This window comes from Wolffia australiana, chromosome 3 (genome assembly GCF_029677425.1).
Source record: "Wolffia australiana isolate 7733 chromosome 3, ASM2967742v1".
NCBI classification, from domain to species: Eukaryota; Viridiplantae; Streptophyta; class Magnoliopsida; order Alismatales; family Araceae; genus Wolffia; species Wolffia australiana.
In genome coordinates, this window is record NC_135837.1 from 18,751,680 (window position 1) to 18,812,627 (window position 60,948).

The 60,948-nt window shown below is 40.7% G+C and overlaps 7 protein-coding genes and 1 non-coding gene across 9 annotated transcripts in view; 2 read left to right on the top strand and 6 right to left on the bottom strand.

Moving 5' to 3' along the window:
* Window positions 1-638, bottom strand: part of ORG1 (OBP3-responsive protein 1) — a 3,664-nt gene extending 3,026 nt beyond the window's left edge. The window contains exons 1-2 of the mRNA XM_078572951.1: window positions 152-638; window positions 30-73 (exon numbers count right to left, since the gene is read on the bottom strand). Coding sequence (XP_078429077.1) covers window positions 30-73; window positions 152-439 — 332 coding nt within the window. The 5' untranslated portion in view covers window positions 440-638. The remainder of the gene's footprint in view (window positions 1-29; window positions 74-151) is intronic.
* A 1,198-nt stretch (window positions 639-1,836) lies between these two features.
* On the top strand, window positions 1,837-5,285 carry LOC144701214 (putative F-box protein At3g61730). The gene is made up of 8 exons (XM_078572957.1): window positions 1,837-2,257; window positions 3,008-3,207; window positions 3,286-3,330; window positions 3,771-3,938; window positions 4,033-4,080; window positions 4,605-4,775; window positions 4,859-4,966; window positions 5,034-5,285. The coding sequence occupies exons 1-8, from the start codon at window positions 2,169-2,171 to the stop codon at window positions 5,117-5,119; spliced, it is 915 nt and encodes a 304-aa protein (XP_078429083.1). The 5' UTR covers window positions 1,837-2,168; the 3' UTR covers window positions 5,120-5,285.
* LOC144701213 (PHD finger protein-like protein) lies at window positions 5,214-7,124 on the bottom strand. Its single transcript, XM_078572956.1, has 5 exons — window positions 6,872-7,124; window positions 6,639-6,797; window positions 6,075-6,335; window positions 5,467-5,973; window positions 5,214-5,386 (listed from the first exon to the last, which is right to left on the bottom strand). Exons 1-5 carry the CDS (start codon window positions 6,950-6,952, stop codon window positions 5,300-5,302), a joined length of 1,095 nt encoding a protein of 364 aa, XP_078429082.1. The 5' UTR covers window positions 6,953-7,124; the 3' UTR covers window positions 5,214-5,299.
* Window positions 7,125-7,246: 122 nt separating this feature from the next.
* On the bottom strand, window positions 7,247-8,829 carry LOC144701212 (Ubiquitin-like superfamily protein). Its single transcript, XM_078572954.1, has 3 exons — window positions 8,129-8,829; window positions 7,568-7,976; window positions 7,247-7,486 (listed from the first exon to the last, which is right to left on the bottom strand). The coding sequence occupies exons 1-3, from the start codon at window positions 8,749-8,751 to the stop codon at window positions 7,334-7,336; spliced, it is 1,185 nt and encodes a 394-aa protein (XP_078429080.1). The 5' UTR covers window positions 8,752-8,829; the 3' UTR covers window positions 7,247-7,333.
* Window positions 8,830-32,267: 23,438 nt separating this feature from the next.
* Window positions 32,268-34,685, bottom strand: LOC144700421 (alpha/beta-Hydrolases superfamily protein). Its single transcript, XM_078571841.1, has 7 exons — window positions 34,507-34,685; window positions 33,821-33,882; window positions 33,536-33,671; window positions 33,301-33,373; window positions 32,907-32,972; window positions 32,562-32,773; window positions 32,268-32,457 (listed from the first exon to the last, which is right to left on the bottom strand). Exons 1-7 carry the CDS (start codon window positions 34,665-34,667, stop codon window positions 32,445-32,447), a joined length of 723 nt encoding a protein of 240 aa, XP_078427967.1. The 5' UTR covers window positions 34,668-34,685; the 3' UTR covers window positions 32,268-32,444.
* Window positions 34,686-38,751: 4,066 nt separating this feature from the next.
* FTSH11 (FTSH protease 11) lies at window positions 38,752-57,655 on the top strand. 2 transcript variants are annotated; one of them, XM_078572958.1, is made up of 18 exons: window positions 38,752-39,498; window positions 50,912-51,065; window positions 51,725-51,817; window positions 51,962-52,050; window positions 52,330-52,453; window positions 53,194-53,313; window positions 53,705-53,755; window positions 53,881-53,942; window positions 54,558-54,615; window positions 55,004-55,129; window positions 55,210-55,290; window positions 55,497-55,626; window positions 55,887-56,035; window positions 56,129-56,410; window positions 56,475-56,564; window positions 56,913-56,966; window positions 57,040-57,223; window positions 57,319-57,655. In XM_078572958.1, exons 1-17 carry the CDS (start codon window positions 38,945-38,947, stop codon window positions 57,184-57,186), a joined length of 2,364 nt encoding a protein of 787 aa, XP_078429084.1. In that variant the 5' UTR covers window positions 38,752-38,944; the 3' UTR covers window positions 57,187-57,223; window positions 57,319-57,655. The 2 variants fall into 2 exon arrangements, with proteins under 2 accessions (XP_078429084.1, XP_078429085.1); XM_078572959.1 differs by having other exon boundaries at window positions 57,343-57,655.
* LOC144700458 (uncharacterized) lies at window positions 46,973-50,197 on the bottom strand. Its single transcript, XM_078571857.1, is given in 3 exon segments — window positions 46,973-48,248; window positions 48,316-49,480; window positions 49,483-50,197. Coding segments are annotated over 3 exon segments (3,156 nt in total).
* On the bottom strand, window positions 54,807-54,909 carry LOC144701537 (U6 spliceosomal RNA). Its single transcript, XR_013581032.1, has one exon. It is a non-coding gene; the product is annotated as a U6 spliceosomal RNA (small nuclear RNA).
* Window positions 57,656-60,948: the final 3,293 nt, after the last annotated feature.

Below are 60,948 nucleotides of genomic sequence, written 5' to 3' on the forward strand. Positions count from 1 at the left end.
GTAACGCATTGGATTTCTTTCTAACAGACCTGTCCTGATCTTGAACTACGGCTTCAAAGATCAACTCGTCGCCCTACACAGCAGAACCAAAGCGAAACGAATCAAATAACCAGATCAGAACCATAACTAGACCAGAGAATCCAATCGTTACCTTTCCAGCAAGGCCAATGCTGACGCGATCGCAGTAGGAGAAATCAGACATCCTAAACATCGTCACCGGTCCCAAATCCCTCGAATCATAGTCCTCTTCCGAATCACGGCCCCCAATCCCGCCGCCGCGTGGCGAAAATTCCGTGGCGGTCTTCCCATCGGAGAAACAACGGATCTTCAGCGGAAGGCATCTCCTGCGATGACTAACCGCGTTCCTCAAGTCCCAAAACTGCTTCACAAATCCGCCACCGCGAATCAAAGTTTCAACAGGGATTCCACAGGCAGCCATCAGCAAAACAAAGCAGATCTTCCGCGGAAGAACAACACGAATCGAACTGGAGAGATTTGCAGAAGAAAAATCAACCTCTGCCTCCTCACGTATCGATTCAGAGGCTTTGAACGAGCCACGCCGATGCGAACAGGGAATATTAGTAGAGGAGAGGGAGCGTGACGGTTGCGTGAGGAAGAGAGCATGCTGTGTTCTTCCACGAGCCGAGGAAACGTTTTCCTCACGCCCGCCACATTGTCAAATATCTTTGAAGTAACTGTTCGTTGACGAACGACGTGGCCAGACCGGATGACGCGCCAACCATCTCACGTCTGTTTACCCTTTTACTATGTTGTTTTGATCCATTAAAAACTATTTTGATTATTTTATTGCAGCGGATTAGGAGTAAGTGCTGGGACGCGGACGGGACGATTTTTTCGTCCCGTTTAAACTATGTTGATTATTTTACTGCTGCTGATTAGGACTTTACTCCAGGGTCGCGGACTGGATGGTTTTTTCTTTCCAGGACAAAAAAATCGTCCCGTCCGCGAGGTTGGACGAAAAAACCGTCCCATCTCGAGGTCTCGGACAAGAAAAACCATCTCGTCCGCGTCCGTGCACTCATTCCGGACGTCAGATGTGATGATCTTCGTCCCATCCGGTCCATCGTCCACGTCCCGGACAATCCGGAACTATACTAGTGCAGGGACGCGGACGGGACGGTTTTTTCATCTCTGGATAAAAAATTGTCCCGTCCGCAAGGTAGGACGAAAACCGGGACGGTAATTCATCCCTATACGAACGGACAGGAAGGTTTTCGTCCACTCGGACAAAAAAATCGTCCCGTCCAGAGGTCTCGGACGAAAAAACCGTCGCGACCTCGACCCTGCACTGATTCCAGACATCGGACTGGACGATCTTCGTCCCATCCTGTCCATCGTCCATGTCCCGGACAATCCGGAGCTATAATAAGAACAAGCCATTTTATTATAATGTTATACTTTTCTATGTTTATAATAACTTAATCAACTGTTGTAACGTAGTTAATTATGGGTTGATTTAGTTACCCGCACACCCTTAATTTTTTTCTGTTGAAAATATGATACAGTACTTTTAATATTACAAAACCGAAATGAGATTTTTAACAACTTTTGTGATGACGCGTCGTGCCGTCATCGGGATGGTTTGTCTTATCCCGGTGAAGCTGGTCCTAATGAATCAGGACGGATGACGGTCCACATTCACTACTGAAACTCTCTCTCCTGGGCCCAGCTCTCAAGACCAAAGACCAAGCCGAAGAATCATGTATTGCTGCGTTTCAGTTTGCACGGTTGACGTGCGTACAAAGCGTCTTGTTCTCTGCGTTTGGGCCTACTGGGCCGAGGGTGGTATCTTTGGATCTACCATTGGATAATCTTACTAACAGCAGTTATGCATTTAAATTGGATAAAAATATGAATTAAGGGAGGATACGGTTATTTCGGGTAAACGGAGAAAGGAATTGTCGTGGGGAAGAGCGGAAAATGACGAGAATGACCTGCCGCTGATCTCTTCTAGACTCGACTGATGGCTTGAAACAGAAATTTAAAATTTTTGAAATCCTCGTCCTTCCCGCGGCTATAAATACCAGTCAGTTCACTGAAAATTCTCCGCCAGTGTCGTACCGTTCTCTTCGTTCCTGCACCAGGTTGCAGGCCAGAGGAAAGGATTAAGGTTGCGTGCGAAAGAAGGCTGAACGCGAAGGAGTACCATGTACCGCACTAGGAAGAGACAACGAGCATTGGCCTGCTGCAAATCTCCGCGATCAACTTTTCTTTCTTCTAATTCAAGCTTCGGCTGGTATGTCTGCTCAATCGTCTTATTTTTTTACGGTTGCATGATTTTTCTATGAAAACTTGTTGTAATTCCCGCTGTCGAATATAGAGATGTTCGATTTACTTGCCGTGATCTAATGGAAGTGATTGTCTGTTAACTTTACGCGTTAAGCAGAGGAGCTCCAATTTGCGCGAGGTTATTTAGTCCGGTTGTTTTTTCGCCTATCCGTCTTATATTTGTTTAATCACTTCTCTATTTTTGTAATCGTTCTCAACATTAAATCAACTTCAACTCTCAAGAATAATCTGAAATTAGAGCTGAGTTTGCGCGAGAAGGAATGTACATTCAGCAAATATTTCGTTTACATTAGATCGCATGATAGTCTTTCGCGTCGATCGTCTTTTACTTGTCGGTACGTTTAAACCGGCTGACATATGCCAGAGGTTTGAAGGAGAAGGTTCACTGTTCTTAATTATTAAGTACATGAACGATGACGATGTGTCGAAAAGAAAACGATCACGTAGGAGACTTTAATTTCGATGCTGAATTGGACAACATTCAGGAGTATCAATCGAGTGAAAAAACATCATTGAACTTGAAGGATATTTTGAATAAAGTAGCAAGAAAGCTTACCTGGCAGGTCAACGGAAGTGCGCTTTAACAACGTTTGATGAGAGATTTGAGGTCGTGTCCGAAAGAGAGTAGGATTTCTGGAATTCGAATCCATAATCAAGAAGACGATTATTTCATTGTTCGTGTTATACATGTTTACAGTTATGACGAAGACGTTTGGACGGAGATCGCCAAATATCTTGACGGAAAGACCCTTGCACGATTGGGGATGACAAACCGATGGTTTAACAAATTGATCAAGGAAGAGAGCGTATGGAAGTACGCCTGCCTCCGGGATCTGCAGGTTCCTGCAGTACACGCTATCCATTCCTCTTGGATGAAAATTTATATGTCGGCATTCGGTATGAATCATAAAACGGAACTTGCTTCTCCCTCTTCTGTGATAGAAAATTTCTCTTATTTTGTGACATCTTTTGCAGATGGAAAGCACTCATACAGCTACCGTCAAAAAGAAAAGCATATCGGTACGTGGACAGTATATGTATTCTCTTTAATTTTTTCAATAGAATCGTTTAAATTTTTTGTTAAAGACACGAGCGATCAGCTCGTAACGTATTTTTTACTGGTTTTCGCCAAACAATTCAGTTACCGTAGCAGTAAAGTATGTTTTGAGTCATCATTTCGTTATATTACATTCGATACACATAGCTTCCAAGTCCAAGAACATCACAAAAACTTGCGACATTTTCGACAGCCATAGCTTCTGCCACTTTATCTGCTTCTTAGTACAAGAGAATTGTGCTAATCGTTCATCTAGAAGAAATAGATACAATGAAGACTTTCTCCTGTAGCATTTGTTGTAGCTGTTTCGCAATATTTTTTTAGATTATATTTGATGCGGCTCGAAAAGCATAATCGTCAAATCCAAAATTGAAAAAATAAATTCAAATTTAAACACCCACAGACTGGATGCGCATCGGCGCTTTCTACTTCGAGTCCCCGACGGCGGTTCTGACAGAGAAACTAGTAACTCCCAAAAGATTTCTACAATCTTACGATGACCCCCAGAAGGCAATCCTGAACCACGGCGGCTGCGTAGTGAAGAACGTTAAAACTGGAATATGGATCGTCGGTAAACCTCACGCGCGCCAAACTCACCGCTACATTCTTCTCCTCATTTCACTATCAAAAAAGTTTCTAATTCCTTTTTATTTTTGTATTTTCAGATCTACAGCTTGTTCGTTGTCCGGTCTGCAACCTCAACACCTGCGAAGGTAACTAACTGATCACCCTTTGAATAACTTCTTCCAGCACTCTGGCTCTATAGTTCCGGATCGTCCCGGACATGGACGATGAACGGGACGGGACGAATTTTGCCCAGTCCCACGTCCAGAGTAAGTTCATGGACGAAGGACGGGACGGTTTTTCTTCCAACGATAGAAACCGTCCCGTCTAATCATACCGGCCGGCTTTTCGTCACAGACGAAAAAAACCCATTTTATATTATAGATTTATTAAGTTTTTTAAGGAAATTATAGGGGGAGAGAATGTATCATTTTGCACACGCAGAAAAATACAGGGACCTTGATGCAAATTGTCATAGCGAGGCCACGTGGCGAGATCTCAACAGTCAGATGTGAATCCGACGGTTTTTCATCCATGGTTTTTTCGTCCCACGGGACGAAAACCAACCCGTCCGGTGGTACCACGGGACGAATTCTCGTTCGGGGACGAAAATTCGTCCCGTCCATATCCCTGAACTATATCTGGCTCACTTTCCTTTGACCGCCGCTCGCAGGAACAATGCAGACGCTAGACGCGAGACACGCGGAGCTGTTCTTCCAGGAAGGCTACAAAGCGGGGACTTGGGACTACGCAGACATCGGCACCCACCGAGTGACCAAACACCACGCCGCAGCGACCGGCGCCATCTTCGATCTTAAGCACATCAAGTCCCGCCAGACAGACGGTAACCACTCCTCTCTCTCTTACCCTGTCGTCATCGACGAGGGACGTTGACGTTGACAAAGAATGACGTCTCCCTCTCGGCAGAGGTTCTGGATCTCAAAGCCTGGGTGGGAAAGGCCAACGACTGGCAGCCCAAGGCCAGAATCGGACACTTCGGAGTGGCAGTCAACACCAATCTACAACCCAACGAAGGTACGCTCCTTCCCATCAAACCCCCTTATAGTCACATAGCTACAAAAGCCGATTTTCCGTCCACCAGGGATTAGCGTCAAGTACCAAGTCATGCGGAGCGGAGGCGCAGCCGACCCGGCCGTTTCACTTAGAATCTCACAACAGCTCGTCTAGTAAGCGTCCTATCCCCAAGATTAGCGAAACTCTTAACACAGAGTCCATAAATAAATCATTCTCCCTCTCCCGCGCTGTCACCACACGATTTAAATTCCACAGAAACGAAAAGCTCAACTTTCTTATACAAAAAAAGGACTTGCACTGGGAGAGGGTTGATTTAGAAGTCCCGTCTTTCACTTACATCAGTCGTCTCTTCTTCTTAAGTTTCTCAAATATTCCCTGGACGTCCGCGGACGTGACCGGTTTCGACGGGTCGACAGATTCCTGAATAGTCCATCAAACAGTTGATTTTAGAAATTAGACCCTGGTAGAGAGAATTAAAAAAAGAGAGGAGTAGTATATACCATAAAGGACTGGAGCTCGTTCTTCATCTCGGCAATGCCATTGAGGAGTTCAATCTTCTGAACGTGGTCTAGGGTGTTGAGAAAGCTCAGCTCTGCTCCCTCCCTCTCCTGCATCTTCTCCTGCCTCTTCCTCTTTGCAACGTTCTCGTACTCCTCGATTGAATCTTCCGAGTCTATGAGGAACCCGACGCCTTGCTTGACGTAGAACTCACTGCAAGAGTTACATCTGCAGAGAGAACTCCTCCACTTCTTACCAAGAAACATTGGCTTCTTCTTCTCCACGCCTAGGGATCTCTCATTCAAGTCCAAACCAAGAACACTTTCCTTGTGTTCTCTCTCAGGATTCTCATCCTGAACAGCTCCGTCCTCTTCTTTCTCCTCCGGAGATGGAATCTTAGACGTCGCCCAGATGGAGGCAGGGTAGAGATTCAAGAAGGAGCACCGCACACTGCAATCCTGACAGATGAACTCGTCATACAAGGGTTCTCCTTCTTCATCTCTGGGAACCTGCATTTAATCGGATACATCAATGCCTAGAGGTTTTTTTTTTCATTTTCATTTCACTCCCTTTGCTTATTTAAGTGATGAGTTTTGAGAGAGGAGGAAACCTCTTCTGGAGGAGAGAGACCAAGATGGTTCTCGTGGAACCAGTCCTCGCAGATACAGCACTGGATCATCTCCTCCTGCTCTTCAGCCTCTGGGTCGGGGTAGGCCCGAGCGCAAGTGCAGTAGGAACCCTTGAAGTTTTGGTTGTATTTGTTTCTGCTGTTCTCAGGATCTTTGTTCGGAGAAAGCTTGCAGGAGAACCCCGCAAACTTTGAGTTCCCGCAGTCGCACCTGAAATTCCTCTTGGTCCACAACTCCACGACCTAATCCAATCAGCAGATATTTCAGACAAGTATTTCAGACAGTCGAGGATTCACAAAGGAGGAAGACGCTAGCCTCTAATTTGCTTATTTGAATGGAAAATTTCCTATTAGGGTCATCGAGGTTTTGCCCAAAAGAATCCCCCAATACGAGAGATGAACATGACTTTCATCTGGCGGAATAGTAGATGTATATATCTCTTCTAACCCTCTCCCTTCATCTAACATTTTTCAGTGAATTTGTTGATTTGATTCCATCAAATTCATACGATTTGGGGGTACAAGAGAATAGGATTTGCTTCGTACCTCGTGCCCGTCGTGACAGGAAAGGCAACAGGCGGTGCAAACACCAGCGCTGCCGTCAGGAACACAAGTCAAGCAGGAAAACACCGCTTGCCGCTTCATGTATCCGTTCGGATAGGTGCATTCATCGCCCGAGTCGCCTCCGAGAACCATATCGGCTTCCTTAAAATCCCCAATTTAAAGTAAGATCAGAGAGAAATCGACGGGTAGGTTAGTCTTAATTTTTTCGATCTTACCAGTTCCTCGGCCTCGAGGCCCTCGATGAACTCGTTGATCGTCACAGTCGGCTCCACCTCGTCGGGGAACGCATCAGCCATGCCGCAGAAGAAAACCCTAATCGTCTGATCTGCTCTCCTCGCACGATCAATACCCCACTAGAAAAGAAAACCTTGCTTCTCCACTTGAAAACGTCGCCCCTCTGAAGACGACGTTCTCCGCTCTCTCCAACAGTCCCCCCTCTTCGCTCAACGACACAGGCCAAGTGAGAGCCTGGTTTTGGCTGCCTTTTAGGCGCTTTATTTCCCGCCAAGTCACTTTTTCTCAAATGACCCCGCCGTTTCAAATTGGGCATATTTGATACTCTCTTGAGGCCTCGCTCATTTACCCGGATAAATATGAATTATTCATTCATGTATTGCTAGTATATTTCGACGAGTCCGTTTACACAAGGGGCCAAAAACAAGTATATTTCGAGAGAGTTATTTCAGAGGCTTGGCCAGCAGCTTTTTGGGTAATTTCTCGATAGGGGTTGCCTTGAGGAGGAAAAGCCTGGCGGCTCGCTCTTGCAGGGTGCCACCGCATTTTAGCCCGCGCGCTTGCAATTCAGCCTTCAACCCGTCCATACCCAGAACCTGCAAAGAATAACAATCTCTTCAGTACGATCAGAACACAGTTTAGAATGAAGTCAAAATTCAGACGGGAAGTTAACCAACCTCCAGTTCTTGGGCAGTGCTGAAATTTTCTAATTTAAAGGGCTCCTTTGGGCTCTCGTTTTCAGTCTTCTCCGAAGCAAAATCTTCTACTAGAGGCGCAGGGGATGAGTCATTTCCCTTGAGCTCTTCCGTTGCAGAGCCCATTACCGGCCCTTGTTGAGGAAGATCGACTTCCTCGGCTCCGCTTGAAGACATTTCCTCTTGATTAGGCGCGCAACCTTGTTCTTCTTCCACGATGCTCTTTCCAGAGCCCCCATCAGAACCCTCTTGCTCAGACTGACCGCTGGACATAGACGCCCCCTCATCGTTCTTAATCCCGTCATCCAGAACGACGGACTTCTCAGCGTCCTCGTCATCTTCTTCGTCCTCGCTCTCACTTTCGCTCCCCTCCACCTTCTTCTTCCCCATCCTGCATCATCCAGAAACGAAATTCATGAGTTTCGAATGAAGAATGAAGAGTGCCTTCGAATGCTGAGCCAGAAATCTTGGATTTTATAGATGGTAAAGAAATTATCGAGAACGACGACGGAGATTACCATCAATCGAAATAGAATAACTTACCATATATGAAGACGCTTGGATGCAGACCCAGAGGCGGGCAAAGCTTTCCGCTTAGACTTCTCGTACAGTCCAAACGACTGGCGGACCGACTCCTCGACCTCCTCCATGCACTTGGCAGAATCCGCCTTATACTTTTCAATGTACTTGTCCACCTTGGCGGACGAGCTCTTCTTCACCTCCTTAGATTTGCTCTTGAGGAACTGCTCGGCGAGCTTCTCCAACTTCCGATTCTCCTCCTCCGCCTTCCACTCTTCCAGCCTTTTCTCCGCGTTGACGTGGCGCAATCGCCGGCCGCTCATGTCCCTGCACGCGTCGAAGTTGTTGGTCTTCTTCTGGCCGGCTTTCGTGGCCGCGCCTCGCAGGAGGGAGCCGAAGCCGCCTTTGCCGCCGCGGAGGCGGAGGAGGAGGCTGAAGGACGGGAGAAATCCGTCGTCGGACGGGCGGATGACGGTGTCGTCGTGGATTTCTCTTGTTCCGGAGACCAGACGGAGGAAGGGGAGAGGGATTCGGGTTATGGAGAAGAGACGCTGCTTCACGGCCTCGCCGGAGATGGAGGCGCGAGGGATTTGGAGGCAGCGGGTCTTCCCGTCGAGGAATTTGACGAAGATTTGGGTGTTCTCCATGGCCGCTCCCCCTTCCGCGCAAACCCTAGCCAGGAAGATAGATGTTCGAGGAAGAAGATGGCGAAGTCGGGGAGAAAGAGGGGTGGGTCTTGTTTTTATATGGAGGCCAAACTTGCTTCTTGAATATAAATAATATATTTTTAAGGCAAGCGCCATCCGTCACGTCACACGTCACCGTGACGGATGACGTGACAGTGACGGTGACGGTTTTAGGGGTACTTGACGGTGACTGTGACGGATAACAATGGGGGCATAACAGTGACGTAACGGTGACGGGATGCCCAGGATGCTTGACGTGATGGAACGGCCGTGACGTTATTTCTAAATACAGTAAAAACAGTATTTTTGAACGTTTAGATTTTCTGCTATTTTGCACAGAAGTCCCATGTTTATTTTTGCGATATCAAACCAACGCCGCAGTTCAATAGTTGGAGATATAGCCTGAGAATATTTTTTTAATCGGGAAGGGAGACTGAGAGATAGGGACGGTGGGAATAAACTGAGAGAGAGAGAGAGTAGCATACTTCGTGGCTTCGTGCCCAACGTAGGTTGCGAACTTGCAATGAGATCTCTCTCAACAAGGGAAAACGTCCTCCGGATTCCGGAATAGTATGGTTTGGAGAGGGTGACGACTCACAATTTCACGAAGAAGGTAAAGTCTGTGGGAGAGAGCTAAAGTAGGGTTTTTTTTCCGTCACCGGTGACAGTGACGCCGTCACGGTGATGTGGATGTGACGGGACGCCCAATAGAAGGATGCGTGATGGAACATGACGGTTTTTTTGTATTTGCTGGGATGCGTGACGTGACCGTGACGTGATGAAAGCTTCGTCACATCACCGTCTGTCACGTTCCGTCATCTGTTCCGTCACGTCCGGGGCGTCACATCCCGGACATGCCGTTCCCTATTCTTGATCAAGAAGTTTGAACCCGTTTGGCAGTGTGAATTTTTCAGTCCGATTTTTTCGATCGCATGACAGACGTGCTTCGATGACCGGTGCAAATTTGTGTGAAAATTTGCCCAGTGGAAGGCCCAATAATGTGTTTTTAAAATTTTGCAGAAGTACGTATATGCAATACACACACGTATACATAAATTAATCATTGTTGTGAAATGCATTTCATAATTATGAAATTAATTCCATCAGTATTTATTAATGACTAGATAATATTTGAATACATCCATGTTTGAATTTATATAAATATATAAATATAAATATTCATTTGAATTTTTTTAAAAAAAACTAAACAAAGTAAAGTCCTTTCTCATCAAACCATATTAGAAACTGGCTTTAATTTCTTGTTTTTTTGCACGTCATTCAGGCCAATATGGAATATGTAATGGAACTGATCATTCAAATCTGCAGAAAATACGTTATTAACATGTATTGAAACAGCGTGAAATACAAAGTTTATCCACCCCAAACAAAGTGGCCATAACAATCAGTCAAAATATATTCTTTAAAACTGGTTCAACCCTTTCCCCTCAATTGATGTAATACCATGAATTTCATCAGTAGAAAATACTTTCACATCAGAAATAAACTTAGAAATATCAAATAAATCAATATTACTCACAAAGCCTTGATATTGGATTCCCCTGATTACTCATCAAATCCATGTAAAAATATGCAATAACTATAGTCAAACGATCTACCATAAGAGATCCCATTCTCTTCCCCATCATGGGAATTCCTGTAAATGCTTTCTTTCATTGAAAGGTATGTCATGAATATTCAAATTCCAGTAAATTTTGCCCTTCGTTTTGGTCATATATTTTCCTAAACGTACTTAAATATCATTCAACAATCTACCTTTTTCATCCCCTACTGGCAATACAGAAACTTAATAACACATAACTTTACCATTATTTAAATAAAAACATAGAATTCCAATGAGCAATATAGACAAAAACTGACGCCTATCCCACGGAGGAAGAAAAAATTAAATTTATGATTTATTTTAGGTTAAGAAAATTCTGCTAGGTCTCATTTTATATTTTTTGAGAAAACCGTGGAAAAAAGGTTTTTGAAATGAAAAGAGAAAATTCGCACTAGATGATCTCCAACCATGATTTTAAATTATTTTAGTACATTATTTGCTCTGTAGTGCTAAAGTTTATAATGGTTTTCTTCAGCCTCATCTGTGTATGAAAAGTAGGAGATCATCATATACTGGTCTATTTTAACTAGGTTTTCAAAAAAATCCCAAAAATATAGGTACCTTTTGCAACAATTCTGAGGGAGAGCACATTGTCCGAGAAGAAGAAAATACAACAAAAAACAGAACCATCCTCACAATGAACCACAGAATCAAGGTTGTCGAAGAATGAAGCTAAGGGAATTTTCTTACCCATTTGAAATTTAAATTTACAACAGAATCTTTGCACCTTTAGCTAAGGGAGTACCATTTGTAGTTGACCCTTAGAGATATTGTTCATATTAGGGTTTGACGGTCCCGGGCCAATCCAGGTTTCTAGAAGAGACCTAAACCTTACCTAAAGTGTGGTCGGGATCTAATCTGTTCATGTTCGTTTCCGGTTCGGTTCGATCGAGTCCCCGTCAGGTCAGGTTGACTAATCAATGTCAAAGTAAAAAAAAATATATGTTCATGGTTATGTTGAATATAAACATAACAAGCTTTAGGACCACTGGTGGAATATCCCTTCCCCTCCCTTCTTTATTTCCTCCCTCTCTAGGTCTTTCTCCCTCCCCACCTCTCTTTCTTCATGGAAAATTATCGGAATGAATAGAGAAGGAAGAAAAGTTCAAGTAAGGAAGAGCTTTTGATGAGTTCTTGCAGCCCGATATCAAAGAAGAATTCCTCTTTATTAAGGGGGTGATGGGGGACCATCTCGCCACCGACACAGGAAGACACCAGCAACCACACCGAGCAGCACGAGCCGATGCCCGCGACCCGTCGTTCAATTATTCTGCTTAACGACACGTCAATGAGCATCTTTTATTTTTATTCTCTTGTATATCTCAAGTGTAATTTCTTTTCGAATTATGGACAGGCCTACCCGTGTTTTGGGCCTCGTCCTTTTGAATCATTCGTAATTTTTTTTTTTTGGGAAGGCTGCTTGTCAAGAGACGGTTCCTTTCCATTATGACCCGATTGGGCATGCCCTCGACCCTATATAAAGGCTGGCATGCCCAAGAGGACACCTTGGAGTTGAATTTGAAATTGAAAGGTTTTTTTCTTCATCTTTGGCTCCTGCCTATCCCTCCCCTTGGGAGAGTTTATCGCTTTCCAGTGTTAGATCGTGGGAGATCGTTGCAGGCCTCTCCACGTTGAGTCCTCCATGGAAACCGTCGCCAACGCCCACCACTGTACCTGTCTGATCATCATCTCCATCAAGAATCAGGAGTTCTTGATCGATTCACGCTTCAAGAAACAACAAGAAATGTCGCCTCATGACCTCTTGAAGCTCGCTCTCCTCTACCAGCGCCAGGCTGCCGCCGTCCTCGACGCCACCACTTCCAGTTGCACCACCACCATCTGACTGACTCTTGCCCACGAACGGGTCAAGAATCTTCGCCGGGGGTTGTTCTGGGACTTCTTGCGTCCTATAACCCCGCGTTGCCAGCTCTTCCAGGCACTTCCGCACCACCATCGTCGAGTTCTTGGCCTCGCCGCCTCCGTGTTCCTTCACGTGTCCATTTTGGCCACGATCGCGCACTGCAGTGCCCAAGCACGTCCTCGCTCGCAGGGCGCTAGCACCACGCCCCCCCACACTTGCACGTCGTCACACCCTAGAACTGCCTGAACCCCGCGCTGTGACACATGGTTATCGCCCTGCATCCGCACGCCGTATCACCTGGGCGCCGCTAGCACCAAATACCGTCGCGCCTGTGGGCTGCAGCGCCCAAACATCGCCCGCGTTCGTGCCCGCACACCGTGGCGCCCAAGCGTCACCCAGTACCCGCTCACCGCAGTGCCCAGGCGACGTTCGCGCCCCACACCACCTCCCACAATTCTGATCCAGATACCTCCGGATCCATCCAATTGCTTCTCAAGGTCTTCCCTGTCGTGGACATCGGATTTCATCGCCCATCATGTTCTACCGTCTCCTCTACGCTTGCAGTTCGTTTATTTTCTTCAGTATTGTTGAAAGTATTTTCCGTCGCCTCTAAGAGTACTATCTTTGATTAGAATTTAGCCACCACCTGCGAGAGATAGGACTTTGTTCTTGAGGTACCACTAGTCACTACTGTAAAGGATTGGACGCTGTTGGGTAATTCATTTTACCTCTCATTTTCGTAGCATCTAATTGGTCCAAAAGGACGTTGGGAAGTCTGATTGTGATGCAATCAAACTTTGTCAACTTAATTGATCGTACGAATTGAACAGCGGTGCCTCGTACTTATCATTGATTTTAAAGATCACATCATATTCATATCGCATCTCTTTGCACACCCATACCCCCATGTATTGTAACACGTGCCGATCACATGTTACATGTTACATTAGGGGGGGTCAACTACACCATGGCTATGCTGAACAAATATTTAGAATTTTACCAAAAAATATTAAATAGATATTTAATAATTTACTTCAACTTCCTGTCTGGTTTGACCCTTGGACCTAAACCTGCCCGAACAACCGGTCCACTATAAAATGGAGGACCTACACTCCTGGTTCTTCTAGTCTAACCAGTGATAAGAACCAGGAGTGTAGGTCCTCCATTTTATAGTGGACCGGTTGTTCGGGCAGGTTTAGGTCCAAGGGTCAAACCAGAGTCTTGTCCTAAATGTCTAACCCTAGTTCTTATCATTTATTTATGTAAATGGGCCACATGTTAAAAGTGGTACATAGAGATTTTCTTTTTATTTCTTTGAAGTATTGTATGCGGGCCACTACTACAAGTGGCCCACATGTTAGTGGATCACATGACTTATTCTAGGAATGAGTTGCATTAGTAAGTGGGGTCCACATACCCTTGTCTATTGGTTGGTATTTAAGATATCGCTGAATTAATGAAATTAGACTTTTGGCTTATTCAAATCCTAGCCATCAGACTATCTTCTGCTGCCACCAGAGAGAGGAGCATCAAAGGGAGAAGATCAATATATGTGTAGTTCTATCACGTTAATGAAGAACCTTATGAATTTCTAGAAGTTTTTACTGATAACGTCTCCTTGTACAAATAATTAGGAGTTTCTTTAGAAATTCTTGAAGATGAAAATATTCCCCTTTTCCAGTGAGATGCAAAATTTTGAGTCTTGGGAAGAAAATGGAGAAATACTTTTAAAATAAGTTCTATTCACTTGAGAAAAATGCTGCCTTGAGGAAACCCATCTGGGATGGCACTCAAGGAAATAATTACTTTAGTGAAGCTTGGATTGATACATTTCTCACTATAAGATGTCCACATCATGACATTCCATAATGGGAATTAGTATAAAGCTTTATGGAGGACTTGATGAATATAAAACAAATATGGTGACATAACTAGTGGAATACTTCTGTGGAAACTCATGCTGACGAATCTATGTAATTCATGAGAGACTAATGGATGTATGGGTCTATAAAAAAAGTTTCTCTAATAATAGCATAAATGCAGACCAAAACATGGAGGACTCACAGATGTTAACTTAGTGGAACAAGAATTTAAGATGCAAAATATGGAAAGATATGAATGGGCAAGGCCATGGAAGAACTTAGTATAAATATTTTATGCAACTGGCCATGTTTTAGGTGAATCAAACTCAACAAAAGATCTTATTTATGTTTTACTAATAAATTTTTTATAAGTCTTGCTAAATGAGTGAATAGGTAACTAACTTTGGTGATGCATCCCACGCACTCATCCTCTAGGCACTCAGTAATGATGCAAATAAACGCGGCCAACAAAATAAAAACACATTACATTTCTTGTTCAAATTTCATTGGTAAAATATATATTCATTCTAATGTAAGTGTGATGGTTAAAAATTATGGATAAGTGAATTATGATGATATCACTAGTCTTTAAACATGTATTCTAAATATTCATAATCAAAGGGCATTGAATAAGGACACCAAAACAACTAAATAGAATAACATTATCTCGTCACCATCATATGATGATCATGGTTGATCTTGTAGTAATTATTGAAGAGCCACTAGCGATAAACAGTTGGTGTTCTTTAGAGGAAAGAGTTAACTGAATAGATCTGTTTGAATAATTGAATAATGTTAAACCAAACTGTTAATCAAGTTGATTAATGCCATGGTTGTGTAAGTTGTCCTTATAAGTGATACATCAAAGACATTGTGCATGCAAGGTTTTACTTTGAGCATGACCTATATGTTCTTACCCATAGAACTCCAAACCCTCTTAGCTCAAGTGTAGCAGGAATCTCATGAAGATTATTGAGTGATGAGGATAAATCATCCACCCCCAATATAAAATGAGAAGAACAAGGAAGATGATGTGATGAAATCCCTGTCTAAGGCGATGGTCTTTCAGATAAGAGTTCTCTAATGATTTTTAAATGTATCAATATTGACTAGGATGAGTGATTAGGGTTTGATAGCTTACCAGAATCTAATCCATCTCTGGAGTGTCAAGCAGATGAGGGACTATATGTTCATGGTAACTTATGACAAAAGGGTTACATGAGAGAGACAATATACTCTTTTGTACCTTCAAAGCACAATGTGTAGTTTTGTTCCCCATGGGCTGGAAATTCAATTTATCAAGTGGATTAAATCAATCTGTGCATACAAATATGTAGAAAATCAATGGATGACGTAGATGATTAATTAGGTTGGCCAATAAAGGTTATTACGTCATTAGATTATTTAACTAGACTGAGACATGGGACTAAAGGGTCACAAATAAATAGTCTTTTGGAGGTTAGAAGATATGTATAAATTTTAGGGATTTTAGGAAAAAATCAGATTAAGCATAACAAGGAAAGGCCTTGAAAAAAAAATCAACCTTGGCTAAAATTGTTAAGATTACTATCCTTCTTCTCTCTTCTCCCATCGGTTCCATGCCCTCCCAATGCAATTTGAACAATGTAAGGTCAATGATGGATTTGTGATTAGGGATGATCGAGATGGAAGACGATTTATGGGCTAAAGATTGCATGCAGATGTATAGAGGATACACACACAAACAACTTAAAAGAAATATTGCTTGAGGAAACAAGACATCATGTATCTAATCTGCACAAAAGTGACTTGCTCATCAATTCAAAAGTTTCCTCATAATATCGTTTTAAGTCTTCTACTTTAAAACTCATTTAAGTTTCACTTCAATTAAACCCTGGAATCCAACAACAAGTCCCCCATACCCCCCCACCCATGGTCTTCATGGTTACATTTTCAGGACCTCTCCTCTCCTTGTCCTCGATGTGAGATCACATGGATCTATTTTCAGGCATGGTTGTTTAAGTATGGGGAAACACACAACCTAGGTGTAGACCCTCTTAACACATGCCACATTATGCACACAGACCTAGGGACCTACCTTCCTCCATGTGTCAACCAAGTATATGACAAAAGTCCTACCTTGCACTAACATCATGTCCCCACCCATGCCTGTTGTGAACCTTGATGGAAATATATGTGACCGACAAGCTAATCACAGATTCCACATCTCGTTCGATGTTCATTGGTAGAACATATTCATTATAGTGCATGTGTGATGATTATAATGAAGTCCATGAATACATGATCGGACTTAGTGAATTATGATGAGATCGTAATACGAAGATCATTAGTCTTTAAACATGTGTTCTCAACATTCCTATTCGAAGGATACGCGAGATGGAGATCGAAGTATCCGGATAGAATAGCACTATCTAGCCTCATTCATATGATGAGTATGGCCGGTCCCGTAGCCATTAGTGTGGGGACACTAAGGATAAATAGTGGGTGCTCTTTAGTTGAAAGAGTTCACTGAATTGATCCATACAAATCCCTGAATGGTATTATACCGAACTGTCAATCAGGTCGATTCACTTCACGGTTGTGTAAGTGGTCCTTAGACTTGAGACACCAAAGACGTCCAATGGACAGACGGTTGTACTTTGACTATGGCCAACGAGTCTCTAATCATGGGATTCTAAACAGTCTTAGTTCGGGTACATCAAGAAGTTCACGAAGACGATTGAGTGGTCAAGATAGGATCGTCCACCCTCAGTATAAGAGGTGACAGTCCTTGGCCAAGGCAGTGAAATACCGGAGAAGAGTTCTCTGATGATTTCCAAAGGCATCAGTACTAACTCGGATGACCGATTAGGGTTTGACAATTAACCATACCCTAAGTCATCCAAGGAGCGTCAAGTGGATGAGGGATTATACATACATGGTAACTGATGATGAACAGGTTCCATGAGTGAGTTGATACACACTTCTTTGTATCTTCTAGAACACGAGGTGTAGCTTGGCACTGCACATGTTGGAGACTCGACCTATCGATTGGGTTAAATCGATCCGACATTAATTAATCTATATGATGATATAGTTAATTAATTGGAAGGCCAATAAAGGTTATTGGGCCGCTAGAGTCGTTAACTAGATTGATACATGGGCCTAGAGGGTCACACGCAAATGGTCTTTTGGACGTCGAAAAATATACTTAAGTTTTGGGGGTTTTTATGAAAAATACCCATATAGTATAAATAGGGGAAGGCCCTGAATGAAATTCACCCAGGCCAGAATTGTTCAGGGGCCTTCCCCTTCTTCTCCCGTCTCCCAACAGCCCTCTCCATGCCCGATGCGATCGAAACGGCGTAATGACAATGGTGGAGGTAGAACGGGGCTCATCAACGAGAAGGAGATTTGATACTTGAACCACTCGACTTGTCTCACTCCAGGATCCAAGAAATCAGGGATGCGATTTGTGCAAAGGTACATCGTTTCATGGTTTTAATGATGTCGTTTGATTCGCAAATGTCTTCCATTGCGCATCATTTTGATTTGTTCATCCAAATCTAGGCCTCTAGAACCCAACAAACCTATCATATGATCACCGCACACATGCCCATGCACACACCACATGCTTTGCCTCCCACTATCGTCCACTTACCATTGGTTCTCTAACCTAATGCCTCATGTTATTCCACAAGTTGTTGAAGTCGAGTTTTCCTAGTGGGGTACTTTTAGGGTAACATCTAACGAAAAGTGCCATGATAAAAGGCATAAAGGCCCATCCCTTGATGTAGAAAATGGGTGAATTTTGACTTGGGAAGCTTTATTCATCTCTTATGTGGGAGTTGATTTTGATTAACCATCCTCTCCCCTCTGCCAAGACAACCACACAAAATTTTCTTGAATGTAACAATCTTGTGTTTGTCCAGCATACTGCTCAAATGTAGTGAGCGTGTCACCAAATCTATTCACACATGCCACTCACTTGTATTGAGTGCATAGCCCCATATCTGCTTGTCGTTGTTACCTTGCATCATACATAGTATCTTCCAACAATAAGTGCTGCCATCACCTATCACTTGGTCACTCTATTGGCCATCTGCCCAACCCATGACCATCGTCGTCACATTTACTCCATTCTAAAATTGATGGAGCCATCATCCCCTTCATCACCATCACCATCATTACCATCCTCACCATAATTATCACACTCACTTAAATACATCAAAAATACATATGAGTACATTTGATGTGCTCATTTTCATGCCTAGTTTGGTCTTTTTTTGACTTTTCATGGGAAATATGCACGTAAGATACCAAGCTATCAATCAATCAACTAACAAATTTGGTGCCCTAATGGTTGGCTTATATGGACAAAAGAAAGGAGTGATGAGGCTGAAGGCAGAAGAGAAAACAATTGATGTCCTTACTCATCCTCCCTAAAGAGTTCTAGAAGCAGATTCACTAGTATTGCTAGTAGACAACCTAAAGCATCAGCATAGCTTTTTTTTCAAAATAGTCAGACTGCCCTCTATGGGACATCGAACACCATATTTTTTAGAGTCTCTTGATCCGGGTGATTCAAAGATTTACTATCATTCAATACTTCTTTTACTATTATTTAATTTTTAAACAAATTTTTTCTTGACCAATAACTACTGTCTTGGACCAGAAACCAAATTTAAATCATGCCAACTTGAGAAAATATTTTTCTATTGGACTGCCTTAATGCTTCATAGTACTAACATTTTTCATTTTGACAAGTTTTTAAATCGATTTTGGTTATGGTAATAAAAATATTTTCCCTGACTTGTTAAAGTTTTTTTATGATAATCATTAAAAATCACGATTAACAATAATATTTTAACTTTTGATATAAACATGTTTTTTCTTAATTAATATTAAGTATGCCCGATCTGTTTTGAATTAGTCCTTATAATCATAATTATGATTGCCTATCAATCCACAATTTCTCACGATGCTTTAGAGAGCGCCATGAATCTACCGCATTTTGATTTGAAATGAAAACTATATTCAATAGATGAACATGAACATATATTTCATATTGATAATCAAAGGTAAATTATTTATTTTATAAAAGTTTTAATAAATAGCTATCGCTATGCAAAGAGGTACTGACTAGTGGGTTTGGATATTCAGCCTTTGGCGTTAATAGTTGATGTCTTGTGACTTTAATTGCTTGGTTACTAAACACATTGCAACAAGCTCAGGGTACTAATAAGATTGAGGTAGGACCCAATCCAAAAAAATATTGCTTAGGCAAGGCTTTGGTCAGAATGTCTTTGCTTTGACTTTTTATGGATGTGAACATGACTTGTAGTTTATTTGCAGCTCACAACCAAAGTCAAAGCTGATTTCGGCATTTATGATACAGTTGTGGAAGAGAAGATTCTTGGAAAGCTATGTTGATCCATAACTTTTACCAGAGAATGAGGGTTTCATAGACTAGAAGAAGTTAGTGCATGAGATATTAAATCCATTTTAGTTCAACAATAGCATAAGAGTCACACTTATACTTTGCCTTTGTGTTGGATGGGCCCACAGTGGATTTCTTCTTGGAACTCAATGAGATCAAATTTTATCCCCGAAAGGTGAGATATCCAGTTTTAGATGAATGATTATCCGGGTCACCTTCCCAATCTCCATTATGTAATTATCAAAGAAAGGAGTTACAGTTGTGAAACATGTGGCTATAATTAGCCTAGGAGATAATGAAGTGTTTTAATGCCTTCCGGTGAGTAGTTCATGGTTTGTGTATAAATCGAAAAGCCTAATTCAAAAAAATATATATCAGGATAAGAGATCTATTTAATGGAGGGTGCCAACCATTAGATGATACTGAGTGACATTATATGAATCATTCACTCTAGGAGAAGGGGGCACACACATAGGGGCACTAGTGGGATAACAATCTCGCATATGCACTTGTTTAATGTCTTCATATTGAGACATAATTAAACTTTTACTAGTAGGAATAATTTCAATGCGTAAGAAATGATGTGTAGGGCCAAAGTCATGGATCCCACAAGCATGATAAATAAAATGAATTATCAAGTTAGTGACATGGGGACGAAAGCCAACCACAAGGACATCATCCACATGCATACAAGTAAACACAATAAAGTAGAAGTAATTTAAGGGAATAGAGAATCCACAATGTAAGAGAAAGAAAAACCAAGATGAGAGACATAGCTCAAGAATTTAGTAAACAATGCATGGAGGCCTGTTTAAAACCATAGAGGGATTTGCTCAAAAGATAGACATGAGAAGGAAGGCAAGGATGGTGAAAGGCCCCCCAATTGAGGTATGTAAACTGTTTCTCGAATATCGCCATAAGTTAAATTTTTCTAGGCATCTAATTTTTCATTGTCTAATGATGAAAAAAACATATGAAGACTAAAAATAGAGGTTACTTTCATGACGTGGTTGAATGCATGTGTATAGTTGATACCAGCTGTTTCTCTATAACCTTGGGTGAAAAAAAAAGTTTTGTACATTTAGATAGAACCTTCATATTTAATCTTTATATCCAAGACTCCCTAATATCCGAGGACACGATGGTGAGGTCACAAGAAACCAGATGTGGGTAATATGTAGAGCTTGGTATTCCCCAGTCATAGCATATAGCTACTGAGAATGTTGAGTGGCATCAACAAAAGATTCTATCTCAAAGAGCCACAATAGGCAGAGAAACAATCAAAGGGGGGATGTTTTGTGGTTACATGTTTTCTGAGGCTGTAAAAGAGTTAAATAGAATGGTGAGGGTGACAGGTAGAAGGGGAGAATATAGAGCAAGAGTAATATTGAGATGGGTGGAGGTGGAGGTAGAGGTAGAGGAAATTAGATGCATATGTGATGGTGTGAAGGTAGATGATAGTGGAGGATGGATGATAATTGAGATATGGCAAGAGTGGGCCTGAGATTTTTGATTTGAAGAGAGTGTGGAATGTCATGGGAATAATAAGGGAGAAGTAGGTGATGGCAAAGGTAAGGAAACAACAAAGATAGAAAGTTGATGAAGTGGGGTAGGGTCTAAGAGTTATGTCTGGCTTGAGGGAGATTTTTCATTCATCACCATGTTAATGAAGGTAAATTAATTTTCATCATAAAATATTTTACATGAAACAATAATTCACTATAAATAATTTATAAACATTAATATCCAAAATGATGGTGACTATATCCAACAAACAACATTGTTCATAAAAAATCGAGATTTTGTTAGGCACATAAGATCATAGTTTAGGGAAGTAAATACACAAAGTGTTTAAAAACTGGAAATATGGTGCATCATTCCAATGAGATTTTAAGATAAAGTAGGGTAAATGAGGAAATTAATGAGATATGAGGAAGTGTCGGCTGCTTCATCCTAGTATTTTTGTGGTAATGATGAATGATTGAGTGCATAGGTAGTTTCAATGCTAAAATGATGTTTCTTATCTTCGAATTCTTTTATGCCTATTAGGAAGACAATCATTGTTGAATGGCACAACGTGTGAATACTTTTATAGTGCCTAAAATTCCGCATCCAGTCTGACTGGAAAGAGATGATATTTGAATGAAATTTTAATTCCACAAGATGTTGGAATTGGAATAAAAATTGAAATAACACTTATTTTGGATAGTGCCAAGTGTAACTATTATGTTTTTCAATAAAAATATAATTAAAAAATATAAATGTGATTTAATAGAAATGTGCTACATAAATCTGAGCAAATAATTTAAAGATGTTTTGTAGATATATTAGAAAAAAACTGAAATGTCAGTTTAACATCTTTAGCCATCCAACAAGGAGATCATTTCTAATGTTTGGTTAAAAATTTTGAAGACAACCAAAATAATTTGATAAATTTCAGTTAAAAAAAATAAGGTGTCTAAGCTATCGATGGAACATGTTTGGGCATTGACTTTCTAAAAGATTAGGGGTCAGTGAAATTGAGCTTAATTGGTAGACCCATGCATGTACCTTTCCCATGATGAGTGCATTCCTGGTAGATCAATACTTAATGAAATAATATATTGTGGATGAAATTAAATTGAAATGTCCTTCTCAGTAGTGAATAGACAAAAGAAATAAGTGATTTCATGTAGTTTTTCTGTGTAGAAAATATTTTCAAGTTTAAGAGATTGGGATGATGTATTAAAAAACCTGATCCATCACCAATTAAGAGTTTATCATGGAAATTATAGACTTTGTATCTATGATGACATTTGGATCCGTGGGGATATGATGTGTAGCCCGTTATCTTGATACCTATGAGATGAGGCACTAAAATATGATGAGGGTTATAATCTTTGGGTTGTGACCTGTATCTTGATATGGATTTTTCTGATCAAGGGGTAGCCCAAAATTCCTAACAGTTCATTTGAGGATCACGAGGAATGTAAGTGTGACTAAAACATTGATAATATTCTAGAGTGCGAGCCGATTTAGCATCAAGAGACCAATGTGTATTCTTTGTTCTCATTGAATTCATCAATACCTCCATGCCCAAAAAAGTGACCAAGGAGTCACATGCTTCCTCATCCACCATGACCTTGTTACCATGGCCATGGCCAGAAGTAATTTTAGCTTGATTTATTACTTTATTTGTCTCCCTTATTTATTGATGATGCCCATGTTGGCTTCGACCCTAACTTATGCACCTACAATGGTTCTGCTACTTTCTCTATTGCTACTACCTTTTAGCACCTAATTAGAGTCACCGCACACAGAGTTTCAATTATAGAGAATGAGGAAAAATAGGGCAAGAGGCACAAAATGAATAAAAAAAAAAGCACCCATGGGTTCAACTTCACCCAAACCCTCAAACCAGCTATAAATAAATATGGTTCACAAAAGGAAAATCAGAAATGATATATTAAATTTTCGTTTAATAGGGACTAGAAGCCTCTCATTTAAATGCTTCTAAGGTCTAGTAAGTAGGCATTAGCTCTAATAATCAATCACATCACAAAAATCGATGTGCTAACTCAATCATCATGAGTCCCAACGTTTCCTCAATTGTTAAAAAACAGACTTTTCTCAAGACTTTTGTGAACGCATCAGCCATACTGTCTTCAATTCTGACATAACCAAATGCAACATTTTTCTCCTTCAAACAATGAATAAGATGGTACATGGTATTAATGTGTTTGGTTTTGCCATGATGAACTAGATTCTTACTAAATTTCATGGCTAACTTTTATTCCGGAACTTTTTTTTTGGTTCTATGGCCTTTCTCTAGATGAAACAAAGAGGTTCCTAAAACATAAGACTTGGAATGGAATCAAAAGGAAATCTACAAAATAATTTATCAAATCACTTGGGAAGGGATTACATCTCTGATTTATTGGATCGTCAAGCGAGATGTGTTGAGCTACTCAAGTGTGTAGTCTCTAGACATATCCATACAATCCCAAGGATATCGAATCTCATCCTACGCCTTGACAAACCCCATTCACTGTCCACCATCATTGTTATGTTGTCCGGATTACATCAGGAATGGAAAGGATAAATGTGAAGAAGGGAGAAGAAGGGGAACATCCCTAAACAATTATGGCATGAGTGAATTTCTTTTAGGGCATTCCCCTTTCTATACCAAGTAGGTATTTTTAATACGCCCCCCAAACTTTAAGCAAATATATTGACGTCCAAAATATAGTTTGAGTGTGACCCTCTAGGCCGATGTATCAGTCCAGTTAAAAACTCCACTAGCCTAATAACCCTAATTGGCCTTCGAAATTAATTAACTATGTCATAATATATATTAATTAATGAACAATCAATTTAACCCAATCGATAGATTGCGTCTCTAGCACGTGGGGTGCCAAGCGTTTCCTTGTGCTCTAGAAGATACAAAGGAGTGTGAATTGACTCACTCTTGGAACTTGTCTTTCATTGGTTACCTTGTACACATATATTCGTCTTGGTTACCTTGTACATATTTCATTGGTTACCTTGCTCACTCTTGGAGAATAAACAAGACTACCCAATTGAATTGACCCTTCATTTAGATAATGCAGTTCCAAGGTCCTTTTCCCCTAAGTGTCCACCTAAGGTCCACCTCCAAAATCTACTTAACCAATGAAACATTCATCCGGATCATGAAACAAACTTCTATAATATGTCATGTGGTTGTTGACTCTAGTCTCCAAGTACTCGCTCCATGGCTTTAATCATCTCCATCATCAGCTTGATGGACTCAAATTTGGGGCAAAAGAATATGCCTAGCAATTGATGAACAAGGATTTTTATACACAATTTGATATCATTTTAAATATTAATTAGGCAATGAGAAGAGCTAATTCATAAAATAATAATTATGATTAGATGATAAGGATGATGAGGATACATTTCTAACTATTAGTGAATATAGATGTTTGTAATCATGGAAGTAATAGGGCATGAATAATGGCTATGATTAAATGATATGTGGATGAATGGTGTGTTTGAATCACACACACACACACACACATATATATGAATGGGAAGATGTAGAAAGATGGATGTGGCTGGGAGGATGTAGATGGTATAGTGTTGAGAATAACCTGTGATGCAAAAGCAAGAATACTTATTCTAGATCCTTATATTTTTCAAAAAAATCTTGATGGATCTCAAAATTTCTTTATTTCACTAGGCCTAAAATGTGGGAGCAACTCCAATATGATTTTGCATGGCTATGAAGGTCTATTAAAAATTAGATGGTATATAGGGATAGAGAAGACAGAGTGAGCCAAAGCTTCCCTAAAAATTTCATCCAAAAAATCCTCCTAGATTTTTAGATACTTTGTTTTGGATTTGAACCTTTCTAGGCCGCTAAATTTTTCTCTCTTCTCATTTAATTCACTTATCTGATTGCCTGCATGTCAGAAAATCCTCAGATTTTTTAAATATTCCACCAAATTTTGTGTTCAAATGGTGATGTGACATTGTAAGTGAGTAAAAATCCACTGTCAAGTATTATTATCAAAATTGGACTTCATCATCCTTGATGCTCCTCTTTTAGCCAACCAAGAACAACCATGTGTACATACTTTCTTGACCGTCAAAATTTCCTTTTTCATAATGATTGGAAGACCAATCATTGGTCACATCTGTGGATTGGACATCGTTAATTGATTATCATAAATACCAAGCTACTTTTAGTTATGACTTCATGCACTTTATATGGTTATTTTCTTTGAAATGATAATAAATGCATATTATTAATGGTTAAATGATTTATTTAACTTTAAGAATGAATTTCTAATATTTCTTGATTTTAATATATTTTAATATAAATTTATGACATTAATTTGATGAATAAATTATTCTAAAGTCATAAATATTTATTTTGATTTTTTAAAAATATTCTACCAGTTTTACCATATTTATAAAATGATATTCTGATTTCTCTGGATTTTCAAGTATTTTTATGGAATTTTCCAAAGTTAAACTCGTAAAAAATTATAATTCAGAAAATATAAATTTTAATTTGTTCAAATAATTTTAATTAATTTATTTACCTATTCTGCTTCTAGAAGCACGTTACACTGGCAATCCACCATACATGTCAGAGCAGAGAGAAAATTTGAGGACATACAAAATTGAATGGCTCAGATTGCTCCATATTCAAACAATAATATCTAATGATCGAGGAGGGTTTTCAGGTTGAAATTGTGATGATAGTTCCATATTTTCCTCCTCTATCTCTCCATCATCATGGGTCTATAAATAGAAACCCCAATCCTTGTGAAAAAGGCCCTTGGATTTTTTTCTTAATTACGATTGGCGGAGTGACTTGATATTCAAAATCTTGTACAGGTATGGTCTATATTTCGAGAGAAAATGATTGAAGGAGTGACATTCCAATCAAGAAACCTGAAGAAAAACCATCAGTCAACCTGTTTGGCTCATGACGATGAGATTATTGTGATCTTTGTCTTTTGCCAACTCACATCTTCTTCCTTTTTCCTAGGTTATCATCATCAATAGTCTAGATTTCCACAATCATGCATGCCACCTCCAACTGCACCACTCTTTGGCGCATATCCTCCTCCATCTCCGTCACTTCGACTATGGTAAAATAATCATTGCTTGATCCTACTCTGCCACTTATCTATGCGTATCTGCCTTCATCTCCATCACAACCAGCGGAGTATCTCTTTCACCAATTCCACTCTACTCACATCCATTGGCGTCAACCGTGACCTATCCCTCCCTAGGCCTTGGCTAAGGTACCTACATTAGAGTTAAATATTAAAATTCTTAAAATTATTATATTAAAATTGAATGAATCAGGTTAATTAGGAAATTTTATTTTCTAATCATCTAGGAATTATTTTGAATTTAATTTCACTAGTTTGTCTTTATTCATTTAGTTTTAGTTAATAATTTAAACATTCAAAAAGATAAAAATACAAATTAAAGCTAATACTAAAATATTGAAATGAAATTTATTAAACTTAATCCCCTCCGTTTCATGTCGCAATTGAATTCGTTTGGATTGTAGTAGAAAATTGCTAATGGCCAATCATTTGCTATCAGCCAATCAATTGCCATAGTGAATGATGTATTGTTAACACAATTTATTATTATTAACTTTTAACATAAAATATTGTGCATCCAACAGAGATAGAAGCATTATTTTTTCACTATAAATGCTGACTAATGCAGGAACACATGACATCATGAGAATTGATGAAAGGAAAAAGGCACAATGGCAATCAAATTCCTTTGGATTGGTGTGATGTTTTTAACACATAAATGGACGCAAGTGATTGAAATTTTTTACCCAATTTGAGAGTAGGTGTCAGTATATGTTTTGAAGACATACTTAAACATAGATTTCAACACACGATATTTGGTAAATTTGAGGATTTTTTGCCTCACTAGTGATCTTGATGAGGATAGATAAAAATGAACAACCCAAATTGCTCCGACTTCAAATTTTGATACTTAATGAACCAAAATTCATATGTAGATCCTCTATCCATTTATTTTCCTAGAACTTTAAATATCTTTGTAAAAAAACCCTTAGATTTTCTTCCTAATTACAATTAACAAGGTGATTTTGTCATTCAGTATCTTGTTTGGGTCGGTTCTTAAGCCTCAAGATTGAAGGATTGGAGGAAAGATATCCTATTCCTGGCTCATGAAGACAAAGCATGGATTGGCCTGTTAGGCAAGTGATGATGATGTTAGTTTAATATTCATCTTTTTCTACTCTCACATCTTCATCCTTTTTCCAAAATTATCATTGTCGAGAATAGTCAAGGTTTTCACGATCACTCATGCCATTACCAACTTTGATGCTCACCGGCATGTATTGCTTCCATCTAAATTGCCCAAGGTGATAGTTAATCTGCATCACTCACATTGCTGCCACTCACTGACACGTATCGTCCCCCATCTCAACTACAATTCAAAATGCTAAAATCACCTTGCTCAATTCAACTACATCATACATGCTCGTTTCAACATCATACACGCTCCAAAAGCCCTGAATAAGGTAATTCAAGTAGAATTAATTATTATTTATCATGGTAAAATTCATTAGTAATCCATAAATTATTTTATAAATATTGAATAAATTAGATTCATTTAGATTAACAATTTTCCCCATCCTATAATTATTTGAATTAAGTTACAATTTTTATTAATTAGAATTGATTCCTATAAATATATACAATCCCAGAAAAATAATTACAAAAATTTATAATTCACTTATTCAAAACTCGGTCACTCTTGATGCGAACCTTAATTGCTCTATGATCATAAGAAAATTATGATATTTTTGTGTCAAAAGACAAACTAGTTCTTCGTCATGATCTCTATTATACTTACCTTCTAATCCTTAATCTTACTTCTGCATATTGAAGCATAATTAACTATGGAGGTTTTATTTTGTTCATTCGCAAACTGTTTTATTTTGAACACCTACAATGATTTTTAACATGGACAATGTTTGCAAACTGTTTGTGAATAACACTTCAATGGTTACCATCTATTTATAATCATTCTTTCGTAAGAGACTCCCAAACTTCTTAGGGTGTAGTTAGTCAAGAAACCCCACAATTTGTGATTCATTTGATATTGATGCATGATGGATATCATTGGAGAATGCCTTCTCTATTATCCCTACTACCTTGGCCTATGATTTTTATCTGGTCTTGATCACTCAATCACCTTTGTGTATTTCTTACTATGTTTGAGCTAAGACATTTTTTAATCTTAGGGTTAAAGGCTCCAACGTCCTAGTCAAAACATGGCCATCCATACGCCTAATGTCCTTAGTGTCTCAAATCCACATACCACTTACATAACCGTGACATGAATCAACTGATGGATATTATGTGGCCGTCAAGACAAATCACACCACCATGTTTTATTTAAGTTTATTGTTATGTTATTATTATTCCAGTGTGATGTTTATAATGAAGTCCATGAATACATGCAATGAACTAGTGAATTATGATGAGATCATAATACAGTAATCACTGGTCTTTAAACATGTATTCTAAATATTCATATTCAGTGGATAGTTAAGATGGACATCAAATTTTCCGGACAGAATAACACTAACTGATCCTACTTATACAATAACTATAACTGATCTTGTGGCTATTAGTGTGGAGACATCATGGTCAGATAGTGGGTGCTCTTTAGAGAAAGAGTTCAATGAATTGATCCAAAGAATCCCTGAATAGTACGATACCTAAAAATCAATCAGGTTGATTTATGTCGCGATTGTATATGTTATCCATTGACTTGAGACACTGAGGACATCTTGTGGATGGACGACTACATTTTGACTACAACTTACGACCCGCTAAACATGGGATTCAAACAAGTCATAGCTCGGATGTAGTAAGAAACTCATGGAGGAGATCGAGTGGTCAAGACGTGATCATCTGCCTTCGGCATAAGAGGAGATTGACTCTAGGAAGATGATGCAGCAAATCCCTGACCATGGTAGTGAGGATATTGGAGAAGGCATTCTCTAATAATCCCCGCAACGCATCACTACTAATCGAATGATGAATTAGGGTTTGATAATCAACCATATCCTAAGTCGTTCAAGAGTCTTGTGGATGATGGATTATACATATATAAAGGTTTTATGGGAGAGTTCAAAAACTACTGGGCATCTTCTAGAGCACGAGGTGTAGCTTGGCACCCCACGGGTTGAATCGATCCTTAGTTAATTAATCTATGTATTAATATATTTAATTTATAAGGTTGGCCAATAGTTGTTATTGGGCCACTAAAGTTATTAACTAGAATGATATATGGGCGCAGAGGGTCACACGCATAAGATCATAGGGGCATTGGTGAATATATTTCACTTAATGGGTTTTTGAAAAAAACTTAAGTAAAATATAAATAGGGAAGGGCCACTCATTTTCAAGCACCCAGGCTTGCCAGAATTGAAAGCCCCCTTTTCTCTACTATGCTCCTTTCTTTCATCAACTAAGGAGAGTGTCTTCATGGTGAGAATATCATCAGGATTTTCAATGAGAGTTGAAGAAGAAGAGGTGGAGGTCCAAGAGCAAAGTGATCGCGTGGATACTTGTAGAGGCCGGGCATGTGAACTGCTTCAGAACAATCTCAAAGTGAGCAGGTCAAGGGTGGAACAAGTTCCCCATAAGGTACATGTTCTGTATGATTTCATAGATCATTTTTTAATCAATTATTGCTTCCGCATCCATTGAATCAAGACAGAGAACCCAACATCAACCTCATTAGCGCTTAGGTATACTATCATTAAGGAATTTATATGGATCTCTTCAGTGAACATTTTCTCTAAAGATCACCCACTGTCTATCCTTAGTGCCTCCACACTAATTCCAATTATCAGGATCAGCCATACTTATCATCACAATAAAAGTATTTATTTTCTCATCCTTATTCTCTCCCTCCTCTCTTTTCCTCTTGGAATATTTTTCCCTCACTTTTTTATTCTTCTTATCTTCCTATTTTTTTACAACTGTGGATTTATTTCATCATTTTTATCTCATTTTTTTCCTTTCTCTTAATTTCATATAAAATTCAAATATATGCATTTCAATTACATGCCTAATCTCTTATGCTATTCCCTCCATCTTCTCTTTTCTTCTTTCACTCTTATTTTTTCACCTTTTTCACTTATTCTGTTCCAAAGTTTGTTTGCAACTATAGTTAAAATAAGGACAAAAAATTGACAAAAAATAAGGACATGTAGAAGAGCATTTAAAGAAGATTGATCAATGTTGACAGAGTGTCTCTAACGCTCGTTGCGTGGGCATTTAAGAAGAAAATTGCTTCTTGAGGGGTGACTTTGCATTGGGTAGACACACCATAGAAATTATGTGAGTGAGTGGGGACAAAATCAATGCAAGTATCCTTCAAATTTTGGAAGAGTTTGAGTTGAAGTCAAAGGTATTTTGTGACTACATTATGAATTTATTTGTTAATTTTTATGTAAATATAAAGCAATGTTATGGAGGTGTGTGTAGTGACCACCAAGAATGCATCAAATAACAAGAAAATGATGACTATTATTGAAGAAGAATTAAATTGTTTGTACCTTAAATTTAGGGTAGAAGTCACCGGCTTTGTATTGCACACATCCAATCTTGTAGTCCAAGCCAGGTTGAGCAGTCTATGTGTGATAGAGATGGCATTGGAGCTGGTCATTCTTGATGACAATAATATTACTGGGGTAATGACACGGGACAACATAACACATTTGATGAATTTGGTTCATCTTACTTGGGGTGAAACTATACTTCAGCTCATGGAGATAGTCACTGCAATATGTAGGTCAACAAAATGAGAAGGCGCAACACAGTATTACACAAGCAGCTTGGCATGTCGAACTAGAAAAATATCCCCTTCGACATACCAGACAAGCTGGAATCGCATTTATGCCATGTTGGTTATTGGCGTCAAGAATAGGGATATTCTTGACATAATGGAATTGAATGTACTAAAGAAAACATCCATGGTTGACAAGGAGCGGGAAGTGATTAAAGACTTTGTAGAAATATTGAAACTCCTCATGATGGCCATCGAACTCAGTTCCCAATCAAAGGCGCCAACAACAAATTACAACATCGTTATCATCAAAGCCATAACTAGACACTTGGATAGTGTCACACGAGGTATCCGTGATGCAGACATGTTTTGAGCCAATATATATAATTAGATATCGATTTCAATCATCTATTAACAAATCTTTATAATCTTCTATTAATATACATTAGAGATTCATGTCTACGAAACATCTTCTGGTTATAAAATAGTTATTAATACATTTTCTAGTTTGTATAAACAATTAATTATTATTTACATTAGTGGTAGATGTCAATAATTATAAAGCTAAGTTCAAATTAAGATTCTATGAAGTTATTATAAAATGATATGTCTAGAGAATATTTTTATGGTTGCAAAATCTTTATAAGTTCATTCTTTAGTTTGAATTAAATTATTAATGATTATCTACATAGTGGGGGATGTCATAGTTATAAATTTAACTTCAAATTTTAGAGTTATTATAAAATAATTGATGCCTGCGTAATAACTGATGGTCATAAAATATTTAGTTGTAAAATTTTTATTTTGTTAAAATATTCCTTATTATCTACATTGAGGTGGATGTCAATTAAAATATTTATAAAGATTTATCTAAAATTATTGTGCACATGATACCTGATGATTGTACAATATTTTTTAACTTTTTTATTTTGTAAAGAAATTTCTAAAGAAACGAATAAACGTTCTAAAGAAAAGAAAAGACAAGAAATAAAGAACCTATTTTTTTAAGATTGAATTGACGCTTCTAAAGCCGCACCTTAGTAATCTTAGAACTTTTTCTTCGGTATTGGGTATTGTCAAAATAAAAGAATACTATTTCTACATAAAATACCATTTATGGTATTTCAATTGAAGCACCTAAACGGGTCATTAGTTCTTTATCACGTTCTTGTGTAATGGAATGATGGATTGCTACGCGCCTCTTCACCAAAAAAAAAGGCACGAGTTTATGAGCGGTGCTTAGGAGAGGGAGCGAAGGGGTGATGCAAATAAACATTCTTCCAGAAGTAAAGACATAAGTTCTTGCAGAAATAATCTATAATTTTAAATTAAAAATGAATACAAATAATGTTTAATGACAAAGTTTGAGCAAAACTTTGCACCGCACCTCACTCAGGGGGTTTGGTGCCACTGACTTTTTGCATGTGTGGTGAAAAAAATTGCACCAAACGGCATGCCCTTGTCTGTTTAATATGGATACATGGTAGATATATCATTGTGGATATCAAATACTGGTCATTGACATGAACAATGAAATGGACTCGCATTTCAAAGAGCAGAGCTAAATAAGACAAAGAAATAACAGGGATTAGTATAACACAGAGTTCTTCAAAACAGCAAGGCGAATTTGTTTTTCACCTAATATGTCAGATCACTGAGTTTTACTTTCTTTGATTGCAGGTTGAAATAAACTTCGCAATTGCATCAACGGCTCCCTCTTCTGCTTCAGCCTGGGTCAGACCACTGGCCTTCAAGTGTTTTTTACCGATCTTAAAGGAGTGGTCTCCATTCTCAATGACGTAGAGTTCATTATTGCACTTCATCTTCTTGAGAACCGCCCTCAGCTTGTCAACTGGGCATAAAGCATCCTTGCTACCCTTCATTAGTAAGTTTTAATCACAGCTGGTGAGAAGGATGACCCTATCCTCGGTTCTTAAAACTCTATTTAATTAAAATTAATCTCATCTAGAAGCACAACGCATAAAACACGACTAAAGTTATATTTAATACCTGTACGAAGATTGCCGGAGCTTTAAATTGCAACAAAGTGTCCTCACGTGTGGCACCATTTGAACCCTGAACCCCACATAGAAGGAATCATCCATCAGTAGTTATTATAGAAATAAAGCCCCATGAATCTCGTGGAATATTAGCTGCTGGGCGTACACAAAATTAGAAAATTAAATGAAATTAAGCGGAACTCATGAATCCCGAAATTTAGTTTTACTTGGAAAAAATATTTAATTTAGCAACAAAAAAAACTTTGACATTTGATATCTCGGAGCAATGCAACGAGAGTAAAATGTCACACATAAAGCTTAAAATTCCCCGGTAAGAAGAAACGTGGAAATCTGACCATTTAAACCAAGCTTAAACACAGAGGGCCAGTATATTAAGAAAATACCTTCAAGGGATAACCCAAACAAATAATCGCATCAACATGAATATCCGGCGCAGTGGCCACCATGCAGCTTATCCTGAACCAATGACACCAGAAGTTCGGCAATAACGCTTTTCTTAACACGCTCTGAATTTTCATAAGCGGAGTTTTAGTCGACGGTTACTCCTTTAACTAGAATTTCTCTGCGTGATTTGGTCTGGGGTTTGAATGAAACCATATAGAATGATTCTGGACAAACCTTGAGCCCATGGACTTTCCGGCTAGAATTAAAGGATGCCCAGGATATCTATCAGCTGCCGCTTTAACGATGCTCGAGTGGAATTCGACCAACTTCTCTGCTTTAGGAGGAGCTCTTCGCTGCCCACCAGAAAAGTCTACCAGATTGTGCATTCCATTAGCAAATAAACAAGTCAGTTGGTTCAAGAATATTGAAATCATCGCTAAGTGAAATCGATCAAAACTTGGTGATATAACGATATTCGTACAACAAAAAGAACATGGTCAAATGTGATGCATTTCTTACATGGATAGTCAAATGTGATGACTTCTGCAGAATGAAGTTTTCTTTGTAACATTTCCTTCCACCTGCAATAATACCGATAGAGATTGTTATTCAAGACTTCATGCAACCAAATCAAAAAGGCATAGAGGACGGGAAACGAGAAGTGAAAGCCAAAATTGATTGATTTAACTTTTCCTCCATTTGGGAAAATGGACAAGTGGATCAAGAGATAAGTGAAAAACGCGAAGTTTTCCGTTGAAAATGAAATTATAGGCACGGAAACTCGAGATGTCTTGTTATTGCCACAGAAAGAATATGCTAACATTCAGATGCGGGCACAAAACATATGATAAACTTGGGGGACGAACAAAGAGATAGTACGATTAAAGAGACCATGTTCTTACCCTTGAAATAGTGTCGATTGAGATTTTTCATCGGGAATTCGTGCAAGCAAAAAATATTAAAGCAAAGATGACGAAAAACGAAAAGTGAAAGCGAAATATAGAGAGTTAACCACAAAATGAACGAATAAACTAAATGATAAGCGAACAACACGAAGTTTTACATTGCAAATCAAAAGATTTGCACAGACAATTGAGATGCCATATTATTGCAAAAGAATAACCTGATAAACTTGCGGCCAAGCAAAGAGACAGCACTTAATCAGAGAACGCATAATCCCTTGCCGAATTTGGTTGAAAGATTACCTTATCATCCACTCCGATGACGACGGAGCGCCAGCACCATGAGCAAAAACCACTACAGGCGACTTATTTCCCTGAGTTCGATCGACCGCACCTTCTCCTTCATCGTTATCGCTTCTCCGACGCTTCAAGCCACGATGAGAAGGAGAAGAAGAAGAAGCCATGACCTCTCCGTTGATCAAATGTTCAAATCTCCATTGACACGTAGCTTTAAATAGACATCTCTCGGAGAGAGGAAATTGAAAAAAGAGCGGGAATTCCCGGATGACGTGTGGATGACGAATTCGTTGACAACTATTTGGTCAATGACCGTCAACGTCATCGAGTATGCCTCAACTTAGAATTTCCCTCATCGTGGTATCCTAAACTAAATAATGTTATTGTGCTTATTTGAATATAATAGTTTCATTGCATTTCTTCCATTTTATTTATTGCATTAGTTTAGGACAGCAGTCAGTCATTTGTTTCATTCTTAATTGTCATTAGTCATCCATCCTGACCTCGGAATGAGTTACAGAATGTAAGTCTTTGTACCTTCCGCTCGGTCATCTAGTGCTACTGATTTATTCATGTTCTCAACCGTATTTGTTTTATTACGTCGTTAGTGTCATCCAGCCCGTCAGATAGAAATGGAATGAAATTGTACACTGTAATGGATGAATGTTCAGATCATCTTTCTGTCACGTTCCGTCCATCTTGTCCTTGAGTCAACCTTTCATCCCAAACCTTACTGTTGCAATGGTCTCATAAACTATACAATCTTTCTTGACAATCGTCCATAAAAAATTGTGATCAACATCCTTGATGAGGTTCAAAGATATTGACATTCATGTTAATGTTCTTGTATTCAAAACCCTAGAATATTTGTGTTCTCCCTGTGATGTATGTCGGAATATGTGATATCTTTGATCCAACAATGATTCATGCATTGTAAATTGAAACAGAATTGTAACGGTCCGTTAAAACATACACATAAAAAATGATGATCAAATCACCTTTGTGACAGTAGAATATACAATAAAATGATTCATTGGCTGGGTCTCTTTTAGTCCTTCAAATTTTCAGCCTCAAGATGTTCAATTTCTGTTGTTGACACACTGAATCCCCTCCTCTTCTACTCCCTGAGCGCTGCAGCTGATCCAGGAAGGATGTCCTGGTATTGATTGCACCAAGAAGGAAGATGGAAGAATTTCCCTTACTCACACTTGATATTCTTTTTTATTAAAAAACCTTATCTTTTGATGTCTAATAAAAATATATGTGCGACCCTCTAGACCCAACTATCAGTTTATTATTAACTCTCATAGTCCAATAACATTGTATTGGTTGATACATTTGATATAACTAACATGTTAATGAATCATATAACAATTTAACCTAATCAATTGGTCGTTCTGCCACCATATGAGGTGTCAAGCTGCCACCGGGCTTATCTACTTTTTCATGGAATATTTTTGTTGTTACATTTGTGTAATTATAATATATCATTTATATGACACTCCTAAGATAGCTTGGAATATAGTAAACTATCAAACCATGTTTGGTCAGACCTTGTTCATACTAATACATTGAGAACTTATTAGACAAGCACTTCTCATATATTTATAGTATCTCGTCAAAGCTCTTTCTTCACCTGCCTTCTCGCTTGTTAAGGATTGAAGATTTTATATTGACCACATAATAATCTTTATATACGTGTTGCATCTAATCTACTATGTTTTGGAAACCCTTAAGAATTCATTTGGACAATAGTCAAAAGGCAGACATCCATCCACAATATGTCTTTAATATCTATATTCTAATAAATTTTAATATAACTGTGACGTGAACCAAGTTGATTGATAGTTAGGTATAATATCATCCAAGGGTTCATAATTATCAATTTAATGAACTATTTTCACAACTAGTGCTCATCATCCATTATTAACGAGTACATCTTATTGGACATGGGATCAATCATACTCATCGCATGAGTGTAAATATCCTTCCTGAAAAAGATGTGAATATGAATATTTAAAATAATTATTTAGATATAGTTGATCACCGCTTTAAAATTTCACCATAATTCAGTAATAATTGCAGACATCATTAGAAATTATTGCAAGCATCAAGAGTGTATCATATAAATGAAAATAAATATAGAATGAGACATGGGATGTGTGATCGGCTTGCATGCCATATCTAAATCAACACGTATGCCTTAATTGCATGTCATAGATTGATTGCTATTTTTTATGAGGTACAAATCCTAAATTGTAGGATTCAGACATGTCTTAGCTCAGATATAGTAAGAAGTAGAGGAAGATGATCGAGTGGTAAATATGTGATTGTTCGTTCTTAGCATACGAGGAGATTGACTCGAGGAAGAAGACAAATTAAATCCATGTTAATGGTAGCTGAGACATTTTGGAAGGCGTTCTCCAATGACATATGTTACACATTAGTACTAGCTGAAATGACAGATTGTGGTTTTAAGATTATACGTATATATTAACTAATGGCAATAGAGGTTCCATGGTAGAGTTTATTTCATAATTTGTCCTCTATAGGAATAGGTGTAGTTTGGCACCCCATGGCCCGAAAAAACTCATCGATTTGGTTAAATAAATGATCGATTAATCAAAATTTATGTCAATAGATTTAATTGATAAGGTTGGCCTGTAGATATTATTGGACAATAATGTTATTAGTCCGAGAGATGCACAAGCATAGATGGTCGCACACATAAGATTTATGGAGTTAGTTTTATGGAAATTTGAAAGTTATCAAAATAATTATAAATAAAGGGGCACCAATTTTAAGTTCACATTAAAGTCAGACTTAGGTGGCCCCCTTTCTTATTTTCTTCCAATTGCACTCACTCCACTATTGAAAAATTGATGGTGATAAGATCAACTAGATCTCCAAGAAGAGATGGGTAAGAAGAAGAGGAGATCCATCGTCACATCGATCATGTGGATGCATCTAGAGGCTAGACACATGAACTGCTTGGAGGCACTCTTCCAAGGAGCATGTCAAGAGTGGAACTAGTTCCATGCAAGGTGATGTGATCATCCATGTTTTATAGATAAAGTCTATATTGATTTTCCCATCTCTTGTTGCATGAAAATTAGTTTCTAGCACTTAATCAAAACTCAAAAAATGAATAATATGTATGCATTGTAATGGACTTTATAGGGAGACACGTGAATATTCATCACCTCACCTTGCCCACTACGTTGCAACCCTGCATTCTTAGTGCTATTCACTAGTCGTCACTAAAAAAATCAACCTCCTACAAGGCTCGAAAGGCAATTGCTATCTCGATCACGAGTCAAGGCACTTGTCAAAACCTACAATTAGAAAACTTTAGTTTCTGTAAAAAATTACGTCCTAATATACCGATAGAGTTAAACATTAAATACATGTCCTGAAAGATATAGGAAAGGGTAATATTAGCAAAATAAGCTTTAGAATGCCAATATCAAGACCCCTTCCAATGCCAATACTGGATGGACGCAGACGTAGAATACCAATACTGTAGCAACGGATATCTGATGATGCCAACATCCGATAGCGGGATATTGGACATACAGAGATATCAAGATCTGGAACTATATCTGACTGGATGGGAAAGCCACTAAATTCCACAGCTAGATGGTTGATTTTGGAGGTCCCGTCTCTCCAAGCCCATTAATATAAAATGGAAACTTAACCAGTTAAACAATCTCTGTATCCCTCATAAATCTCATATTCCCATTCTCATGCATAGGAAGAATAAAGACGCATACGAGTATAATGCAGGGATGCGGACGGGAGGATTTTTTCGTTCTAGTACAAAAAAAATCGTCCTGTCCAAGGGAATGTAAAAAAATCAGGACGAGAATTCGTCCTGGGTCAACCGGACAGGATGGTTTTCGTCCCTTGGGACGAAAAAGCCGTGCATTAAGGTTGGAGAAGGACGAAAAACCGTCGTGGCCTCGTGACATTTTGCATTAAAGTCCTTGTATTTTTACGACCTGTAATATATTAAAAATATAAATGGTTTTTTTCCGTCTAGGACGAAGCAGGGGAGGGTTTTTTCGCGGGACGGGGCGGAGATTCGTCCCAGGACGAACGGACGAGGCGGTTTTCGTATCAGCAGACGAAAAATGTTCCGTCCACGTCCCTGAACCGAAGACGGCCGTCGGACGGGACGAAAACCGTTCCGTCCCATCAACCGTCAACGTCGGGACGATCTGGAACTGTATAACATACGAGGGAGAAGGGATGAGAGGAGAGAAAGGCGCCAATTTCAATCAGAGTTGGGGATAAGGTCTCGTCGTCCTCTGCCGTCCTCTCCAGCCCTTCGCTCTCTTCAATCAATCAATCGTGTGGCCAGCAAGACATAGTCGCAGCGGCTCTGACCAGACCTCGAGCAAGAACAGCTCGGGCTACTCTCCTGCTCTCATCTTGGCTCGCCATGTCCGCTCTTCAGGCCTGCCTACTGTGCAGGCCATCTCCTTCCCGGAGAAAGATTCTTCGTCTCTCAAGGCAAATCTTCTCTGATGCGCTATTTATGCCCCGGAGATTGAGGTTTATCGCCGTTTCTTCTTCGAGAATTCTGGTTACTCGCGCTCAAACTGCGGAAGATGGCGGATTGAACGACGGGCTGGCGGATAATGCTTCGGAAAGTGCTTTGCTGGTGCCGCCGGATGATGGGGAAAATTTGAAGATCGAAGAAACGGATTATGCGGAGAATTCTACGGAGGGACTAGCTGTAGAAGATGAAAGTTCATCAAGATCTTCCGATCCTAAGGTGAAGGGAGGAGGGAAAGATTTGTCCCTGATGGTGTTTCTGGTGGGATTGCAAGGGATGTTTAAGGGATTTGTCAATGGTCTTCCGACGGTTGATTGGTTGAGGTGGTGGCCTTGGCGGCATAAGCGAAGGTTGGAGCAACTTATTACAGAAGCCGACGCGAATCCTAAAGATGCTGCGAAGCAGAGTGCTTTGCTTGCTGAGCTTATCAAGTTCAGGTACTCTTTGCATCTTTCTTTTGATTGCGCAGCTTTTCACTTGATTTTTTTTTCTGGGTCTTCGTTTTCTTGATTCGTTACGTTTGTTGTTGATTTTACTATAGTTTTAGCCTTTATGCTGATCATGTCTGCCTCTTCGCGCTCTGTTTTGACCGGAGTACCGTGCGGTTTTTTTTTTTCCAAGAATTCCGAAAACCGATTGTGATCAATAATTTATGAATCCGCAGCATGATCCATCTTTGTGATCATCCATGGTTCCAGGCTCATGATACTGACCTTTAACCTTTCTTTCAAAAAAAAAACTGATCTTTAACCTCTTTGTTCATCGGAGAAAATCTTATTTACAGAAGTACATTAATCCTTCGATGAACAGTGATAATTGTGCCCAAGCCTCACGTTCATCTTATTTTCAAGGCCTGTGAAGGAAACCCACTGCCTGCTCTTTATCACCTTGTCTCTTTTTGCCCTTACACTTGAAGCCAATGACATTACTGATCACGATTTCTCTTGGCGGCTCATGTGGGAAGCTCTTACGAAATAATTTTTGAGAAAACGCCGTGAAAGTTGTTCAGTGACGCAGAGGGAACACAAATGAGAAAGTCCTAGATTCAATTTTTTCCTCCATAAATGCCAACTCCCATGAATCTTTACACTCCGGATCTCTCCGTTTGTTTGAGAGTTTAATCCATCTGACTATTGGTATGCTTATTAGAGTTCGAGTAACTCTAATAAGCACGGCAGTATGTCATTTTCATATTTCTAAAAATCCTAACATATCAAAATGCTTTTTGGCATTTTGATAAGTTAGGATTTGTCGAAAGTAATGAGGATGGTTTAAATACCAGGTACAGCAGAAGAAATACCCTCTGGAGTTAACTAAAGACGTAGGAAAACTTGACGGCTCATCACTTTGTTCACCAATTGAAGCTAATCATTCTCTTACAGCAGAACATGATGTAGAATTTGGGTTCACCGTCCTCGGCAAACATTATGGGGAGCACATCTTGAAGTGTGCACTATTTCTGGCTATGCTTCAATTGAAGATCAACTACATGCTTTTGCACTTTCCTTGGTCTCAACTTTACTCCTTCTAGGAGAAAAACACATAGTGCGGTCGTGTGCTTTGGCCTAGAAGCAGAATGTCATCCATAGGCTCAAGCTATTTCCTGGGGAATCAAAACTAGAAGAAACATTGGTCCAACTTCTATGTGTTACTAAGTCTACCATTAGTATTGCCTGCCATCCAGTCCCACACAATCGCACCTAGCACATTTAAAGGGATCACCATTTTATCAAGCAGAAGCTCAACTCTGGAATGTTTTAAATCCCCTAGATTACATCCCTGGAATAATGTGCAACCATCTTGACCAGGGACCTTCCATGGAGGTGTTTTCTGGACCTTTGTTACATGCTGGGTCTAGACAGCTTCTATTCTCCAGCTTGCGGGAAGTACTCTCTAGCCCCTTTTTTGTCCACCTTACCTTCTTCTCTTTGTTTATGTCCCCTGAGCTTGGCCATGTGACCTAAGAAATTTTGTTCCGTCGGGTAATCAGTTGGGGCCCTACGAATGGCTGCGTTTGAACTCTAATATCCAAAAGAGTCGATGAGTTATTGTCTTCCAAGGTTACTAATCGCCAAAGGTCATGGGAGAGCAGTGAGCTTAACATCTTATGGGCCACAAAGGCTATTAGGCTGGAAGCTTAAGTAGGCCCAGTAACACTTCTTAAGGCAAAAAACATAAAAGGTAAGTAAAAACGGTTTAAACATTAGACTCTACAATTAAAAATAAACATAAGAAAGAAAATGAAGGTTTAACAGGTCCCGGGGTCCCAGCATGTCTTCCTTGAGCCGTGTCATTCAAGTTACTGAAAATAATGGGTATAATGAAGGAATGAAAGGTACAATAGTAAACGATAGACAGCCCAGGTAGACAGCCCAGGTGGATGGTCTCCACCGGCAAGAGTCCAGAAAATCGCTGCCGCCCAGCCAGAGAAGCAGCCCAGCCATTCCAGACGAGATTGGCCCAGGCTGAACCTGGCCTGACAGGGACTGTTCCAATGGTAACTTATGATAGAAGAAGGAAGAAAATAATCTGGAAGTTGGATCTGTTTCTTGCATTAATTTCATTTGGTACTGTGCCACGCCTCCCCGTCTCACTTTGGTGCTCAGATTCATGCTGAGTGGGTTCCTATTTTCCTTGATCCATCTCTGAGTGTCCGTTTGATGTATTTATTAACATCATGTAGCCATCTCTATATCTTTCTGCTCTGAGAGGCTGTCTTTCTGACCTCTATAGATAGTTACTGCCATACAATCCTCTTCTTGACTGAATGTTAATCTAGCAGAGATGAATAATTTCCTTGACTTCAAATGATAGCATTTGAATCCTTTTTTCCTGTGTTAATATCGCACAAATATTCTCTTAATTGATCATGGATAAGGTTTTGTCACTGTTGCAGGCTGTTCATGGACATGTTTTTTTTTTGTTGAAGAAAATAGGGCATACCACCCAGAAAATAGGGCAGACCACCTGAAACCGGTGGCCCACCTGATACTATTAAGAAAACAAAGTCATGTACACATTATTTACAGTTATGACCGCACATCCTGCTTTTATCCCCCTACCCCCCAAAAAGATATTAGTGCCTCAACGTCAAATATGGCACTCTCGACTGAAGCCTTTCCTCCCTTGAACACCACTTCGTTTCGGTGCAACCATATCGCCCACAGTATTGCGAGACTTCTCCCCCACTCCATTCTGCTCCGGTATCCACCCGTCGTGACTGATGCCCAAAACTCGTCGTCTGAGGAGATATTCACCCCTGAAATCTGTTGCGAGGCCCATACTTCTTGAGCGAGGTGACATGTGAAGAAAAGGTGTGAGCAGTCTTCCTCGCCCCTAACGCACAAGGGGCAGTCGACGAGCTCTGCTGGTGCCCACCTCCGCCGATAGACCCGGGTGACGAGTTTCCGTCTCCTCAACAACCAGCCAAAAATTCTCACTTTGAGAGGAATCTTTAGTTTCAGCATTATGTGACATGCCTGCCTGACTTCTGGGTCATCTCTCGCCATTCCTCGAATCTTCAAGTATGCATCCTTCACCGAGAAAGGTGGCCCCCGCCATACCCATCCGTCTCGATAATCTGCTGAAGGACTGAGCGGTAGGAGGATCTCCTGCATTCCCAACAACTCCTCAAACCGAAGATCTGATAATGTCTTAGAGAGGGTTGGGACCCAAGCCCCGTCCCAACATTCGCTGACCGTGGCAGTTGGGTTCCTTGTTAGAGCAAATAGTCTGGGAAACTTCAACTTCAAGGGACCTTGTTTGGACCAGTTATCATGCCAGAACCGAAAGCCTTCCCCATCTCCCAGTTTGGCACCAAATAACTCACGGATGTGAGGGATGATTTGACGTAGGCTGCGCCAAAAAGGGGACTCCCCCCTACTTCTCACACATCGCCTTTCCCAAATCATATCACGGCCATACATGTCTCTTAGGACATTGAAAATAAGACCCTCTGCTGGTGTCATAACTCGTTCGACCCATTTAGCCAACAATGCCGAATTCATGGATTCCAAGTGGAGAACCCCCAGCGCTCCTTGTTTCAGAGGTCTACAGACCACATCCCACGCTACTAGGGGTATCCCCCTATGATCCCCCTCTCCCCCACCTCCCCAAAAGAACCGCCTCATTAATCCCTCTAGCCGCTTTGTTACAACTGCCGATGCTTTATATACTGACAAGAAGAATATAGGGATCGCTAAGAGCACCGACCTCAAAAGTACCAGGCGACCCCCTCGTGAGAACACCTTGTTCTGCCAGCCCTCCAACCTGTGCTCCACCTTGTCAATCACTGGCTGCCAGTCTGTAGCTAGGAGGCGTCTCCCTATCAGCGGAAGACCCAAATACTTCATTGGTAGCGAACCTCAGGGTGTGCCTAGCGCATTAGCGCATTGTATCTCCTCCTCCAACGACAGGCCAAATCCCGCAAAGACTGACTTTTCTCTGTTGAGACGTAACCCCGAGAAATCAGCAAATAATTCTAACAGGGATGATATGATGTGAGCTTCGTTCGCAGCTCCTTCCATGAAGAATGTTGTGTCATCCGCATATTGGAGTAGTGGAATACCCCTGGGGTAGCTCGCCGTGTGAAAGCCGCGCAGTAGGCCGTGGTCGCACGCCTTAAGGGTCCATGCGGCCTAAGTATCTACTGCAAGGACAAACAATAATGGGGCTAATGGGCAACCTTGTCTGACTCCTCTCTGTGGGCGGATCCATCCTCTTGCCCGGCCATTGACCAAGACTGAGAAAGAGTGGGATGTAACGCAATGTCGCACCCAGGCCACCCAGTCCTCGGGAAATCCTCGCTTTCGCATGACGGACCATAGAAATTTCCAATCGAGTGAATCATAGGCTTTTGCAAAATCCACCTTCCAAATAAAGCCCTTCGTCCCGTTTCTTTTCCAAGCTGAAATGATCTCTCCCGCCAGCAGCGCACTGTCTTGCAATTGTCTTCCCGGAATGAAGGCCGATTGAAAGGGTCCTATTAGGCCCCCAATCACCCCTCTCAACCTGTTAGCCAACACCTTGGCGATAATGAGATAGATAGAATTTGACAGAGCAATGGGGAGGAAGTCGCCCACATGCACCGCTCCTGAGCACTTGGGCAACAGAAATAAATGTGATCGATTCAGTCTTTCCATGCCAAAGTTACCCATCCGGAACTCGTTCAATGTATCCATCACGTCTGAGCCTACAACATCCCAGAATTCGCTGAAGAAGAAGACTGGGAGTCCATCGGGGCCCGGGGCTCCTTCTCCATTCAAACCTTGGATTGCATTTCGTACCTCTTCCACGAAGAAAGGCCTCACTAGCTCAGCTTGTTGTGCTTGTGATAACCGAGATACGCTTCTACCTTCCCATCTCCACTGGTTGCGAGCCCCCCGCTTATTGACTGTTCTGAAGTGATTTGCTAGTGCTTCTCCCACCCCTTGTGCCCCCACGACTTCATGGTTTCCCACTTTCACACGTGGTTTATGATTCGACCTTCTCCTTCCATTTACCACCATATGGAAGAACCGTGTGTTGGTGTCCCTTTCCTTCAGCCAAAGTTGCCGCGACCGCTGCCTCCAATCCATTTCAAGCTTCTTATCCTCTTCCTCCACTACCTCTCTGCATGTTTTTCTTTCCTTGAGTTCGGAGTCGACCAGGCATCTTGTATCTTCGATGGAGTCCAACTGTTGGACTCGTGAAAGGGCTTCATCTCTTCGCTGGCATCTTCCCTCTCGGATCTTTTTTTTCACCCCTATGAGGTGTTGTCTTAGACCTGCCAATTTGGTGGCCAGCCTCATCGTGGCTGTGCCCTGTGCTGATTGACTCGTCCACCATGTTATCACTTCTTTGAATCCCTTCTCACGTAGCCACGAGCGATCCAACTTAAAATAGGTGGATCTGTTTTGGCCAACATTAGCTTGTCAGATAATTGGAACATGATCAGATAATGGTCTTGGAAGTGCTCGTACATCTGCCAATGGATACTCTTCCAATAGATCCACAGAGCAGAGGAATCTGTCCAGGTGAGAAAATGCTGTAGGGCCTCTCGTACTTCGCCAAATGTAATTACAATTTGTCGGTCCCATTTCGTGTAACCCGGTCTAGGATATGAAAGACCAGAAAGCCTATGACCCTGGATCCTGCCCTCCCATCCCATTCGGTCTATCACTCGACTTTAAGGTCACGTTGAAATCGCCTCCAAATAGCAATGGTATCCCGTGAAAGAGGGAGACTACACTTTCCAGCTCCTCCCATTACCTGTGTCGATGGGCTGCAATAACAGGGTCATAAACCGATGCCACCATGCATTGAAAACCGTTGCTCCTTCTCTTCATTTTTACAGCTGCCACATACTGTCCCATCCATGACCCCTCTTTAGCAAAGGTCGTTGTATTCCATGCCACCAGTAGGCCCCGGATCTACCTGTGGCATTCATGGCCACAAAGCCCTCGAGAAAGCCTCGTCCCACCAAGTTCCATTCTTTTGTTTCACACCTCTCCAACATCGTCTCTTGTAGGCAGACCACATCGGCTCCCCAGTCCCGTAAATAGCTCCCCACCACTCCCCGTCTCCCTTCATCCCGTAGACCGTGCACATTCCACGATACACACGTCATCTATGATGTGATAATTGCCCTCCCTGCATCTTCTCCGGTGTCACCTCCACTACCTCTGCCAACTCAAGCAATGTCGGTTGTGTGATTTGAGTTTCCTCTGTCTCTATTTCCTTTATGTGGCTTGATGACTCTATGATCTCTTTTCCCTTGGAGCTTTGACCATTTGGTGCTACCTCGTGTGGCTCTTTTCGAGATTTCACTTTCTTTGATCTGCTGCCTGACCATTTTGCCCGGACACCACCCAAGTCTTCTTACCATCTGCCTCCGTTAAAGCCAGTTTCCCCCTTCGGCAAACCACGCCCTTGAACCGGCGAAGAGCTTCATTAGTTATCTGCTGTATCCTCTTCCGTCTTGGGCTTCGGTCTTTCTGAACCTTGTCCACAGTGGCCGATGTCAGCGGTAAGGCCAATGATGCGCTCTCCCCCTGCATCTTGATTCTGCTCTCTACTCCTTGTACGCCTTCCTCCATGGTAGATCGCACCGACGGGGGTCTTGTGGGGGAGCCCCTGAACTCGCAAGGTGTTGTTGGGGGAGTCTTGTGGCTTATTCTGGCCTTGAAGGTTTTCGTGTGTCCATGAGACCACACTGATTCTGGTAACGGCTCCCCTTCTATCACTTCGACGTCTAGTAACACCACGTTTGGGTCCCCCAACTCCAACCCTGTCGAGATGATACTCTTAAGCCGTCCAAATGAGGAGACCAATTTTGTCAGCGTCGATTTATCGCGATGCACCAACAGGACCCCATGCATCTCCACCACGATCCCCATTTTTTTAACTTCATCAGCTCCATCGATGGGAAGTGTCCGCCGCCATCTCACCTCTGTGGTGTCGGTGATCTGTTGCTTCCTGCCGCATACTGCCACATAGGCAGCCATCGGTACCCCTCGAAGAAACAAGGTGTTGGTATCTATCCGTCGTATCTCCGCCTGCTCCAGTTTCGGGAATTTCTGCCATAAGCCAGCCCGTACGACCTCGGTCTCTGGGATTTCTCTGAAAACATCTCCCACCAGGCATTTTTGGAGAAAATTGTTGCCCTCATCTTGCCCTTCAGTAGATACTTGGATCTTTTGCTGTCTTTGGCTTTGGATTGGGTGTCCTGTCTGCGCCTGAATTCTGTTATTTTCTCCTCTTCCTTGCATACACTCGAACTGGCGGTGTCCTGTCCTTCGGCACCCCTGGCAGATCACTGGATCTCGACAGTCACGTGCGTGGTGGCCTCGCTCTAAACATCTGAAACAAATGTTTTTCTCCCCGAGGGGTCTTCGTTGTATAGGCCCATTGACAAGTTGAGCCCTCTTCGCGCTACGATCTCACCGTCACCCATCCAACCGCTTCGTTCTCCAATCCGCACGTGACTTCTTGCTCGTTTGCCGTCCTCATGTGTTTTCTTGCTCTGTCTATGCCTCCGCCCGCTACAGCAAATCCAGGGTCCTCTTGCGCGCCCTCTGCATTAAATGTGTGCCCCCGGGGTCTGCCCTCTCTTGCCCAGGTCCCCCTCCGCCATATCCCCTGCGGCTTTGGTCCTGTTCTATCCTTCTTCTGATTGTTGTTCAGGGCCCCCTCGTCCCTCTCATGTGGCCCCCCCTTGTGCTGAGTGTGCACGGGTCTCTTACCCCTCTCTTCATCTCCTCTTTGTGCATGCGCTCTGTATTTGCGCCCATCGTGGAGGGGCAACTCCTGTTCCAGCATCTCCCACTGACGAGTATCAAATCGGAAGGTATTTCGGCGAAAGCCTTCTATCGTTGCATCTCTCATGCCACGGCGAGACCCCATTCCACCTTCACAGAATTCTCTTCGAGTATCGCGTCGCTGGCCCTGAGTGTTGTAAAACTTTGCCTTGGTGATCCCCTTCTGAAACTCGATCTTAAGAGGCAGGCCTGCGAACATCTGTCCCTGCAAGGTTCTCAATGCAAAGACCGCGTCTTCCACCCTTCTGAAATTAACAAAGGCATAGCTTCGCCCAGGTATGAAAGCGGTAGTTTCGAGGTCCCCAAATCGTAGGAACTGCTCCAACAACATGCCCTGAGTAACTCGGGGCGGGAGGTTTCCTACCCATAGGTGGCGACTCGGCTGTGCTTCTGCCTGCCCCAATGGATGACTCCGGGGATTAACTCCATTCCCCCTCTCTTCAATTCTGGGGTTGAACGCACCGCGATGTTTCTCCCTTCCCCCGTTGATCTGGCCCCTCATTCTCTTGCCGAACGAGCGCTGCGCTGCCTCCGCTGCGGACAGAGAAAATGGAGAAGCTCGGGCGAGCGCTGCGCGGATCTGGTTGCTGCAGATAGAGTTCTTCAACTGCGAACCAAACCTCCGGGATATCGTGCCTCCTCTCAGCCGCAGAACGAGATGCAAAGTCGATTCTTTCTGGATATTATAGTTGGCGAGAGTTCGGCCATCCTCGAGCTGCTTGCCAGCAAAAATAAGACGTTGCTGGTCAGGAGGAATCCCTTCCTCGTCCTGGATCTTCGCCTTCACGTTATTGATCGTATCACTGCTCTTGACCTCTAGTGTGATCGTCTTTCCGGTCAGCATCTTCACGAAGATCCATTTTCCCCGATCGCTGGTGACTTCCGCCTTCCTCCTCGCCCATCAAACTTTCAACTTTATCCTTTGGCATTCTTCCTCCGATAACGAATTTCAGGGACATTTCTGCAATGTTGCCTTCGCTATCCTCCGAACCCTCCATGCTTGTTACATTTCCACCCTCCAAATCTATCTCATCAACATCGCTTTCTCTCTTTGATTCATCGTCTGATTCCACGTCTTCCATGTCGGAGTCTGCATCCTCATCTTCGTCCTCTATGATTTGCTCGATCACTTGAGAAATCAGATCTCTGTCAATTTTTCCCGGGGAGACCACCTTCATGACCTTCACCTTGACCCCGGGAATCATGTCGTCCAAGATATTATGAATACCAGGTACATTCTCATCACTCTCCTCCTCATCATCATTATCTTCAGAAAGTTCACCGTTGTCCAGAGAAAAATCGTCGGTAATTTCTGTTGAAGGATTCAAGCCACTGCCGGAAGTAGTGATCTTTGTCGGGAACTTGCCAGGAAGAACATTCTTTCTTGCACAAAGAAAGTGAATAGGATGATACAAGAAAGAAAGAAGATAGGCCTGGCAATATTTGGGGAGAATAGGATGGCGAGTGCTGCTGGTGGAATCAAGTCTATCATGGCCAGAAATCATGCCAAGAACAGCAGCTGAGTCCAGGACCGAAGCTCCGAAGCATCCGATATCATCCAAGGAAGAAGCATATGCCATGAGCCTGAACCTGGAAACCCTCCCGTAGGTCGGCTTGACGCCGACGACGCCGCAGAAGGACGCGGGCTGCCTCACACTGCTGCCGGTATCGCTGCCAAGGGCCACCACGCACTGCCGCGCGGCGATGGTGGCGGCGGAGCCCCCCGACGAGCCGCCCGGAACCCTAGCCAAGTCCCAAGGGTTCGCCATGGCGTGAAATCCGGAATCCTCGGTGGAGCTCCCCATCCCGAACTCATCCAGCTTCGTCTTCCCCACCACGATCGCGCTGCTTCGGCGGAGCTTCCGCATGGTGGTGGCGTCGTACGCCGGCTGGTACCCTTCCAGAATGCGAGAGCTGCCAGTGTAAGGCATGTCCGCCGTGCAGATGTTGTCCTTCACCGCCACCAGCACGCCGGCGAGCGGCGCCGGTGCGTCGCCCCGCCGAGCCGCTCGGTCGGCCTCCTCCGCCTCCTGGGAAGCAGTGGTGAGCTGCAGCTCCAGATCCTGGATCTTCTCCTTCTTCTCCAAGAAATCCTTGTCTTCCTCCACAGCGACGGGCTTCAATCCCCCCAATCGTTTGCCACGGACTGCTTCAACTCCTTGAAAATCCTGAGCAAATCCCTGCCCCCTTTCGCGGGCTGCACCACCTCCTGCGGTGCCAAGTGCGCGCTTCCTCCTTCCCCAAACAGCTGCTTGGGCAGCCTCACCGCGCCATCCAGCATCCTCGACGCAATGTCCGTGCTCGAAGCCAGCGGAAGCTTCCCCTGCGCCTGCAGAAACGCCCTCAGTTCATCGCTCTTCCCGATCACGGGATGAGCAGCGAGCCATCCCAGGTACTTCTCCAGCGCCAATCTCGGCTGTTCTACGAATTCCTGCTTCTGCATCAGCTGGCTCTCCACCACGCTCTTATCCGGCCGGGGAGGGATGAAGAACCGGCGGTAGGACTCCGCCAGGCGGTTGGAGAGCGTCACCACGTCGCGGAAGCGCTGCCGCATGCTGACCTTGCCGGGGCCGCCGAGGTTGGGGTCGGCGGTTGTCGTCGTGATCAGGTAGGTCACGAAGGCGGTCGAGCCCTGCTCCTTCTGCGGTTCCGAGACCGCGATCCGAGCGTAGCCCGAGGTCGGTCGGCAGTCCGGGTGGTTGCCCGGGGAGAAGACCGCGTCGGCGCAGGACGGTGGCTCGAGGAAGGAGGAGGATGGCGATCTAGGGCTGTGGATTGGCGGCGATAACAGCGGATCACCGCCGACCGCCGTGAGCGGGTGGCGATCGCCGTGGATCATTCCAGACTAATGAACACTCCTCCTTTTTGAATCTTGATCATCCTGATTAAGAGCATTTTCCAGGAGCTCATCTCTGTCTATGAAGCGGCTGAGCGCTTCCTCTTCTGGTATAATCTGTTCATGGACATGTTACAAATCCAGATGTGCTAAAAATAAGTTTTTTGATTGAAGACACTTAATACTAGTCTTGAGATGGCAACGATGTGTTCCGAGTTTAATCCTGAAAATCTGATATGCATCATCTTTTACTATTCTTAAAAGTTCTCGTACTTGTATATGTATTGCTCCTTTGTTAGATTTACGAATGTTTGAATAACATGATCTGCATCCTGTGACATATTTAGTTTTCAATCTATCTCGTATCAATATTCAGCACAAAGAGGCAGAATACTTTGTTGTTTTATAATTTCATAATACCTTCATTCTCTTCTTGATATATGTATTGCTCTGTCTTATTTCATCGATGATCTGAAAACCTGCATTTGTCTTCATTCACATCTTAGTTTTTTTGTGTAAAAATGTTTCTAGCCTATGGAATGACTTTTTCTCTATAAGAATCACTACGTTCTATGATGGCTCGTGTCATTTCTTTACATATACGCTGTTCCTCATTTCAAATTCCGACGATTTTTAAGTGCTCCACTACTTTGTACCTTTTTATTTCGGGAAAAAGTACATGGTCATGTAGATTAATAAATGTCCTCTCTTTGGCAGCCCCGAATCCGTTATAGAGCGTTTTGACCAAAGAAGTCATGAAGTAGACAGCAGAGGGGTGGCTGAATACATCCGTGCCCTTGTCATCACCAATGCATTGGCTGACTACTTACCTGATGAACAAGCTGGACGAGTTTCGAGGCTTCCATTGCTGGTTAGGGACCCGTGCTTGGATTATGTCTTGCCAAGTTGTTTTTAGTATAGGCTTGCATTTGGTTTGGCCTTGAAGATCTTTGTCCTAACTTCTCTTCTTTAATGTTATTGAAGCGCTCAAAGTCTCTTAATTTTTTTTAACAGCTTGGAAGGTCTAACAAAGTGCGTATTGATTATATTCATTTTAGTGAGCTTGAAAGTTGGTCGCACTCCAGTATGTGGAGATGACAACCATCTTCTGTCTTACAAATTTCAGTCCCATGAATTGTTCCCTTCATGAAGAATAGACTTGAATCCGTCTTCATTGTTCTTATTGAGGGATGGACTGTTTTACTTTACTGTTACTAAAAATCTTTTAATGAAATGCTTAATCTCCGATCCGAATAGGCTTGAATGCGTCTATCTTCAGATGAGAAAGGGACAGTTTAGTGCAGCACCTAACAATATCTACATTATTTTTTTCGCATTAAGTCATCATATGAGAAATCAATGTGAAATTAACTCAACTGTTTGACTTGTTTCGAGATACAGCTGTCACATCGATTGAGAGTGAGTGTTACTTTGATTTTATTCATGATAAATTCCAATTTTATGTCATTAAATACAATTTTCCTTTATAATTATCTTATCTGACCATATTGAACTGTTTTATGTCAGTAGTTGCAAGAGCTTAAGCAACGTGCATCAGGAACTTTAGACGACCAACTCTTCAGCCCTGGCATATCTGATAAGCAGCCACTGCATGTCGTCATGGTTGGGGCCAAACCTCATCAAGTTTTTGAACCTATTTCGCTGCCTAATAAAAAAATAAAATATTTTTTACTAATTTACCGTTTCTATTATTCCCGATTGTTTAATTTTTCTGTTTGTTTACGTTATCACTCATTTTCTTGGAAGGTCGATCCTAAATCTTCGAACAGATCAACAAGGTTTGCACAAGAAGTTATGTCCACGGTGTTATTTACCGTTGTCATTGGTTTAATGTGGTAGGTCATTGCTTTCCATCTCTCGATCTTTCCTTCTTTCTATTTAATTGATAAATGCAAACTGTTTCTCCTCCTCTATTTAGAAGTTATATTTTCTCTTCTCTAGTGGTATATAATTCAAAGCTCATGGTTAAGTGAACCAGTTTTAACTATCGAAATGTTTCCTCTTCCTCCCACGTAGATGTTACTTGATTTCGTGGAATCATTTTTGGGGAAGTACGCACAGTTCAGTGTTTCTGTACTTTTTTATACGTTTTCAAGTACTGTTCCCATTGACAGGATAATGGGGGCGGCCGCACTTCAAAAATATGTTGGTAGTTTGGGTGGGATTGGCACATCTGGTGTTGGCTCAAGTGCGACGTATGCGCCTAAAGAGATGACCAAGGAAATTATGCCGGAAAAGGTATTATCTATCTCCTTATCCTTTCAGTTCAAGGACCTGAGGCACATCCTGGATTTTGGTTGTTGTCATGTTATCGTAATGTTAGGTTTTTATAGTATTTGTTCGTGTTCACTAATGTACCTTCCAATTTTTTGTTTTTTGTTTATCTTCTTGTTCAAGTGAGCTCACGTGGATCTTAAGTGAACCCCGTGAACTTAATGGCCAAGTCCACTTCATTTACTTCAACGATTCAGAATGAATGCAAGTTCTTGGTTTCTCTGACGCATAATTGTTCATCGATGTGTTTTTCAGTTAGGAAAGATTTACCATTTTTTATTTCATCTGATTGAAACCTGTAGAGATCATGTTTTTGGAGAGCAGAATGGCAAGGATTTGTGCTAACTGTTTTGAAAATCCTAATTTCACAAAAGAAAAGAATTCTGGTCTCTCTGATAATTCAAAATGTCCGTCATGTAGTTCAGGACGTAATATCATGTTTTTGTGTAATACCTTGACTTGTAAACTATATAATTCTTTCAGTTTTGTAGCAAGACTAGTGTATTTTCATGACTTACGAATGTATTTTTAATGCCTTTCGTCAATGTTGCTCACCATTAATGAGGCATAATCTTTTTCTTACTCTCTTCAATGCTAATCACTTCATGGATAATCTGTCAACGACATTGGGTTCTCTGTGTCGGTTCTTTTATGCAATCTTATTCCCTTTGCGAGTTACAAACATTTATCTTCAAATTGCACAGAATGTAAAAACTTTCAAGGATGTCAAGGGCTGCGATGACGCAAAACAAGAGCTTGAAGAGGTTGTGGAGTATCTTAAGAACCCAGGAAAATTCACTCGTCTGGGTGGGAAGCTACCTAAGGTTTGCCTTGTTTGTTGGCTTTGTTCTCATTCTCTCTTGCAGGCTCTTTTAAACAGCATACATTCTCAAATACTGTATTATTCTGGTGTCAACATTCGTGATATGTTGGAATTAGCTGAACAATGGCTAGTTGGCCATATTTTCTTTCTATTTATCATGTTGTCACCAAAAGTCCAGCATTCCCCAGATTAGGGGGTAAAGGACGGCCCATTTGTGACATATGTACTACATTTATAACTTGAACATCGCAAATATAAAAGTAAACTCCATGTACTCTCGCAAACTGAAAATTAAGCATAACATCACAAACATATGTTTTTTGTTTTTAAATTTTTTCTAAAAATCAAACTCTATGTATTCCTTCTTATTAGCCGACCAATTGGTTTTCTAGGGAATTCTCTTAACCGGGGCACCTGGAACTGGGAAAACTTTGCTTGCTAAGGTACGCCATCTAATGTGTTTCTCATCTGTTACTTTTAATGGACAAAACATTCCATTAGTTGTTGAAACACATTTTCAACTAACTAAAAAATCTTACACATGATGTTAACTTTATGACCTCTGCAGGCTATTGCCGGAGAGGCTGGAGTGCCCTTCTTCTACCGTGCAGGTTCAGAATTTGAAGAAATGTGAGCTGGATTCTTGTTAATTATCTTCTGTTGCTTACTTTTGGGTAGATACATCACCTTGGTTAATAACCATCGCGACAGCAACTAAGTGGGATATTACTGATAGATGATGTTAATAACAGCTTCGACCTAGTTAAATTGTCCTAGACGCCAAGGCAGATGGTGTTAATATCTGCCGCAGGGCCACTAAGGCTATGAAAAACTATCTAAAGTCAGCCGAGTTTTAATGATAAAAGAATTATTTGCTTTATACATTAACCCACCTGGTGTTTCATATTTTGATGCATACATCACTTGCTCCCGGTATATTAGTTTCAAATAGAAGAGGAGCATAATTACCGTAGTAGAATGAGAAATCGTGAGATAATTTTCAACCTGTTTTAGTTTTCTATTCATTGCAAGTATACAATAACCTTGTCTTTTACTCCTCTGATTCTTTTCTTGTTCTACTTCGTTCTGATACACCATCGTATATAGGGGTGTTTTAATTATTTTATTTTCCTGGGGGGGTGTATTTCCATTAGTTTTACCTGCTAGTTTTATTCCTGTCTTTATTTTCATTTTCCTGCATTTCTCTTTCATCACCTAATGGTGAGTACATTTGTTGTTATGTAGGTTTGTTGGAGTCGGTGCCAGACGGGTCCGCTCCTTGTTTCAGGCCGCTAAGAAAAAGGTTTTATGATTAAAACTCTGTTAATTATATTTTTCTACTTTTAATGGAGTTTCTATCAAAACACTAAACTCTATTAAGACTCTATTAAAACTCGGGTAATTATGTTTCTCTTCTTTTAATAGGGTTCCTATTAAAGCTCTATTAAATCTTTAGTAAAAATCTAGTAAACCTTAAGTAAAACTCTATTAAATGTTTATTAGGACCATTTCTCGATTTGTGCGTGTCATCCTTGCGCAGGGGCCATGCTAATCTTCTCTGTATCGTTCCAATTTTATCGGATGTCCCCAAAGGGACCATTAAATGTTTATTAAAATCTGATAAGGTTTTTTATAAGGTCTTTCTTTTGAATTGGGCCCTCTGTATTTTTGATCTCTTCTTACCTCAACAGGCGCCTTGCATCATTTTTATCGATGAGATAGACGCAATTGGGTCCACCAGAAAGCAATGGGAAGGTCACACAAAGAAGACTTTGCATCAGCTGCTTGTCGAAATGGATGGATTTGAACAAAACGAGGTTTCACTTTATTCCTGAACTGGCCAAAGCATTGACCTTTCACCGAATCTTGATCTGATGTCATGAGTTTTCTGTCATAGGGCATTATATTAATGGCAGCCACCAACTTACCAGATATACTTGACCCCGCGTTGACTAGACCTGGAAGATTTGACAGGCATGTAAGTTCCGCTACACCTTATGCTCTTCTTTTATATTTTTTTGTAGTTTTCAAATTGCTAATCCCAAACCATAAGCCCTAAACCATAAACTTTAAACCCTCCATCTTAAACTTTAACTCTAAACCCATACTATATACCAGAAACCCGAAACCTTCAACATTGTTTTTCTCCTAATGACGCATTTGATTTTATAATCTGCGCTCCAGATTGTAGTCCCAAACCCGGACGTGCGTGGAAGACAAGAAATTCTTGAGCTCTATCTTCAGGACAAGCCACTGGCGGACGGCGTAGATGTCAAGGCTCTTGCACGGGGCACTCCTGGCTTCAATGGAGCAGGTTTACCTTATTTTTCTATATATCTACTTTCTCCCTACCTACCAACCTATTTCTCAATTTATCAGTCTCTATATCTATCTACACTTATTTCTTTGCATATACTTACATATATATCTATATGTATCCATTTTTCAATCAATCAGTCATTCCATTTATTTTAATATGCATATCTATATGTATGCATATACTTATATGTCTAGCCAAGTTTGGATATTTCTTTTGAAAATTTCGAAGTTTTTGAGAATTTTACTTCAATCTAGACCTGGCGAACCTTGTGAACATCGCGGCCATCAAGGCTGCAGTTGATGGCGTTGAGAAGTTGAATGCAACGCAACTGGAATACGCAAAAGATAGGATTTTGATGGGGACTGAACGCAAGACAATGTTCCTCACCGACGAGTCAAAGAAAGTAATTATCTTTAATAAGAAGACAAACACAAATTATTATTATTTTTATGTCTTTCGATTTGTTATATGATTTATTTTTCTTTCCTTTTTTCAGCTAACCGCTTATCATGAGAGCGGCCATGCAATTGTAGCCTTCAACACTGATGGAGCCCATCCGATCCACAAGGCCACGATAATGCCGCGTGGCTCTGCCCTGGGCATGGTCACACAGCTTCCTTCTCAGGACGAGACGTCCATCAACAAGAAGCAGCTTTTGGCCCGCCTAGATGTTTGCATGGGGGGTAGAGTGGCTGAGGAGCTCATCTTTGGGGGTGACAACATCACCACCGGTGCAAGCAGTGATCTTCACACGGCTACTGAGCTTGCTCAATATATGGTCCGTAATTTCAGCCTAAAATCAGATCACCAAAATAGGATTCTTGAACTTTTATTTTGGACAGGTATCGACTTGTGGGATGAGTGAAGTGATTGGCCCGGTGTTCATTAAGGAGCGACCGGGGTCAGAGATGCAAGCAAGGATTGATGCAGAGGTATAAAGTCAGTTTATACTTTTGCTTTCTTTGTCATCGAAAAATCCGCCATCGTCATCCTTGGCAGCTTTAGTGTCTATGTCGATTGTGTCATCGTCATTCTGCCATGGACTAATGGGGACGACAGTTTCATCGTCGTCTCTCGTCAGCCAAGCGAGGTTAACAAAGGGACAATGACAGAGTCAAGTCATTGTCAACATCATCCAGGAAAGGATGACAGTTTTGACATCATCATCCTGGCGAGAACAAGTAATGCGGATGATGATCCCTTGTCATCATCACAAGTCAAAGACTATTCTAGTGTGCCTATCTGGAGTTTGATGAGTTTAATCTTCTTGGAAATTGAAGGTTGTGAAGCTGCTGAAGGATGCTTATGATCGAGTGAAGCGATTACTGAAAAAGGTATGCGTTGATTCTATTATGGTTCAATTTATATTAATTTTTGGGGCGCGACTTCAACTTTTTATATTGGCAGCACGAAAATGCGTTGCATGCTCTGGCAAATGCTCTGTTGGAGTACGAGACCCTCACGGCAGACGAGATAAAGAACATCCTCTTACCCTATCAGGAGGCAGCAGAGGCACAGATCCCCGAACAACAAGAGGAGCTCGCATTAACTTGAATATATTCCTTTTCCGATAAATGCGTTGCCGGGGCAGGTAAATTATCCAGATTTTTTTTCTCAACAAAAAATAATATGTCCCTGAATTTTCTTAGAGCAAAAAGATAAATCTTTCTCCTTTCGTTGCGTCAGCTTCCCATTGCTTGATTCATCCAGGCACGAAGATATTCAGGCCTCGTTCAAAGGATTTAGGCCTTCGTGGAGTTGGAAGGAAGGTGGGTTTAAGAGCGATGTCGACGAGAAGTGATTGATTTTAGGTTCTCCAAGAGCTGCTGGATGACATATAAGTTCTACTTGGCGTCGGATTTCTATTCTAAATGAAGAAAAGATGAAAAAAAAAACATTAGAAAATATAGGGGCGGCCATTCATCCACCATTATGCCTTTTCTCTTAGATTGTTTATGTTGCCACTTATAGTACCGAGTTCATTGATTACTATATCTTGTTGTCCTTTAACTTGTATTCGCTAGATCATTCTTCGTTAAGTTAGTCTGTGACATCCTCTACTCTAGTAATTTCTGGGTTCTGCACTCTCAGGGCTGGGCAAGGGGATTGGCTCCCCTATACTTCCCTCTTTTAATTCAAAAAAAATAATAATTTCCCCTTAAGTTTGTTTCCAATAACCTCATACTTTCACATAATTTTGTTTCCAAAAACTAATTGATTTTACAATAAGATTATGCATTGAAGCTGAACTATCTCCGTGGGAGCCAGCCAAATAAAGTTGGGTTCAATTATGTTCTTTTCTTTACGTTAGGATTTTCATCTGAAAATGTAGTGGGTCCTCATATTGGCAATATTCTTGGTGCCGTCTAAGTGATCACATTATTCTCAGGCCGACAAAATTGATTTTATGTAACGATAATCTACTTCCCCAACTTTGTTAGGTTAGGGTTTAGGGTTTAGGGTATTTGTAGACACTGATTTCCGGCTATTAAAAGTATTTAGGTTACACTTAAAAAATTTGTTCTTTACTCATTGGATAATACTAAAATAGGCTTTTGGGATTCTGATGTCATGTAGAAATTCAACAAAACAGTACTGTGAACACTGATCAAATGATTATTTCTCTTGAAGATTGATCAAAAAGTGGTAACCTTACCTCAGCATTCATAGTTCTATACATTAATCTGACACAAAAGTTTCAAGCTATTGTTTCATTTCTTTCGTGCATACAAATATATTTTAAAAATAATAATAAATTTTCAAGATAATTATCTAAGCAAATTACACACGACATAGACTAAGCTAACATTCCGGAATATTCATGAGTCATTCTATTTTCCTCTTTTGTATAAATTTCCTGCATTTTAATTATGCTCTAAGATAAATAACTAATAAAATCATGCGTGAAAGTCCATAAGGTATTAATCTGTAATTTTCTATTGGTCATTCTATTTTTCTGATTTTTAGGGATATTATCATGGTTTTCTATGCAGAGAAAAGAGATTCAGGTAAAATGAAAAGAAGTTTAGAGGGCTGCTAAAGCATTTTTCAAGGGCCACCAAGGCCTGCAGCTGGATGCATTGTAAACACTCAAGGTGCCATGGCTTTCAAAAACTAGAGAAATCACAAGACGCTCATCATTCATCACTTACTTGTGTTTCATGATCTCAACTGCAATTTTCAAAACATAAGTCTGTGGCAAGGTTTTCCCATCCTGATACTAGAATGGATACTGTTATTGAAACCAATAACAGCATCATGTACCATTAACAATAATGTTTTCCGAAACCATAGTCAAATAATGGATAATGGCACTACAGAGTGTTGAAGCAACATTAAGCCTAGAGCCCCATTCAGCTACCTGCTTCCTTCAAGTAGTAGTTGGGCAGAATGATTACATATATGGAGATTGTGAAGGTGAACTGACACCTATCATCATGGCTCTTCCATCTTATCTTTAAATGCACACCATCTTCCTCTTCCCAAAATCACCTGTACAAATCATATTGGCCTGATAATGGAGATGGAGCCATTGGAGTTATTAACTAGACTAATACCTGAGCCTGGAGGGTCGCACACATGTTTTTTAAGATATATTCTAAGTTTGGGGACCTATATTAATTATTCCCGAGGATGGTGGATTTTGTGAAATTTTCACAGAGATTTTTATGGTAATATCCCCAAACATCATAAATATAAGGGGTATCCTCATCTGATGCCCATTTGAGTTCGTCTGAGTTCCCCACTCTTTCGTCTCTTCCTCTTCCTTGAGTGAGGCTTCTAGTGGAGAATGGATGAAGAGGAAATCAGATTTCTGAAAGTCTAGTACAGAGAAAGAAGAGAAGATCCAGATCTATGAAGACTGTGTGGATGTACCTAGAGCCCAAAAATCTGAACAACTTTAAGATGCTAACCTGAGGAACCAAGAAATCACACACTTTTACCCATGTAAAAGTGATGGATTTTTTGTATGTTTTGGGGTTTCAAATCTGTATTGTGATTCAATATTCTGTTGTGGAATTGAGTTCATATCATGTTGACTGAGGCCCACAAAATCCCAACAATACTTGAGGGGACATATAAAGCTCCTAAGTGAGATCACCATAGAGGAATGCATTCTTCACATTCAAAGTTGTACGCAGGAGGTGTACAACCTCCTGTGTAAAACCTTGAAGAGGTGATTCATGAGGGGGTGTAAAATTTCAAGGTTGTACACAGGAGAAAATGCCTTCATATAATTGGCATCGATTGTTTTAGCATACATTTTCACGAGTAAGCAAACAGACACGTCCATCCATTATATATGACATATAAAACTATTTTGGAATAATGATGGGTGACCAAAGACTTCTTGAAAGGTAAAAGTTACATTGGGTTTTCTCCTTTTTATAGTTAATGAGTTTATTTTCATTAAAACCCTCAACTTTAAGTATTCATTCTGACATACAATAATTTTTAGGTGTGATCCTCTTAAACCGTATAAAAGTATTGTTAATAATTATTGAAACCCAATAGACACTTTATTTTTCTACCTTAATTAGCAATATATATATATATATATATGATACATATTAATTAATCACAAGTAGATTTTACCCGATGAATATGTTGGTTTTTTGGTCTATAGTGTGCCGATTTACATTTTGTGCTTTGGAAAGTATCAATAAAAGGAGTATGTTAATTAATTTCATGGAACCTTACTATAATAAGTAATTGTGTACATATTATCCTTCATCTGAGTATGACCCCGGAAGGACTTAGGCTAGGTCTGTCAAAACTCTAACTAGTCATTTGCGTTTTTACTAAGGCATAGGAAAAATGTTCAAGAACACCTCTAATATTTAATACTTGATAACACACTTATTATAAAGTTAATATTATGTCGATTATGTGTTTCTAAGTATTAAAGTGATTATGTATGAGTGTTCTCATGCCTAAGTTAATTAAACATATTTTTAGAGTGATATTCTCACAGTTATTGAATTTTTTGGTATTTTAAAGTATTTTTATGAAGTATTATTCTTAAATAAAAATAAATTTCAAAGTCAGATGCTTTTATTTATAATTATATGACATAAAACCCTCATATATTATTATTCAAAGTCAGAAAATATATTATTATAATTTTATGGCTTAAAACATATATTTATATTTTTGTTGTTATTTTTGCATATTGCCACGTGTCATCATTCGATTTGATCAAACGAAAACAAATCACATTTTTCAGCCATGATTTACACATCTTGTTATTGAAAAATATGCCATTATGGAATCAGAAATAAAAGCACCATAATGACCAATCATGAGCTGACATAT

What these genes read in the sequence shown, in the direction of transcription:
- LOC144701214 (XM_078572957.1), top strand. Translation starts at nt 2,169, where the DNA reads ATGTACCGCACTAGGAAGAGACAACGAGCATTGGCCTGCTGCAAATCT. An exon ending in CAACCTCAACACCTGCGAAG is followed by an intron (nt 4,081 to 4,604) that starts GTAACTAACTGA and finishes CGCCGCTCGCAG; the next exon opens with GAACAATGCAGACGCTAGAC. An exon ending in CAATCTACAACCCAACGAAG is followed by an intron (nt 4,967 to 5,033) that starts GTACGCTCCTTC and finishes TCCGTCCACCAG; the next exon opens with GGATTAGCGTCAAGTACCAA.
- LOC144701213 (XM_078572956.1), bottom strand. Translation starts at nt 6,952, where the DNA reads ATGGCTGATGCGTTCCCCGACGAGGTGGAGCCGACTGTGACGATCAAC. An exon ending in CCTGTCACGACGGGCACGAG is followed by an intron (nt 6,336 to 6,638) that starts GTACGAAGCAAA and finishes TGATTGGATTAG; the next exon opens with GTCGTGGAGTTGTGGACCAA. An exon ending in ACGAGCTCCAGTCCTTTATG is followed by an intron (nt 5,387 to 5,466) that starts GTATATACTACT and finishes TGGACTATTCAG; the next exon opens with GAATCTGTCGACCCGTCGAA.
- LOC144701212 (XM_078572954.1), bottom strand. Translation starts at nt 8,751, where the DNA reads ATGGAGAACACCCAAATCTTCGTCAAATTCCTCGACGGGAAGACCCGC. An exon ending in TCCAAGCGTCTTCATATATG is followed by an intron (nt 7,977 to 8,128) that starts GTAAGTTATTCT and finishes TGGATGATGCAG; the next exon opens with GATGGGGAAGAAGAAGGTGG. An exon ending in GCACTGCCCAAGAACTGGAG is followed by an intron (nt 7,487 to 7,567) that starts GTTGGTTAACTT and finishes TATTCTTTGCAG; the next exon opens with GTTCTGGGTATGGACGGGTT.
- LOC144700421 (XM_078571841.1), bottom strand. Translation starts at nt 34,667, where the DNA reads ATGGCTTCTTCTTCTTCTCCTTCTCATCGTGGCTTGAAGCGTCGGAGA. An exon ending in TCATCGGAGTGGATGATAAG is followed by an intron (nt 33,883 to 34,506) that starts GTAATCTTTCAA and finishes GTATTATTGCAG; the next exon opens with GTGGAAGGAAATGTTACAAA. An exon ending in CATCACATTTGACTATCCAT is followed by an intron (nt 33,672 to 33,820) that starts GTAAGAAATGCA and finishes ACAATCTGGTAG; the next exon opens with ACTTTTCTGGTGGGCAGCGA.
- FTSH11 (XM_078572958.1), top strand. Translation starts at nt 38,945, where the DNA reads ATGTCCGCTCTTCAGGCCTGCCTACTGTGCAGGCCATCTCCTTCCCGG. An exon ending in AGCCACTGCATGTCGTCATG is followed by an intron (nt 51,818 to 51,961) that starts GTTGGGGCCAAA and finishes TTTTCTTGGAAG; the next exon opens with GTCGATCCTAAATCTTCGAA. An exon ending in CTGAGCTTGCTCAATATATG is followed by an intron (nt 56,411 to 56,474) that starts GTCCGTAATTTC and finishes TATTTTGGACAG; the next exon opens with GTATCGACTTGTGGGATGAG.